The 70233-nt window shown below is 48.9% G+C and overlaps 2 protein-coding genes and 1 long non-coding RNA gene across 17 annotated transcripts; 1 reads left to right on the top strand and 2 right to left on the bottom strand.

Annotated features, from left to right (window-relative positions):
* Positions 1 to 17766: 17766 nt before the first annotated feature.
* On the top strand, positions 17767 to 18806 carry LOC309867274. Its single transcript, XR_014313088.1, has 2 exons — positions 17767 to 17927; positions 18388 to 18806. It is a non-coding gene; the product is annotated as an uncharacterized lncRNA (long non-coding RNA).
* Positions 18807 to 19904: 1098 nt separating this feature from the next.
* PPCDC (phosphopantothenoylcysteine decarboxylase) lies at positions 19905 to 45149 on the bottom strand. 12 transcript variants are annotated; one of them, XM_082735944.1, is made up of 9 exons: positions 45019 to 45147; positions 41764 to 41914; positions 40400 to 40608; positions 36818 to 37022; positions 35808 to 35838; positions 26026 to 26121; positions 25042 to 25170; positions 20916 to 21084; positions 19905 to 20481 (listed from the first exon to the last, which is right to left on the bottom strand). In XM_082735944.1, the coding sequence occupies exons 4-9, from the start codon at positions 36871 to 36873 to the stop codon at positions 20396 to 20398; spliced, it is 567 nt and encodes a 188-aa protein (XP_082592070.1). In that variant the 5' UTR covers positions 36874 to 37022; positions 40400 to 40608; positions 41764 to 41914; positions 45019 to 45147; the 3' UTR covers positions 19905 to 20395. The 12 variants fall into 12 exon arrangements, with proteins under 12 accessions (XP_082592070.1, XP_082592071.1, XP_082592072.1 ...); XM_082735945.1 differs by having other exon boundaries at positions 44985 to 45091; XM_082735946.1 differs by having other exon boundaries at positions 44968 to 45079.
* A 3270-nt stretch (positions 45150 to 48419) lies between these two features.
* SCAMP5 (secretory carrier membrane protein 5) lies at positions 48420 to 68192 on the bottom strand. 4 transcript variants are annotated; one of them, XM_082735930.1, is made up of 7 exons: positions 68007 to 68192; positions 54794 to 54857; positions 53930 to 54058; positions 50735 to 50891; positions 49545 to 49646; positions 49024 to 49141; positions 48420 to 48781 (listed from the first exon to the last, which is right to left on the bottom strand). In XM_082735930.1, the coding sequence occupies exons 2-7, from the start codon at positions 54798 to 54800 to the stop codon at positions 48587 to 48589; spliced, it is 708 nt and encodes a 235-aa protein (XP_082592056.1). In that variant the 5' UTR covers positions 54801 to 54857; positions 68007 to 68192; the 3' UTR covers positions 48420 to 48586. The 4 variants fall into 4 exon arrangements, with proteins under 4 accessions (XP_082592056.1, XP_082592054.1, XP_082592055.1 ...); XM_082735928.1 differs by having other exon boundaries at positions 53930 to 54469; positions 68007 to 68172; XM_082735929.1 differs by having other exon boundaries at positions 53930 to 54444; positions 68007 to 68142.
* Positions 68193 to 70233: the final 2041 nt, after the last annotated feature.

Raw genomic sequence — 70233 nt, 5'->3', positions numbered from 1 at the left:
TTTGCATCTGTATTCAAAGAGATATTAGTTTGTAATTTTTATTTTCTCATGATATCTTTGGTTTTGGTATCAGGGTAATACTGGCTTCATAGAATGAGTTAGGAAGTTTTCCCTCTTTTATCTTTTGTAAGAGTTTGGGAAGAACTGGTGTTAATTCTTCTTCAAATGCTTGGTAGAATTCACCAGTGAAATCTGGGCCTGGGCTCTTCTTGTGGGAAGTTTTAAAATTATTGATTCAAATCTATTCATATTTTCTATTTCTTCTTGTATCAGTTTCAATCATTTTTGTCTTTCTGAGAGTTTTCCCATTTCATCCAATTTATTGGCATACAGTTGTTCACAATATTCACTTATAATCCTCTTTATGTTTCCAAGGTCAGTAGTGAGTTTTTCTCTTTTATTCGTGATTTCAGAATTTTGAGCATTCTTTCTCTTTTCTTGGTCAGGCTAGCTAAAGTTTCATTCAATTTTATTGGTCTTTTCAAAGAACTGACTTTTTATTTCATTGGGTTTCTCTTTGTTTTTCTACTCTTTTTTCCATTAATTTCTACTCTATATTATTTCTTTCCATCTGCTCACTGTATGTTTAGTTTGTTCTCCTTTTTCTAGCATCTTAAAGTAGAAAGTGGGGCTATGGATTTCTGATCTTTCTTGTTGTTTATTTTCTTATTTTTAAAGAGTGCACAGTGGGGGTAGGGGAGAAGGGGAAGGATAGAGAGAATCTTAACCAGGAACCACACTCAGTGGCTTGAGCTCATGACCCTGAGATCATGACCTGAGCTGAAGTCAACAGTTGAACACTGAATTGACTGAGCTACCTAGATGTCCCTCTTGTTGTTTAATATAGGTATTTGAAGCTATAAATTTCTCTTTAAAGCACTGCATAGCTGCATCCCAGTTTTGATATGTTATATCTTAATTTTTTTCACTTTAAAGTATTTTCTAATTTCCCTTGTGGTTTCTTATTTAGTTCATAGGGGTTATTTAAGGAGTATGTTCTTATTTTCCATATATTTGTGAAATGCTCAAATTTCTTTCTGCTATTGATTTCTAATTGTATTCCATCATGGTCAGAGAACACACATTTTATAATTTCAACCTTTTTACAATTATCGAGGCTTGTTTTATAGGCTAGCATATGGTTTGTATCAGAGAATGTTCCATGTGCGTTTGAGAATATATATTCTGCTGTTTGGTGGAGAGTTCCCTAAACATCTCTTAGATCTATGGAGTTTATAATGTGTTCAATTCTCATTTCCTTGTTGATCTGCCTAATTGTTTTACCCATTATTTAGAGTGGGATATTGAAGTCTCCAACTATTATTGCTGAATTTTCTATTTGTTCCTTCAATTCTGTTTTTGCTTAATGTATGTTGGTGCTCTGTTTCCAGGTGAATATATGTTTGTAACTTTTACATCTTCCCGACGTACTGGCTCTTTTATCACTATAAAATGTCTATTTAAAATGTAATAATAATAATAATAATAATAAAACGTGTAATAAAAATTACATGTTTTGTTTCGAAGTCCATTGTGTCTATTAGCATGGCCACTACAGATTTGTTTGTTGTTGTTTTACAAGAGACCTTTACCCATACTTTTACTTTCAATCTATTTGTACCTTTGATTCTGAAGTGTGTCTCTTATAAACAGCATAGAGTTAGGCAGGGCTTGCTTTTTTATTTATTTATTTTTTATCTATTTTTTTTTTTTAAGATTTATTTATTTATTTGACACAGAGAGAGATCACAAGTAGGCATAGAGGCAGGCAGAGAGAGAGAGGAGGAAGCAGGCTCCCTGCTGAGCAGAGAGCCCGATGTGGGACTCCATCCCAGGACCCTGAGATCATGACCTGAGCCGAAGGCAGCGGCTTAATCCACTGAGCCACCCAGGCGCCCCAGGGCTTGCTTTTTTAGACCAGTATAACCATCTCTGCCTTTTGATCAGATTGTGTAATCCACTCACATTTAGTGTAATTTTTTAAAAAAGTTTAATGTCGTGTAATTTGCATACAGTCATAAAACCCCTTTTTAGATATACAGTAAAATTCAGTGATTTTTAAAATTTTTTTAAAGATTTTATTTATTTATTTGACAGAGATCACAAGTAGGCAGTGAGGCAGGCAGAGAGAGAGAGGTGGAAGCAGGCTCCCTGCTGAGCAGAGAGCCCAATGAAGGGCTTGATCCCAGGACCCTGGGATCGTGACCTGAGCCAAAGGCAGAGGCTTTAACCCACTGAGCCACCCAGGCGCCCCTTCAGTGACTTTTTAAAATTTTGATTATAGCTGTAATATTGACATGTATTACACTAATGGACTTATGGTATTTATATTTATTTATTTTATATTATTATATTTATATTACACTATGTGGATTTATATATTGATTTATGTCTATTTTACTTTTTTCTACACATTTAACATTTTTATTTCTCTCTTCCTCCTTTACTACTTTGTTTTACATAAATGAATACTTTCTAGTGTAACATTTTAATTTCTTTAATAATTTTTCACTATATTTTTTAGTTATTTTTTTAGTAGTTGCTCTAGGATCTCCATATACATCTTTTATTTTAAAGATTTTATTTATTTATTTGAAAAAGAGAGAGAGAGTGAGAGCATAAGAGGGGAGAAGGTCAGAGGGAGAAGCAGTATCCCCAAGGAGCCTGATGTGGGACTCAATCACAGGACTCCAGGAAAATGACTTGCCAAAGGCACTCACTTAACCAACTGAGCCACCCAGGGGCCCTTCCATATACATCTTATCAAAATCTATTTCAAATTTATTCTACCTTAATTACAGTGAGATATAAGAACATTACTCCTATACAGCTCCTTTCCTTGTGCTATTATATATTATATATTTACTGTTATAAATATGTTAAAATATTTAGGGGCGCCTGGGTGGCTCAGTGGGTTAAAGCCTCTGCCTTCAGCTCGGGTCATGATCCCAGAGTCCTGGGATCGAGCCTCAAATCGGGCTCTCTGCTCGGCAGAGAGCCTGCTTCCTCCTCTCTCTCTGCCTGCCTCTCTGCCTACTTGTGATCTCTGTCTGTCAAATAAATAAATAAACAAAATCTTTTAAAAAAAATATGTTAAAATATGTATAAATTATGTGTTTATAAAAGTCTGAGTTATAAATTCAACACTACATTGTTGAAATTATTACATTTATATATTTGTATGTTTTTTAAAGCTGAGAGAAGGAGAACAAATATATATATTTATAGAGTTTGTTATTTGCCAGTTTTGATCTCTTCCTTTGTTCCTGTGGATCCAAGTTGCAACCTGTTGTCATTTCCTTACTCCAGGACAGCTTTGTTTCCACCTACCTCCTTTCTACTCTTATTGTCAAATTTATTTCATTTCTGTATGTTATAGACCCAATAATATAATTATAGACATATTGTTCTATACAATTGTTTTTAATTACTTAAGAGAAGGAAGAAGAAATATACACTTATATTGTCTTTTATAATTACATAATCACCTTCACCGGCACTCTGATTTTTCATATGGTTTCAAGTTACTTTCTGGGTTCATTTGCTTTCAGGCTGAAGAACTTCCTTTTTAGTATATCTTATAAGATAGGTCTGTTAGTAACAAATTCTCTCAATTTTTATTTGGGAACGTCTTTATTTCACTTTCATTTTTGAAAGTTAGTTTTGCTAATATAAGATTCTTGGTTAACAGGTCTCTTTTTTTTTTTTTTTTTTCCCTTTTAGCATCTTGAATATGTCGTTCCTCTGCCTTCCAGCCTCTGTTGTATCTGATGAGAAGGCAGCTGATACTTTATTAGGGTTTCCTGGCACATGACAAGTCATTTTTCCTTACTTTTTTCAAGATTTTCTTTGTCCTTAACTTTCAAATGTTACTACAATGTGTGTGTGGGGGGCACCTGGGTGGCTCAGTTAGTTAAGCAACTGCCTTCAGCTCAAGTCATGATCCTGGAGTCCTGGGATTGAGTCCCACATCGGGCTCCCTGCTCAGCAGGGAGTCTGCTTCTCCCTCTGACCCTCTCCCCTCTCATGCTCTCTCTCTCTCAAGTAAATAAATAAAATCTTTAAAACACACACACACACACAATGTATGTGTGGACTTTTCAGGTTTATCCTACTTAGAGTTCATTAAGCATCTTAGATGTGTAAATTCATGTTTTTCTTCAAATTTGGGAAGTTTTATTTCTTCAAATATTTTTTGTGTTCTGTTTTTTTTCTCCCCTCTGATAGTCCTCTTATGCTTATGTTGGTGCATTTAACAGTATCCCTTTTTTCCCTAAAGCTATGTTCATTTTTCTTAAATCTTTCTTCTCTCTCTATTTCAGATTGCATATTCTCTACCAATCTATCTTCAAGTTTGCTGATTCTTTCCTTTGTCAGCTCACATCTACTATTGAGCCTTGCTAGCAGATTTTCCATTTCAGTTCTTATATTTTTCAACTTCAGAATATTCTTTCTTGTAATGTCTATCTCTTTAGCTATATTATTCTTTCTTGTAATGTCTATCTCTTTAGCTATATTATCTATTTGATGAGATATTATCATCATACCTTCTTTTACTTCCATATACAGGATTTCCTTTGTTTCTTTGAACATAATTTGTAATGACCCTTGTGAAATCTTTGTTTGGTCTTTTTTTCTTGTGTATTAATCTCACTTTCCTGTTTCTTTCCATGTCTCATAATTTCTGTTGAAAACTGTAGTTTTTAAAATTTACTATATAATAACATAAATGTATATTAGCAATATAAAAATGCATTAACATTTTACATAATATATTGCAACAACTGGATACTAGCCTCTAATCCAACACAGAGTTTCCTCTTGCAGTTTGCTTGTTTATTTATTATGATTTGGCTGGACTATTTTGAAAAGTATTTCTTTTGCAGTGTGCATGGTCTGATGACACACCCAAAGGCACAGCCTTGAGCATGTGCACTGTCACCTTGGGATGGGAGTAATTTTAAGAGGGCTTTGTCACTTTCCTTGACTTTTGTCTCTATTGGTATCCTGCCCACTAATTGCTGACTGATTATTCTATCATTTTCAACAACACCTATGGCATAAATTGCTTCACAGTCTAATCCGATTAAATTAAGCCCCTTTGCAGGGGCTGTCTTTAAGGCTAAACATTGAGATTTGTTTTAAACACAGAAGGGCTCTTCTCAAGGGTCTCTGCTTCTCTCTGACAAACTTCTAGCTGGTTAAATAGTTTGTTTTTCTCATGGAGGTACCAGCTTTTTCTTTATTGCTTACCACCAATATCTCCATTGTGTTTGACAGCATCCACAGGCTTGAATTTCTCCACTCTCTAGTCCATGTAAAGTCAGTTTCCTTGGGGAGAGAATCAGAGTTCTGTTCTTAAGGCCTTCCTCCCTCCCTGTACAAAACCTCTGTGCCACTGCTCTGAAGTGTGTGTCTTGGGGTGACACTCTTCCTTTATAAGGGTGCTGGGTTAGCATCTGGCTTTCTAAACTGCCCTCTCCTAGTGTGGAAACCCCATTCTATGAGTAAAATAGGGTGAAGATCAGGGCCTCCATATTCTCAGCCTGCCATGCTTGGGGTAGAGTTTCCACCCTATGAGTTGAGGATGTGTTGAGGTAGAAAGCCCCAGTCCCCTCAGCTACTGTTTTCTGGATTAGAACTTCTGCAACACAGGGGTAGGGGAAATGGAAATGTCGGTGGTCTGTCACCCCCGGGGAAGATACAGTAGCCCTCAACTGGGAGACAAAGGTAACAAGAACCCTGTGTTCTTGGCTGTCCCTGCCTAGGATAGAGCTTCTCATACAATGAGCTGGGAGGGGAGAGGAAGGAAGCAAGTCAGCTCAAATGCCACAGTTGCTTAGTCTTCTTACCAAGTTTTAGTAGATTTTCTTGAATAAATGTTTCTTTTTTGCTGTATGCCTTTAGAATAGTTTCTAAAGAATTTCATTTTCTGATTAAGTTTCATCAGTTATGGTTGTTTTATTAGGGAGAGGATCTGCAGAGTGCTTGTCATCATTCCAGAAATCATGTCCCTAAGATCACTTAAATCCTGGTGTTCTAAGATTGGTGAGAGGTTTAGCTTTGTTGTGTTTTCATCTACTGTGCTGGATAGTCAGCGGACTTCTTTTTTTTTTTAAGATTTTATTTATTTGACAGAGAGAGACACAGTGAGAGAAGGAACACAAGCAGAAGGAGTGGGAGAGGGAGAAGCAGGCTTCCCACTGAGCAGGGAGCCCGATGTGGGGCTGGTTCCCAGGACCAGGGACCATGACCTGAGCCAAAGGCAGATGGTTAACCAACTGAGCCACCCAGGTGCCCTAGTCAGTGGACTTTTATTTTTTCTTTAAGATTTTATTTATTTATTTGACAGAGATTACAAGTAGACAGAGAGGCAGGCAGAGAGAGAGGAAGGGAAACAGCCTCCCTGCTGAGCAGAGAGCCCGACTCGGGACTCAATCCCAGGACCCTGGGATCATGACCTGAGCCGAAGGTAGAGGCTTTAACCCACTGAGCCACCCAGGCACCCCAGTCAGTGGACTTTTGATCTGAAAATGTTTATTGTGGGTTTTGGTGGCACATAAATATAAATACAAGGTATCTATCTATATATATAAGATATGTAACTATATGTATATATCTATCTTCCATCCCACAGTTGTCTCTGTCCTCTCTTTCAGGAAACAGAATCAGTCAGGTAGTCAATCTCAGATTGATCTTATTTTCGTATCTCTTGTATTCTATTATCTGTTGCTGTTTCTTTCTGTTTGACTTTCTGAAAGATTTCCTTGGTTATCTTTTCTATCACTTAGCTTTACTTCTCCTTCCCCTCCTTGTGGCATCTTGTTTTTGTTTCAGGATGCAATATATATATATATAGAGAGAGAGAGAGAGACAGACACAGCAACATCTATATATAGCAATATACAGCAATATATATATAGAGAGAGAGACAGACAGACAGACAGACAGCAAGAGTGGGAGGGGCAAAGAGGGAGAGAGAGAGAATCTCAAGCAGACTCCAAGCTGAGTGCAGAGCCTGACCTAGGGGCTCAATCCCAGGACCCTAAGATCATGCCCTGAGCTGAAACCTAGAATCAGATACTGAACCGACTGCTCCCCCCAGGCACCTCAGGATGCCATATTTCTTCTGGTCTCTCTGAGATTATCGATAGTTTCTTTGAGGTTTTCTTCTGCCCTTTGCAGCATCTTCATTTCTAAGATCTCTGTTTCTAAGTTTCTTTTTCCTGTTGTTTTGGCTTCTCTTACATGTTAAGACTTCCCTCCAATGTCTGGAGATTATGGCTCTTTGTTTTGGGGCTAAACATCCCAACCTGGTGGTGTGTTCATGGCACCTGAAGATCACTTTCCTTGGAGGACAGAGTGAGCCATTTCTGCAGTCAGTCACATCTCCACATCTTCCTGCTTCTTGACTCTGATTGAGTAAATCCCCTGAGCACCAGTTTCTCTTCTAGTAAAATAAGGATAATAATACACCCTTGCAGATCCCAGCTTTTCCCATTCACAAATTGATCTAGGGTCGTTTAGTTAATCCTTACCATCTGCATTGAGCACTGATGCGCAGTTCTCCTCATTTTCTCCCTCCTTTCCTATCTGACATCATATGCTCATGATCACGCCTCTACCAATTATGGAGGGACAGGCCACCCCTGTTAATAAGACTTTGCCATCATGCTGCCTTAAGCAGAGTGGTTAATAAGACAAATTTTGGTGTCAGGTGGACCTGGGATTCAAGCCCTGCACTGAGCCCTTAAGTAACAGATATTACATAAAAGCCAAGATTCACCCAGTGTCCCCCAGCCTTGTGTGAGACCCATATTTACTACAGTCAAAAAGATGAGAGGGGCGCCTGGGTGGCTCAATGGGTTGAGCCTCTGCCTTCAGCTCAGGTCATGGTCTCAGGGTCCTGGGATCGAGCCCCGCATCGGGCTCGCTGCTCAGCGGGAGCCTGCTTCTCCCTCTCCCACTCTCCCTGCTGTGTTCTCTCTCTCACGGTCTCTCTGTCAAATAAATAAATAAAATCTTAAAAAAAAAAAAAAGGGAAATAGCAATCATACAGTCTGAGGGACGCAGAGACCACCTGAGGGCAAGACCCTCAACCACAATTGGCATCTGGACCTCAGAAAAGAGGTCCCTCTCTGTTCCCCAAAAACTAGAGAGTTGTGTCTCAGAATAAGGAGCACATCTTCAAGTCTCAACAGTCTGGAGATATGCTTTTCCAGGACAGCAGTTGGACTTCATGTGCCACCTACCTATGCTGCCCTGCCTCCCCTCTTCCCTCCAACTTCTTCCTGCTGTCCCCATTTTACTGCTCAAGCCCAGGCCCAGGTTCTATTTTCTTGCAGGCACCATCTCCCAAACGAGGTTATGAACTAAGAGGAGGAAAGGGACAGGCTCTCCCGAGGAAGGGTAGACAGCAGGGGAAGTGTTGGCCTCCAAGTGAGAATCCATGCCCTCTGACCTCCCTCAGGGGATTCTGCACCAGGCATCCAAAGTCTCCTCTGAGTTGGGTCTGGACCTATTTCTTCAGCTCTCAGAATCAGCCATGGTGAGTGCTCAAGCCAGAGTTCTCTGGGCCCCGACTGGGAACTTGGCTAGCTCCATGCTCTAGCAGGTGCCCTCTGGGAAGGGCATTCCACACAAGAAGCTCCTCACACCTGCACCCTAGGTGCAAATGTGTGCGTGCACACCTGTACACGTCATCCTGGGGATGGCAGCTCACCTGATCAGAACCAGCACACTTGGGGCTCAGGGGTTCTCCGGCGCTCCAGTGACTCCATCCTTCATCTGTCATCTCTCCCACATTTCGGAAGGACAAGTGGGCACATATTGAGATATGCTTGGCCAACTACGCCCCTCCATCTAATGGGCCTCAAGGGGCATCTCCCATGGGCATGGCTCTGTGAGAGGCCAGGTGGAATGAGGCAAAAACAGTAAAGAGGATACATTCCTGTCCTCCAGCTAGCTGGAATAAAAGGCAACCCTTGCCAAGTGTCCAGTAATAATACAGTAGGAGCCTAGAGGATGGATCTGGAAATGGTCTCTAGCTTGATCGGGATGGTAGTTACACAGGTGTACACACATGCAAAAACCATCAAGTTGTACACTGAAGATATATACACTTCATTTACAAATGACTGTAATTGCCCCCAGCCCCAGAGCTCAGCAGAGAGCAGACAAGCCAAGTGGGGAACAGAAGGCAGGTGGCAGCGCCATGAGCAAGAACAGGTGTGGAGGCTATGGCGGCAGTGGGAAGGAGCTAAGGGCATAGGTTGGAGCTCTTGTCAAGAAAGAAGACAAAGGCTGGGGACTAACAGAATGTCAAAGCCAGAAGGGATCAAGAGTGAGAGTACTGGGGTATGAGAGCCACAGCAACCCTCTCTTTTGGGAAACAGGGGAGTTCTGAGAAGACTCAGTATGCACACGGTTGATGGGGAAGTGGGGGAGGGATCTGTTGGCTTCTCGTAGATTCTGATTGAGTGGGGATCATGTGACGGACAACTGGAATGCCCAGGGTACCAGAAGATATTTAGGATTCCGAAAGAGAGGCCCTGGGAAATGACGCCAGGTATCGACCAGCAGCAGTCCATAGGCCTAAGACCACCACCATCCTCAATGTCTGGTTTCTGCAAAGCAATCTAAATAGCACAAACCCAGAGGCCCCCCACTGCCCCCGGGCTAGCTGTGGTCAGCCCATCACCATCTTGGCCCAAGACCCTGTATTCTGGGGACATGTGTGGTGGGTCTCCAACTCAGAGGTGGAAGGGAGAGGGCAGACAGTTTGTGCTGAATCAGAACTAAGGACTGTACATAGACCACCCATTAAGCTAAGCAGGGTCCCTCTCCACATCTCTGACCCCCAGGGCAGCAGGCTCAGTGCCTCACAGGACCTCACTCTGCATTTCATAAACCTAAGTGCCAGGATGTTTTACTCTCTATGGAATTGAACTTAGTCTCTACGAGATTCCTCAGAGGTTTAGCACACACTCTTGTCCCCAGAGGCTGTTCTTCTCTGTACATCCAGCCATTTTTGTGCACCTGTTCAGTGTGCTGGCTCTTCTCCTGTAGATATTGGACAGGGAGGGCTCTGAAAGGACCACAACCCTTCAAGTGCAGTCTAGGTCAAAAAGAGAAACAATTGCCTCCTTTGATCTGCATCTTATGCTACTATTAATGCAGCCCAAACTTTTGGGGAAGCTACATGCACTGTTGTGTTTTCATTTTGCTCATGGCAAAGAGAGGAAGCTCTCATTTCACAGGTGCCTGCCTCAGTTTCCCACAGCTATTTGCTGTGGCCCCCCAGACCCTGCCCCATTGGACCTCTGCCCATCCTATCCACCTTCGCTCACTGCCCTCTGCCCTATTCATGACTCTTCTTTCAGTTTCCCCAGCTAGCCATCTCCTTCCTACCTTTGCACATCCAGTAACCTCAGCCTGAAATGTTCTGGCTCATCTTCCCCAGCTAACTATTGGCCATTCATTTTTCTTCTGCTCATTTCCTCCAGGAATTCTTCCCTGAAACCTCCCTTTCGCCCTCACAAAATTAGGCCCTGTGGTTACCACTCTCAGAGGGTTCTGTACTTTTCTTTCTAGGTCCTTATCAGAGGGTTTCCTCTTCTGTATCTGATAAAGGTCCATCTCTAGTGCTAGATAGCTAGCCCCTGAGGGCAGGGAGCACATCTGCTTCTGCTCCTCTCAGTAGCCCACCCCCAACGCTGAGCACAGTGCCTGGCAGGAGGTGTCTGTACAATAAAGAGGGATGGAGGGAGGGAATGAATGAATGAGGCGCAGTGTTATTGATTAGGCCGAGCCCCTCTGTTGCCACACTGCTCCATCCTGCCCAGCCGGAGCAAGAGGAAGTATTCCAGCATGGCCACCAACCAGATTATGCCTTCGGTGGTCACTTCTCCCTTCTGAGCCTCAGTTTACTCACCAGTAAAATGGGGATGGTAACAGTATCCGCCTCACAGGATGACAGATGAAATAGTCATGGGGGCAAAGAACCCAACACACGATGCTCAGAACACGAGTCTCCTTGGTGGGACACAGGTGAGAGGGGCGTGGCACAGCCTCGGACCTCCAACAGGTAGGTCCTTGTCCCCCATGCAGGGACCCCTCTGCTGCAGGCCCAAAGCAGTGGTGGAAGCGAAGAGGCTGTCCTCATGGAGAGAACTGCTCTGGGAATTCTCTACTCTGGTTCAGGACTATCTTTGCTGTCAGATGGCCTCAGAGCCCCCTTGTCCTCAGGATCACAGGGAAAGGGCACACCGGACTGTCTGCATTTGCTGAACAAGCAAGCAAGCAGAGGCTCGGAGCCCCAGCTGCACAGGGCACCCTCACCTACCCCGGGCCTGACCGATGCCCCTCGCAGAGGACTCTGGGGGCCAGGGGACTCTGGCTGTGCCTCAGGCTTGCTGGGGCGAGGGGTCCACGTCCTTGCCCACTCTGTGCCTTGTCAGCTTGCTCTGTTAGAAAGGGGTTTTCCATAAGTGACTCTTAATCTCACAAAACAAACTGAGGGTTGCTGGGGGGAGGGGGGTTGGGAGAAGGGGGGTGGGGTTATGGACATTGGAGAGGGTATGTGCTATGGTGAGTGCTGTGAAGTGTGTAAACCTGGCGATTCACATACCTGTACCCCGGGGGATAAAAATATATAGTTTATAAAAAATAAATTTTTTTTTAAAATTTTAAAAATAAATAAATAAATAAAAAGAAAGGGGTTTTCTGGGGCACCTGGGTGGCTCAGTGGGTTAATGCCTCTGCCTTCGGCTCAGGTCGTGATCCCAGGGTGCTGGGATTGAGCCCTGCATCGGGCTCTCTGCTAAGGAGGGAGCCTGCTTCTCTTCCTCTCTCTGCCTGCCTCTCTGCCTACGTGTGATCTGTCAAATAAATAAATAAGAAGCTTTAAAAAAAAAAAAAAAAAGAATGGGGTTTTCCTTTTTCTCATGTCCCTTTCCTAGAACCACCACCAGGGATAAATGGAGAAACACTGACATGAACTAGACTTGTGCCTGGTGGGTCTTAGCTGCCTCTCTGTGAGATGAGACTATTGGCCAAGGCTATTTCTGGGTGGAAGGGAAGGGGGGCACTGGCCCATGGGCCATCAGAAAAATGACTCTGTCCTCAAGGGGCTTGCAGTTGAGGCATCAGTGAGAATGCTTGAAGCATCTTCAGGACACATTTAAAGCCACAAGTTGCACAACCCGGTAGCTGAGTTTTCACAGACCCTTCCAAAGGCTATACTGGTAAGCCCCTGCTGCCTGCTCCAGCCAGCCTGGACCCTTCCTTCTCAAACTAAACCCCTTTGCTTTAGGCTCTGCAGGGTGGGATTCCTCCTGCTTCCACCCACCTCATCCAATCTCGAAGCCAGATCCAGAGTCAGGGTCAGATGGGCCAGCCAGCCCCAGGCCTCTGCACACACACTGCACCCCGCCTCTGCCCACCCCACTGGACCTCTCTGCTAATGCCTACCCTACTCTTAGAATCCGGCGCTGGAAAGCCTCCTTATAGAGCTCCTCACTCATCAGAGCACCCCTGCAGGCTGGGCAGGTGGTCCAGTAAGAGCCCCCTTCACACCCCAAGATTACTTGCTCCCACCCTTTACCCCTGCCCTGGGCTAGTCTATCTGCTCTTCTGTCTACTTCACTGAACTGGAAGTGTCTTGAGGTCAGGGCTGGGCCTTGGGCCAGGACAGTGTCTGGACACAAAGTTGGAAAGATGCATAATGGGAGGAGGCTGGGCATGTGTTGGGGTTCAGGTACCCGGGAACTCACTATACTTTCCACTCAACTTTGCCGTGAACCTAAAAAGTAAAGTCTATTTGTTTTTTTGTGTGTGTTTTTCTTTTTAATTTTTAAATGAATGAAGAAACCCGATCAGCCTTTGATGACACAACATTGGCTTGCAGAGTCCTCAGACTGCTGCACTTGTGTGACCTGCCCCAGACAGACTGGTCCTCACTAAGGGAAGGACCACCCTTCCTGGGTCAGCCCTGCCAGCCTGCAATCCCACACAGGCGTGGGTGCTACCAAGCGGCGTGGTCGGTGCAGCCAGATGACCGGAGGCCAGCCCTGCCCGTCCACCTGTGATGCAACATGCCCAGGGGTCTGCAAAGGCCATCTGACCTTTGCCCTGGGCTCTCCATGTCTGCTGCTGACCCACTCCTGGGAGACCAGCCATGTTGGTGGATATAGGAGGAACCAACCACAAGGCTCACAAACCCTCCCCCCATGCATGATCGGACCCACCCTCTGCCCCATGACCTAAGTATTCCTGCATCCCAGATGACCACAGTCTCTCTGGGAGTCCTAGAAGGACAGAGCTGGAGCCCGTAGCCCGGAGGAGCCAGTCCTAGCTCCAAGAGATACACTAGGAGTCCTCGGTGTTCCTGTTCACCAATGGTAGAAATGGGGCAACTCAGTGAAGACTTTTTTCCCCCTCAGAAATTCCCTGCCTCAGCCACTGTTCCCCTGGAGGTCCAGGACCACCAGGGAATGCTACCGAAGCCTTTGGGGCCTCCACCCTGTCCCAGCCCCCCACCACACCCTCACTCACCTGCTGTTCCTCCAGCGGGTCTCGTCGTCTGGGTCCTCCAAGGGCTCTAGGCCTGAGAGGCAGCAAGGGCTTAGAGCCAACCCATGCTATCCCACTTCAAAGCTGTGGATCCCTGAGGAAGTCAAGCCTCAGTGTGTTCATCTGCCAACTGGGGCTAACATCTGCCAATTGGACCATCCCACCTTAGGGATGCCATGAGGGTTACAGTAAAAATGGTGGCAGTCACTTCTGAGCAGTCCCTCCTCCTGCAGCTCTGCGTGGAAGGTGACCATGCGCCCTGGTTTACCCTGGTCAGCCCCTGTTGATGCCAGTGCTCCTGATGTGTTCATTGTCCCTTCTTACCCCCTCAGAAGAGCTCACTCTAGACGACAAAGTGAGCTCACCAGCACCTCTTCCCATTCCCAACACGGGCCCAGCCTGTGCACACAGCGCCCACTTGGCTCTCCCATCTGAGAGGACTTATCTCGGTTTGTAGTTCCCTCTGAGCCTCAGATTCTTGATTTTAATAGGAAAGCAATGCCTATCCTGAAGGATGGTGAGAAGGACAAAATAAGGAAGGCAAAGCACAGGCCAGGGGCCGGATAGAAGCAGGAGTTCCCTCCAAGGGCCTTCTCTCCCCAGTTCCCGTCATGCCAATTTCCCAAGAGCAGAGCTCCAGAGCTCAACTTCTCCCCTGCCAAGAGAGAGATTTGTGGAAGTTACAGGTGACATATGAACTACCAAGCTGTGCTCTTTCCGAGAGCACAAGAAATGATCCTCACCCCCACCCCCAAGCTCCCCTGCAGGCTCTGGGGGGCACCCCAGCCTCTCCTCTCCACGTGCATGCCTGAGCTGGCTGCTTCTGAGCCCTCATCCACAGGGAGTAAGGGCGCCTTTGAACTCTGCCCACTTTTTCAGGAATCCAGAGGCCCAAAAGGGAGTTTGTTGGGCCTCCAATCCCCGGGGACCTGCTATCTGGGTCAGCAGGCAAAGGGTAACTGTGTAACTTCAGTGGATAAAGCCACCACGAGACGAGCCGGTTGCACCAAGGGAATAACACGGTCTCAGATCATAGCTGGATTAGCAGCACGTCCTCCAAAGGCCCCAAAGCCCCAGTCTCCAGTGCCTCTTGCCCTCACACCCACCCACTCTTGACATTCCTTTGCTGTTAGACCACTGGCAGCTCTGGCCCGATCCTTGCCTTGCCCCAGGTAGTACCAAAACCGCCTTGACGATTGTGGAAGATTTGGTTCCACCAGGAAGCTTCTGGTGTAAACAACCTGTCAGTCACTGGGATCAGATTCCGGGCCTCTTTGTTCTGAGGCATCTGCGTGACATTTCAGATTTTTGTGCTGCCCCAGAAACCGCAATGTATGTCTGAAGGAAGATATGGGAGGAAAAAGGTAATGAGGCAGCTGCTAAATTGGAACTCAAAAAAACTAAAACAAACAAAAAAACAGGTATCTGGTGGTAGTCGTGGTGTGTGGTAGTCGGAGCGTTTCAAGGAACCCTGGCGCAGTACACGCTCACAAAGGGGGTAGCGCTGGTTCTGCGGCAACGGCCTCCACGGAGGTGGCTCCTGGGCAGAGAGAAACTGGCTGGGGGGACCCTCACCGTCCCATCTGTAAGGTGGGTTAGTCTAGCTAGCTCCATCATGAAGCTGGGGTGTCAGGACGGTGGAACGAGATCAATCAATGTAACGGTACAGGGAACACGTAACCCACGTACGTAACCCAGATAGAATGAGGGCTCCAGGTGGTTCGGTCCTGCACAGTCCCACTCAGAATGCACACACGGGCCAAGGAATTTAAAAGGAACCGCAATCCTTATTTGGGTCTCTTGAAGACCTCTGACGTGTGTCCAACTCACCATCCTCAGCAACATTCCTCAAACACCTCCATCTTCTTGAACACTCCCCAGCAGCTCAAAGACTGTGATGCCAACTCGCAAACTGTACCCCAACTCCCAGGCTCTGCTGCCACCCCCTCCACTCAGGCCTCTCTCCACTCTTCCTTACGGAGTTCATCGAGTCTCTGCTCTGGGCTTTAATTTCTCTCCCCCTTCGCCCAGTACCAGAATTTACCTCACAAAGGAGACACAACACGAAAAGCAAGATTCCCTGCCCCTCTCTTCCCATCTCCTCAGTTCTGTTGGCTCCGTCTGTTTTTCCTACTTCCACACCACAGAATGCCCAGGAACCATGAGGGCAGACTAAACAATCCTGAGGGAAAAAAAAAACTGTGGTAAGCAAAGCAAAATTCTTTTTAGTGGGTGGCACGGGGGACTGGTAATAAATCTTGCGGCAACACACACACAGTTGTCATTAAGTGCCCCCCCAACCCAGCCCCACACCCTCCAGCCACAGGACAGTGGTTCTTACGCTTTCTAATCCTGCTAGATTTTTGTCACATCGTCACTCACTTTTGTACCCCCTTCCTCCCTAGAACCACAGGTCTGGCCAAGGCCTTCAGCTTCCCCTGCTTAGTGTCTGGCTTCCTCCCCAACTCCAGCATCTCAGTCCTCCAGTCTGTCCTGGGAACCATGCAGCTGACCTCTGTCACACTCCCCCGTTCTCCTCACTTCCCTTCTGAACCTCCCCAGGTCCTTAGCCCCGGAAGCCCAAGTTCCTATCCAGGTGTCCCACATCAAGCACAGGCAGCACGTCTCCAGCCTTCCTGTCCTCTTGTCCCTTCCCCCGTCCTCCAGGAAGCATGGGCGTGAGCTCTGCACCCTTCAACAGGCCCAGCCTTCCTACTTCTCAATTCTGAGCCATACACTGAGTCTCACGTTCAATTCTAACGGTAATTTGATTGTTTTAAGGCCTTGGGTCTTCTTCCCATAAGACCATAAGCTGCTTGAAACCAGGGGTCTCAGAGGATCCTAAGGAGCACCCAGGGTCCTCTATGAGCTCATGACAGGAAAAACAGACCCATTCCTACTCCAGAGGCCTTGATGGAAATCTCCAGAGGCCCCTGCCAAGCCTTTTGCATTAACTCTCTGCCAAGTCATTTTTAGGAACTTCTGGATGAAGGACAGAAGGAACCTTTCCTAAAATGTGTGGATTTACTGCCTCTGCGGTTGGTAATAGACTCTGCCTCACAACTTAAGATGCAGTTGGTCTCCCACCTCTCTCCACCATTTGCTGCCAAGCGCCAAACAATGGACTGACTGGTTTCTTGTTTATTTTTCCATAGGTGTTCAATGCACCTGCAAGCCAATGGGAACACAGCCTCCTTTCCGCCCCTCACTTGTTTTGCACACAAGCTAGCATGCAACAGACATTGTTCTGCGTCTCGCATTTTCTGTTTAGCAACGTGGTCTTGGACGGCATCCCATGGGGCACCTAGAGGGCTTCCTCACTCTCACCTTGTGGCTGCGTAGCGTCCCTGTGTAGGGGCAACTGTAACTGATGCAACTGGTCTCCAGCTGTGAGATAGCAAGGGTGTTCCGAGCCTTTTACCAGCTTGTACGATGCTGCAATAAATAGCCTTATTCAGACATAATGTCCTATATGCCAGCCTATCTGTGGGACTAATCCCTGGAAGTAGAATTGCTGGGTGAAAGAGCAAAGGACATACATGATTTTGATGGATATTTCCAGATTGTTCTCAAGCGAGGTTGTAGCAAACCTGCAGACCTCCTATTGAGGTAGCAGGTGCCCGTCCCCTCACCCTCACCAATCTGACAGACGGAAACCTCCACGGGGGTGCAGTCTGCTTTGCATCACTCTCCCTGTGAATGTGGTGGAGTAGCTTTTCACATTTAAGAGCCTTGTCGGGGGTGTGCGTTTATGTGTGTGCATGCGGATAAACACGTGGACTTGATCTTTTTATCCTCTGCTCACTTTTCTTTTGTATTCTTGGTCTTTTGGGAATCAACATATAGCTCTTTATATCTTAGAGGAATTAGTCCTTTGTTATATGAGCTGCAGATAATCTCCCACTTATGTTTGTCTTTTGACCTTGCCTTTGGGTTACTGCTAGGTGGAACTGTTTATTTTTCTGTAGGCAAATTTATCAGTCTTTGCTTTTATCGCTCCTAGGTTGTCTTTCTCAGAGAGGAGGACTGCCCCTCCCCCCACCACCACACACACACATCTTTTGTCAGTACAAGCTTGGAATGACATACCAGGCTTTGTGAGGAACAGGCCAACTCCTGCCCTCCAGGAGATCCCTGTTTACAAAGTAAACAGGCAATTGCAATTCCGTGTTATAATAAAGAAGAGGGGGCACCATAGGAACCTGGGCAAGCACCACTCGATCTAGCCTGAGCCAGCCAGGAAAGGCTTTCCAAAAGAGGTGGCACCCAGGTATATCCGAGGCATGAGTGTATCACCTGGAGTCAGCCAGATGAAGAACAGGGGTCAGCCAGGCCAAGTGGCAGCAGGTGCAAAGGTAAGAAGCAACAGGGCTCTGTCAAGGCAGCCCAGTCGGGAAGAGGATGGGGAGCCTTGCATGGTGGCATGTAACAGGGGTGGAGCTGGAAAGGTAGGCAGGGGCCAGTTCATGGAAGGCCAAGTTGAGTATGGCCCAGAAGTCAGGGCCTTACCCTGAAGCAGTGGGGAGAAATCACAGGATCACAGAAGAGCTAGATGCAGCCCAGTTTGGGGCCAGGCCCTGGCTTGGAGACTTGCGCCTCTCACCCCACAGTAGCCACAGCAGCCCAGAGAAGCTCCAGGCTGCCGAACGAGAGTGTGAGTTTCAGACCCAAATGTTCAGTTTTGCCAAACTTCCAGAATTCAATAAAATGAGAGAAACTAGCATCTTCTCTGAGAAATATTTCTAACTTCTACGCTGACCACTTTCAGAGCTCTGACTCTTGGTGGGGCGAGCTGTGCCCCTCATTTCTCTGCAGCTAGGACCAGGCGGGAGCAGCCTGATGTTGTTCTCTCAACTCCAGCGTCAGGGGCTCAGGGGACACCAGGGCTCTTCAGCCCCAGCTCCAGGCCATTCATCCAAACCCCAGTTCAAAATGTGCAACGGGGATACAGGATTGCCGTGACAGAGTGGCACACCCCAGGGATGGAGCCTCCAGCTGGCCCAAGTCCACAGGGGACATTTCTCCTTCCAGCCAACAACCTCCTCGGTCCCGCTCTGAGAAGCCAGAGCTGCCTGCAGACGTGCCATCTAGAGGCCTATCAGCCTCGCTGCTCCTACGGCCCTCAAGAACCAGCATCGTGTAGCAGGTCTGCTGGGCAGCTGTCTTCCCTAAAGTGCCCGGCACAAGGTTTTGCATACAGTAAGCACTCAGTAAATCCGTAGCAGTTTGTTAAACCTGGAGAGCCTCACTACTCATTAATAGGTTGCTGAGGGAAAGAAAGGGCAATGTGGACACAAGGGATGCTGGGAACCACTGTAAGAACGACTTTTGGATTGTCTCTGGATTTCAATTATCCAGGCCCTCCCCATCCCCCAACTTCAAGCCTGTCAAAGAGGCTGGTGTGCGCTTTGAAGTGGATTTTCTTTATTGCCTTCGGATTATTTTATCGCAAAGGGTCACTTGATTAAGTCAAGATAAAGGCTCGTGGAGGTCTGGAAGCCCTGGTCCCAGCCAGGAGGCTTACTGGTGCCCCTCAAAGGTTAATCTCTACCCTCAGGGGTCCAGGGACATGCATGGAGTGCCCACACACCCCCCAGGCCCGGCAGGCAGGAAGCCAGCCCCAACCACAGCTCCAAATAGGCACACAAGCCTCTCCCCAATGCAGCAACCAGGCAGCCGTGAGGTCAGAGACAGGGTGGTGGGGTTTTCTAGGGCAGAACATGTTTCTCTCCGGAGTCTACTTCCCACACTCCTGTGTACCACGGGGTGGGGTTGAAGGGGAGGCACAAGACACCCAGGTCCCAGTCTCAGGTGCAACAAAGCTGATAAAGACATCAGGAAGTAAGGGCAGGTTCCAACCCTGCCGGCTGTGTGGCTGTCATTTGCATAAAGGCCCCGTCAGCTTAGGGCTGGGGATTTTACTTCTCCCAAAATGAGAGGATCTGTTTCAGTAAATGTTAAGCAAAGCTCAGTGGTATGATATGTATTTGGCTTTAACTTCCCTTTAGTTGACATTTACTATGTAAGAGGCAGGGAGGTGGGTATCTTGTACACATAACCTCGTTTAATCTCTCAACTCCACTAGGGCAGGATAACCGAGATGTGGAAAGCCAGAGTCAGAAAGGCTGGGCCCTGAGCCACAGTCCCACTGCTAACACATGGCAGAGCTGGGATTTCAACTAGAGTCTGTCGGGCTTCTGAGCCCTCAACCACCCATATGAGCTTGGCAGGAAGACACGCCAGTCAGTTGTCAGCCCTGACCCTTCCCCAGCCACACCAAGCAATGCCCCTGAGCTCCGAGACCAAGACAGAGGTAAAGGAAGGACACAGACTCCTCTAAAGGTCACTCTTTATTCCCCAGTTGGCAACCCCCTTGCCCCACCGATCTCACCGCATGGTTTATGGAGAATCTCAGTGTCTTGCCAATCACAGGCTGCCCTCACTGCACAGTGCCGGGGCAGCCCACCAAGGAGCTGAAGCGGCTCCCAGGCACCAGGGAGAACCACGGTTTCTCCGTCATCCCTCAGTCCCCCTCCCAGAGCACAGGGACATACAGTAGCCTGCTGTGCCAATCGCAGGGAAAGGTAAGGAGGGTCTTGGAAAGCAGGCATCTCTCAGCTGGAAAGAAGTTGGGGCCTGGGCCTTTGGTCTCATTGAACCTGAGGCCAGTCAGGCCCCCAGGGAGGCTCTGGAGCAGGACCAGGCCAGACCCCCCAGTAAACACAGGAGTCTTCACCATATTATGCCAATGTCCACCTTCTTCATAAACTTGGCCTGAAAACACGCTGAGTGCAGAGCGATACACATGACAGAAATCCTGGGTTCAACTCTGCTGAGAGCCACAATGCTGGAAGAGGACTTCTTTCACTTTGTCCACAATGGTGCCCACCTCGGCCATGGCCCCCAGACCTAGGGAGTAAGGTTCTGCTATGGCCTGCAGACTAAGGCAAGGGCCCAGCCCCAAGCCACCCTGCTCAATGCTCGCCTGAGCACTCCACCCAAAGCCCAATGACTGAAGGCCAGGACCATGTCTGCAGGAGCCAGACCCATCTAATCCCTTCTGAGGCACCCTCAGGTCAGGCCCCGGGAAGAGTCGCAGTAACCGTCCAGAATTGCATACGGGCAGTGTGCCAGGGACACCAGGCACCTGACATCTCATTTAATCCTCCCAAGTCTGAGAGGAATCATGACTTCCATTTCCCAGACAAGAAAACTGAGCCCAGAGAACAATTCTGCCCAAGGTCACAACAGACTGCGATGCCGACCCAGATCTGACCCTGGAGCTGAGCCCTTCTGCGACCCAGGGCCACAGGGAGGGCCTATGAGCCTGGCCAGGTGCGCACCTTGGTCTCCACACACCAACTTCTTGGCCACACAAGGTATCTCAACATAGCCGAAGGCCTTGAGCTGGCCCAGCTGCTGAGCAGTGATGGGATGCTCCCACATGACGGTGTTCATCGCCGGGCAGAAGAGCAGGGGTTTGCGGCAGTCCCAGGCTCGGATGACACAGGTCTGTGGAGAAGGGCCGGGGTGTGGCAGGCGGGTGCCTGCTGCTCTGCCTGCCACCCCTCCCCAGCACTCCCAATCCCACCCACCATCCTCTGGGTAACAGCCAGCCATGGGCCGGGGATGACTGGGTGAGACTCGTCCGTGTCCGCCAATCTCATGTCTCCTCAGCCTCTCCACCTCCCCATGGGTGCTGGCACGGGGCCTGATGCAGAAAAGGTCCTCCACCAACCCTCGCAGCAGCCCAGCCACCTCCACGCAGACCCCCACTCCTCTGCAGAATGCTCTCTCCGAGCCAAAGCACAAGGCTTCTCCACTGCGGGACACACCTCCCAGACAGAAGCCAGCCCAGTCAGCAGTTACCCCCAAAGCAAAGGCCCAGACTACTCACTGGTTGGGGCCCATCCACCCCAACACCAGCTCTACTTCGAGGCTGGACTAAAACTGGGCAGTGAGAACACCTGAACGTGACAAAAATCCTCTTCTACGCAGTACCCCACGCACCTCACCATGACCCTGTAAGGAAGCTGCTCTGGGTCCCGGACAGAAAAGCTGCACTCCCCAAGATCCCATGGAGACAATCCAGGGCACAGAACTCTGCATGCCACCCCATGGGATCTGCCATTATCCCACACAGCCTCACTACCTCCCGAGTTCCAGGCCATCTCACCAAGTCATACACCAGAGAAGCTGTGAGTGGGACCCGCCTGCTCAGTGGGTTGCCAAATCACATAGACCTGGGTTCGAATCCCGACTGTGCTATCTACTCCCACTTCAAGCCATGAGAACTTGGAGGAGTAATTTAAGGTTGGGAGTCTTAGCCTCCTCTCTGCAAATGCCCCCCTCATTGCGTGGTTGTGAGGACAGAGGCTGGAAATGCTTAAAGCTCTTCATGCAGGGCCTGGCATCAAGGATAGGCTCCCAAGACAGTAGCTCCTATTACTACTATAAGCACAGGCTCCCTGGGCCAGGGGCTGCCTGGGGGAGAAATAAGCCCTGGGGCCCCCCAGGAGGGTGCTCCCCTATGCCCTGACTGCTCTGGTACCCCCTCCCCAGCTGTGGGCCCCTTGGGGAGACAATGGTCAGCACACCCCTTCCCTGAAGTGCAGCCCATGTGGGAAGGGGTGGGGGGAGTTCAGAAAACAATGCCATGAGCAGGACCGAGCCGATGCCTGCCCCTCTCAGTGCCCTGGCCCTCTCCTAGGGACAGGAAGGAAGTGGGATGGCCTGCAGCCTCAGGACTGGCTGCTTGTGCAGTCCCAGATACCAGCGTCTGTTTCCCACCAAGTCGTCTCAATGTGGCAACCAGGCTGAGTGGACAGTTTCAGTCCCACTTCCTTTTGGCCCTGTGCCACCTGCCGCATCTATAAAACGAACTTACCTAGAGGAGCCCCTCTGCGTGTGGAGTGTGGTCAGGGCTGGCTTGGGGTTTCTAAGCGTCGTCAAAGCAAAGCACACCAACAACCAGAGGACAAACCCAATACCTCCACGCCTCTCTAGCTCTTCCCACCTCACCTTGCAGCTCAGCCCTTCCCGGACAAACCACAGCTCGTCTGAACCTCTGGCAGCAGGAGGGATGAGAGGAGGCAACAGTTCCCATGGTCACTTCTGTTTGGTCAGTGTTCTGCTCAATCAGTACCTCAAGCTCTGCCCCTGGGAAGCTGCCTGGGAGGAGAGAAGGCCTAGATCCCGATTGAGACAAGTGCCCAGCTAGACTGGTGACCCAGGAAAGTCACTCCTCTTTCTGGTTCTGCTTGGCTTTTTTTTTTTTTTTTAGTAATTTCCACACCCAGCGTGGGGCTCAAACTCGTGACTCTGAGATCAAGAGCTGCACACTCTACCAGCTGAGCCAGCCAGGAAGCCCTCTGCTTGGCTATTTAGCACAAAGAAGGGGCCAGGGCCCGAGTAGGCCAGAGGGCTGGCTAGAGAGACACCTCACCCACGCCAAGGGCCCAGAGGCCTGGCGCACAGGTTCACACCTAGCACGCTCTACCGGTACCCTGGGTTCTAGACACTGGAAAGGGGATCTGATGGAAGGGGGCAGCAGGGTCATGTTTTCAAGGATAAAAGGACAAAACATCTTTGATTGAGGACAGAGCCATAGAGCAAGGATGACAGTTTAAACTCTATGAGAGGAGCGCCTGGGTGGCTCAGTCGGTTAAGCGTCTGCCTTCGGCTCACGTCATGATTCTATGGTCCCGAGATCGAGCTCCACACTGGGCTCCTGTTCAGGGAGGAGTCTGCTTCTCCCTCACTCTCTGCCCCTCTCCTCAATCCTGTTCTCTCTCACCCACTCTCTCTCAAATACATAGAATTTTTTAAAAATAAAATAAAATAAACCATGGGATTTGTAATTCCTTGAAATATGTATGCCTTCAAGTGAAACCTTTTGAGGCAAATGGCCTGGGGACTGGTCCTAGGAACATATAACACTGCTCAGCCAACTCAGGAAGAGGGAGCCCTGAAGATTTCATGGAGCAGGGAGCAGCTTTGAAGGAAAAAGGGAAGCAAAGCTTTGCAGGGGAAGAAAAGAGCCCTCCGAGAGCCAGTCAGCCTGGGGCACACCTCCTAGAGGTCAGTGTACTTCCATCATATCAGCCGCTGCTGACCGGCCGGTGGGAAGCCTGCAGACCTGCTGAGATGGTGCAGGGCACACACCACTCAGGCCTCCAAAGATGGAAGTGGCCAGGAGCCTCCCTGCTCCAACTGCCTAGTCAGCCATGCACCAGCCCCACTGGGAAGCCTTTTGAATAATACTGACCCCAGACTCGCCCTTCTCTGTACTCCCCTACCCCTGCTCCTGGCTGCAGAATCTGTGTGTCACTCTTCTTCTGGTCACCCTGGGCTCTTATTCAAATGACGCTTCAATCACTAGCAGATTCTTCGAGAAGTGCCTTACGTACTCATCAATTAGCATTCAAGGAGACTAACCTCCTATCAGACCCCCAACATTTTGACCCAGCTTCACTATTCACTTCTTTATTCTACTGAACTCTGAAAATCTCCTTGCTCTTTGCCAAAGCAGAGTGACTGATGACCTCCTACATACAGTAAATATTTACTGAACACTTACTATATGCCCAGCCGTGTCCACTGTCAAAGCACCACCTGGGGTCACTAAAGACTGTACCACACACACCAAAGCATACTCCCTTCTCACCTGCATGTGTAACCAAAAGCCTTCTCCTTCCAAACTGGGAGCCCCGTGTCCTGTGTGTCCCCAATCACAGGGCCTGGTTCATGTTAGGGAACCGCTCAATGAATGAGGGAAGCGGGGTAATAATGGAGAGGAGGCAGGAGAGAGATCACACACCTAGTTCTTCCCAGGAGGATCATATAAACAGGCCTTTTAGGACAACGGCTTCCTGGAGGTCCCTCAGGCCGATGACAATCCCCACTTTGTGCAGCTGGACTTCTGTTCCTCTCCACCACCAGCCATCAGCTGGCTCCTCTCATCCAGCCTTTCTTCTCCTTCCCCTCTAAGCTTTCCCTAACACACAGGAAAACCACATTTCTGCCTTGTGGCCAATGCTACAGGAGAGATAAGTGTGTACAAGAGATCCATGAGGAAGTAAACACTCTTATCAGATTCCCCATGTGGATATCCAGATCCTGGGGAGAAGACAGGGCCAAGTGGGACAGGCAGCAGGGCTGGGCACGGAGAACAATGGAAGAGCACATCGAGGACAGCACATGAATGAGGGACAAAGGGAGAAGAGCTGAGCACCAAGGGGCGGGTGAGAGGTAGACCCCCTCAGAGAGCACACACAAGCTGAGGCCATCCGTCTGCCCACTAGCTGGAACACGCTGACACCAGGTGGAGGGGAGAGAGTCCAGGGGACAGTGTCCCGGGAAAATCAGCCCACCATAAAAAGAATTCCATGGCAAGAACCCCATACAAAGGCAGTCTACAGCTCAGCAAACCAGTGAGGCCCAGGGAGGGAGGAAGGCAGAGTCACTCACAAGCAAGTTGTCACATATGCCACTGGCCACCTTCCCCAGCGTGTTGGCATCAAGAGGAGCCACCAGCATGAGGTCGGCCCACCTCCGCAGGTCAATGTGGAGAACAGGGTCGGATCGGCACTTCCACATCTGGCAGAGGGAAGGAAATGGGGGAGAGAGGGAGAAAGCTTGGCGGGGGTGGGGGGCAATGAGGCCAGGTAGAAACTTGAATGGGAAACCATGGGAGACCACCTGGGCAAGGCCTGCCCAAGTCTACTGCTGTTCCCTCTCACAGCTATGCTGGGGAGCACTGGCTGTGGAGCCAACAGCCTGAGAGAAACCAGGCCCAAGGAAACAAACGCCCCTTGTCTCTCCAAGCTATTCCCTTTATGGTTTGGTTTTCAAGAGAACTGACATCTGGCAGGGAACTCCTGGCCTGTCTGCTTGAGGCGGATGCTTGGGTTGTCCAAGCCAGGGGAAGGGCTCTGGGGCGGCGAGAATGGAGGGGGCGGGGTGGAGAAGACAGGCCAGCCAGAAATGTTCTAGGCTGAGAATGTTTAAAAATGCCTGGCAGGGCACCCCTGTGAGGCCCACACTCGATGTCTGGTGAGCCGGCGGTGCCTGGCCCTCTGCGGGAGAGCAGAGGCAAAACCCTGCGGCCGTGGGAAGCAAGGCACTCTCGACAGCCCTGACACTGGGAGCCACGTGGACAGGGGTGGTGGGAACAGAGCTCCTCTGTGGTTTCATCAGCCCAGATAAGTACAAGGACACTCAACCTGAGGCCCAGGGCCAGGGCTGAACTCAGCCTGGGGTGGGAGGAGACGTCGGGCCTCCCGCAGGCCAGAAGCTAGACAGATGTTTTCCTCATTGCCTCTGCCCAGAGGGCCCTGACCACTGACGTGAGCCTGGTCCGTCTGCTCTGGCCTCTGGGACCACAGGCTGTGGGGAGGGCACTCCTGCCCTGTTGGTAGAGAGAACTCGGCCCTGGGGCCCCCATGCACTGACCTCCCATTCATCAGCGTCGCTGTAGAGAGGGACAGGAATGTCCTGGGGGCTGTAGAAATGTCTGGCTCTCTCAGTTGTGACCACTGCTACTTCCAGCTGTCACCGAGAGAAAAATGGAGGCGGGGAGGGAAAGGGAAAGGAAACTGTTACCAAAGCCACGGGCCTGGAGGCCACATGGGGCCAGGCCAGGCAAGTGCTGTGGAAAAGACTTCTCCCTCCTCAGCAGTGAGCCCCATGTTTGCATAGCTACTTCCGATGTCACCCAAAGGTCAGCCCCCACCAGATGTGGCCGTTTCACTTCCCTATATGAGGGGCTGCTGAGGAATGAGTCACCAACTGCCCAGTGCCTATAAAGCGGCAGGCTCCTGCCACTCAGCTCTAGAGGCAGAGGCAGACAGGAAGGAATGCAGGGCAAAGAGGGGCCACCCCCAAAAAGGCTTACAGGTCCTGAGCTCTAACCCACACGGCAACCCTGCCCTCTGCAGGCCAAGGCACTGGGCGCTGGGGCTTGGCCCACAGTCTCTGCCGCATGCCCCAGAGAGAGAACACAAGGCAGAGTCCCTTCTCGGACTTCTAGGAACAAGGCCTCGTGGGCTCTACTTGCAGACAGACTCAAGGAAAACTAAACCCGTCCACCCTACACTCATGGGGCAAGAATGACGTTTACTTTCACACTCCTCGGTCACAAGTAATTCATAATGCAAACAGGGGAATGGTTAAGGCACCTGGCAGACTAGACGGCCGTGAAAAACGGCGCACCATAGTGCGGACAGCACTAACCAGTTGCCATTATTTGTAAAGTGCCGTGTTCATCTAACACGCTGGCAGAGAAAAGAGCTCCGAGGAAGTGGCTGGGAGGGGAAGGGCACAGAAAATCACATCTCTAGGGGACATTTATCCAGGAGATGGAAGAGTCAAGGATGACAAGGACAGACTCATCAGCTGGCTGGAACAGGAATCCTATGTGGCACGTAGGCCAGATCCAGCCTGCAGACATGCTTCGTGGCCTGCATGAGGTTATAAACATTTTTGAGCCAATATATACAGATCGGGAGATTTCACAAAGAAAATCCAATTTCCTGGCTTCTCTTGAAAAACTAAAACTCTGACACCCTGGAGCCCACACTCCTCCTTGATAATGGCAGTGTTGTGTCATGGCTACCTCTTGGGATGGGGCATGCCCATGCCAACTCCTAGTAGCCCCATCCCTCCCTATGGTCTCATGGAGGCCCCCCTCATCTGTGTCCTGCCTGTCCTGCAACAATGAATGACAGCGTTCCACACAGCCTATAGAGCGAAGCTGGGACTCAGAAGCAGATGTCTCGAAGCAGCAAAATGTGGTACTTCAGAAGGTCTGCTATTCCTAGCTCCACTGGAGAGCTCTCAGACAGGTCCCCTCTCCCTCACTCTCCCTTAGAATCTACCATCCCCAGAACTTGCACAAAACCTCAGTGACCTTTTTAAAGGTCATTTAAACCAAACCCCCACTGAGCACTGGAGGCCCCTCCAGGACAGCTCTGAACAAGATGGCGGATGAAGAGGGCTGCCTTCTCTCCACAGAACCCAGGCCTGGAGAGATGACACAGGATCAGCAAAGGCAGGGAAAGCAGAGGGAGGCAAGGTAGTCCTGAGACTCTCAAGACACAAAACAGTGACAAGGTAAGATGGGAATGGTAAGTTAGAGGTAACCAGAAGAACAGGTAACTCTCAAACCAGCAAAAAACTCAAGTTACATAATAAAGGATTGGAAAGGGGAAAAAGGAGCAGAGAGAACACGTGACAAGTATGTGAGATGGTATTAAGACGCAGAAGCTAAGTCCTAACATAACAGTTATGCCAGTAATATATAATGAGTTAAATTCCCTGATCAAAATTCAGACTCTCATACTGAATTTTTTAAAACCCTCAATCATATCAAAACGTGTCTAAAAAGACACATTTAAAACAAAAGGATATACTGGGGCACCTGGCTGGTCAGTCAGTGGAGCATGTGACTCTTGATCTTGGGGGTTATGAGTTCAAGCCCCACGTTGGGTGTAGAGATGACTTAAAAATAAAACATGAAGAAAAAATGGTGGGGCGCCTGGGTGGCTCAATCATTAAGTGCCTGCCTTCAGCTCTGGTCATGATCTCAGGGTTCTGGGATCCACCCCTGCATTGGGCTCCCTGCTCAGCGGGAAGCCTGCTTTTCCCTCTCCCACCCCCCATCTCCCCCTCTTGTGTTCCCTCTTTCACTGTGTCTGTCAAATAAATACATAAAACCTTTAAAAAGAAAGACAAGAAATGAAATGGAATCTCCCATTCCATCCTGTCAGAGACAGGAGCCATCTCTTCTGCCTCCCTACTGCCATTTGATCAGGATCAGGGGACCAGAGAGTCATGTCCCTGTTACCCACTGAGTGTCTGTCTGTGGAGCCTGAGCCCACAGCACCTCTTCCGGAGGCCACACCCTCCTGCTGACATATGGGGGGGGGTGGTCTACAATCAGCAAGCTCGAAAGAGTTCCTCACCACATTGCTAAGCCGCAAACCCCAGCCTGTACCTACATAGATACTCTTCTGGTCCCAACTGCAGTCTGTCACACTTCCCTGGTAAATTCCACCTTGAGACGTAGCCCACAGAGAGTTCATAACATCTCAGTCCCGCTCTTAGCCAGCACCACCATCAGGAGCCCTCCACCCCTACCCCGAGACATGAACCAAATCATGAACAGAACAAAGACAAGAGCAGAGCTCTTCCCTAAGGTCCGTGGGGGTGGGGGTGAGAGGTGGGAAGGAATCAAGAACAAACCCTCCCAAAATGGGATCTTTCAGGGCTTAACATGCTGACATCACCATCAGATGGTCCAGATCCTAAGACTCTATAAGGGCCTCACCTCAACCCCGAATTTTTTTTTTTTTTTTTAAGATTTTTATCTATTTGTCAGAGAAAAAGACAGCGAGAGAAGGAACACAAGCAGGAGGGAGAAAGAGAAGCAGGCTTCCCACTGAGCAGAAAGCCCAACTTGGGGCTCAATCCTAGGACCCTGGGATCATGACCTAAGCCGAAGGCAGATGCTTAACCAGTTGAGTCCCCCAGGCGCCCCCCAGAAGTACTTTGATGTCCAAAAAAATACAAAAACAAAAAAACAAAACAAAAACCCTGAAATTGTTAGGCCTTGTTCTCAATGAGCCTGATCAAGCCCCAGTGACTACCAGTTTCTAAGAGCTTTTCTAAGTGTTCGCAAACCCTGTATATGATAATTTGCCTTTTTGATAAATGGAGATATATCTTCTCTAGCTCCCAGGCCCTCTGCTGTTTCCCACCCATCCTGCAGGCCACCAACCAAACAGAAATTTGCCCAGGAGATGAGCCGCCCAACTTGGGTTCAAGTCCCTTCTATCACCATTTGTCCTGCTTTTTTCAAGCTCAAAAGACAAAATGGGACATACCCCTTGTTCCTTTCCCAAATGTATGTAACAGCCCTTGGTCATCCTGAGTTTCAGGGCAAGCTTCTGCTCACTCTGGGTGGCCTCTGGGCCACCTCCATTTTTAGCTACATGTCTTCCTTTCCATTTAACTGTTTTCCAATCTCCTTCAACAGAGAGCTTCCCAGATAGACACATCGGTCTCTGGACACCGCTATCTTTTGTCTCTAAGAGCTTCCCAACTACCCTAAACAAGAATATCTCAGTTCAGGGGCACCTGGGTGGTTTAGTAGGTTAAACGTCTGCCTTTGGCTCAGGTCATGATCCTGCAGTCCCAGGATCGAGCCCCGAATCGGGCTCCCTGCTCAGTGGAAAGTCTGCTTCTCCCTCTGACCCACCCTCCCTCAAGCTCTGTCTCTCTCTCTCTCAAATAAATAAATATATAATCTTAAAAAAATAAAAAAAAAGAATATCCCAGTTCAGGGGTGCCTGGGTGGCTCAGTTAAGCATCTGCTTCGGCTCCAGTCACGATCCCAGGGTCCACATCAGGCTTCCTGCTCAGCAGGGAGCCTGCTTCTCCCTCTCCCTGCTACTTCCCCTGCTTGTGCATGCTCTATCAAATAAATAAAATCTTAAAAAAAAAAAGAATATTCCAGTTCGTCCTCTATTCTGAAATCTTGAAAGCTACTTCCTGAAGATCTAGTTCCCCTGCTTTCCCTAATTCCAAACTGCCTGTCAGTTCTCCAAAGGACTATGCCTAGGGCTAGTGAGAAATATTCCCAGTTTGGTAATGGCCCTCCTCCCTCTCACCTCTGCCTGTATCCCCCTCATGGCCTGAGCCTCCCCCAGCCCCTAGAGAGTTCAAACCACAGATCTAGGTGAGCCTCCCACCTGGGGCCCCTGCTTAAACTCTTCCCTCTGAGCTTTTCCCCTCAGACTCTAAGTCCATCCTTCTCTGGCTACCTTCCCAGGTTACACAGTCATTGTCAGGGAGCTTCCTGGGGCCAATGTCTTTACCTCAAGAGTAATGTGAAGAGTATGTGATGAGCCAATCCTTCCTGATGCCCGTCCCCTGACCCCACTGAAGCAGCTACCTCTTCTTGGCAGTGACTTGACCCTCGTGCTGTCCAGCAGGCCCAAGCCCGTTTTTCTGGTTTTAGAGGGATGTCACTTGATCTAATTCATCAGCCCTATGGGCTTTGTTCTTTCACTTTCATTCACTCTGCCAAATGTCCTGGGAGCCAAGGACTAGGCCCTGGGTTTGCACACACTTTAAAAAAAAAAAAAAAAGGAGTACTCGCTTTGGCAGCACATATACTTAAAAAGGAAAAAAAAAAAAAAAAAAGGACATGTTACCTTCTGAAATACTAAGTAATTCAGACTACTTATTCATTTATCCTGACCCTTCCCCTAGCAAATGCCAAGGGGCTCTGTCAGGGCAGGAACCTGCTTTGGCTTTCTTATACCCATCACGGGTCCTGATAGAAACAGGACTGGGATTAAAACAAGCTCCCACACACTGGAGAGTTCTGAAAGGCAGCTCTGTGCTTGGTCCCCTGGTGAGAACCCTGCCAAGAGTTTTTAATATCTAATATTTATTTATTTATTTATTAAATATTTATTAATTTATTTGAGAGAGAGAAAGTGAGACAGAGCATGAGCGAGGAAAGGGTCAGAGAGAGAAGCAGACTCCCCGCGGAGCTGAGAGCCCGATGAGGGACTCGATCCCGGGACTCCAGGATCATGACCTGAGCCGAAGGCAGTCGTCCAACCAACTGAGCCACCCAGGCGTCCCTAATATCTAATATTTAAAACCTGAACTTCGGGGCACCTGGGTGGCTCAGTGGGTTAACCTCTACCTTCAGCTCAGGTCATGATCCCAGGGGCCTGGGATCGAGTCCCGCATAGGGCTCTCTGCTCAGCAGGGAGCCTGCTTCTCCTCATCTATCTCTCTGTCTGTCTCTCTGCCTATTTGTGATATCTCTCTCTGTCAAATAAATAAATAAAATCTTTAAAAATAAATAAAACCTGAACTTCTTTGTGTAACACGACCAAGGCTTGGCCAGACCTTATCATATAAGCTGTCTGCATTTGGCCTGGCATTTATAACGTTCCTTCCAGAAACCAGTTGGCAGCATTTCCTTTTCTCTGCTGAAGGTACATTAGCAATCCCATCTGCGGTTCCTGGAGAATCAAGGAGGGAGAAATGGAAACAGATTTGGGAGTGATACCTCTGTATCTACTGTCAGGCCTAGTCTGGCCCAGGCTGCTTCTGGGGCAGACAACCAAAGGAACAACCAAAGGGACTATGAAAGCACTTTCATAGCCATCAGATGAGACAAAGCCCATGACCTGAACTTCCCCCTCCCACCCTATCTCTGGCCCCTAACTACTATCACCAGGACCCAGTAGCACCCCTGTCCAAGTAGGACAACCAAAAACGTTCCTGAACATAGTCCAATGTCCCCTGGGACACAGAGCTGCCCGAGGTGAGAACCAGCTCTCTACAAGACTATCTACCAGAACTCTACAGTGACAGAAACATGTCACATTTGTGCTGCTCAGTACAGCAGCCACTTGCCACATGTGGCTACTGAACACCTGAGGTGTGGCTAATATGACTGAGGGACTGAAGTTTTGGTTTAATTTAATCTTTTTTTTTTTTTTTAAAGATTTTATTTATTTATTTGACAGACAGAGATCACAAGCAGGCAGAGAGAGAGGAAGGGAAGCAGGCTCCCTGCTAAGCAGAGGGCCCGATGCGGGGCTCGATCCCAGGACCCTGGGATCATGACCTGAGCCGAAGGCAGAGGCCCCAACCCACTGAGCCACCCAGGCGCCCCGGTTTAATTTAATCTTAATAATTTAAATGTGGCTAATGACTACTATATTAGATAGCACAGTTCTAGCATATATAAGGAAAGGAGAGACACAGCTGGAACCTCCATCTGAGTGGCCCAAAAAGAGCAGGTGTTTCTAGTACGGCAGGAGATGACAGCATCATGGGGGCTTCGGAGGATTCCAAAGAGGAAGCACCCGCAGTGCTTTGCACTGCCACAGGGCAAGGAACCTGGAGCTCTGGTGACTCAGGCCTCTGGGCTAGCATACACAGCAGAGGCCTCTAACACTAAGCTGACCAGTGTGGACAGTGGCTGTGCCCAGAGCCTGGGAACCAGCCCAGACGCTGGCACGAACCTGAGCTTGGGGGTGGTGGGTATACTCTAGGAAAAAGGACTCTTGGTGCCCAGAGGAGTCAGCACATAGGGTGGGGAGCTGTGGAGTAGGAGGCCTCATTAAAAAATTCCTGAGGGGTTCTGGTTGACTGAGTGGGTGTCCCAACTCATAATGTTCCAGCTCATAATGTTTTTTAAATTTTTATTTCTTGGGCGCCTGGGTGGCTCAGTGGGTTAAAGCCTCTGCCTTCGGCTCAGGTCGTGATCCCAGGGTCCTGGGATCAAGCCCCACATCAGGCTCTCTGCTCAGCAGGGAGCCTGCTTCCTCTGTCTCTGCCTGCCTCTCTGCCTACTTGTGATCTCTGTCTGTCAAATAAGTAAATTAAAAAATCTTTTAAAAATTTTTTTTTGATATTTCTTTGAGAGAGACAGCACAAGGGGGCCACAGAGGGGAGTGGCAGAGGGAAGGGGAGAAGCAGACATCCTGCTGAGCAGGGAGCCCCCACGGACAGGACTCGATCCCAGGACCCTGAGACCATGACCTTTGCTGAAGGCAGATGCTTAACTGACTAAGCCATCCAGGTGCCCGATGTCTTGACTTGTCAAACATTTATTGAGCCTACACACAGCTGGTAAGATACGAACACTCCCCTCAGCAAGGACTCAGTCTGACAAGTAGGTGCGGTATTTATGACCTTGACCGTGAAGCAAGGTGAACCAGGTAAGAGTCCACAGTGTCCTGGAAACTCTCATCCTCACAGCCATGATGAGCTTGAGCACAGAATGCCTATGCTCCAGATCCCAGCTCCTCAAGTTCACTTGCTGACAGGAGTCAAGAAACCTGGCCCCAACCACCAGTTCTGCCAGCTCACTGGCTCAGGGAGGGAGGGTGGCAGGTCTTGGGCAAATCCCTCTTCCTCTTTGGCCCTGGTTTCCTCGTCTGAGCCATGAGACATTTAAACCACGAGGCCTTCAAGGGGCCCATCCAGCTCACTATGCCGTCCCAGCCCTCTTGCCCTTTCCCACCAGGCGCTGTGGGGAAAACCATTCTCCATCAGCCTCCCAGTGGGCCTCCTGGGGGAGCTAGTGTTCTGGTCTCAACAGTCCTTCCTGCCATTCAAGCAGGACTGAGCTGCCAATCCCTCTGTGCCCTTCCCCACCTAGAGAAAATTCTCAAGAATGGAACTCAAAAGGCAGAATACAGAGTTCACTCCCTGGAGGGGCTGGTCAGGGACCGAAGGGGCTGGCCAAACCAGCAGAAACCTAAGTAAATGCCTCAGAGTGGCACTGCTAAACAGACCAGTTTCCACAACAGGACCACAGGGCAGGCAGGTAGCCCCTGCCCAGAAAGAGAGGAAAACCTCAAACCAGGCCTTGTTTCTCCTACTTCCTTTTCTCAGTGAGCATTAAAAAAAAGAAAAGAAAAAAAAAAAGCATAAAGTTACAAAGAATGTTCTATAATTTTCCCACCAAGAGTCCCACTGACTTTAAAAATAAATATACACAGAGGTTAAAAAACGAAGATTGAACAGAATGATACAAAATCCAAGTCTCCCTTCCCACCTTCCTTTCCCACGCAAAGGTGACAACCTCCAGAGGAAAATGTGTAGGCAGTAACTCAGATATGTGAACATATAAAAGGAACCATTCAATATGCCAGCGGTCAGCATACATTTTCTCTAAAGGACCAGATACTATTTACAGCTTTGACACAACTACTCGATTCTGTAGGTGCGAGACCGCAATCCTAGGCAATACTTAGATAAACATGGGGCTGTGTTCCAGCAAAAACGTTATGGACACTGAAATTTGAATTTCACATAATTTTATGTGTCTCCAAATACTGTTTTTAATTTTCAACCACTTAAAAATGTAAAAAAGCATTCTTAGCTCACAGACCATACAAAAGCACAAAAGCAGGTAACAAGACCAAAGTTGGCCTCTTGGCCCCGGTTTGCCAACTCCTGTCCCAGGCCCATTTCATCTCTATCTTGAGGACTGTATCGCATGAACACCAAGATCCAGGCCTTCTGAATCGCTGCTTTAATCCTTCACAAGGCTGGACCGAAACTGTACCAGAGTGCTCTTTATCCTTGGACATTTTATTTCCAGTTTTGGTTTTGTTTTGAAACGCTAAGCAATGCTATCATGAACATCCCCATACACACGGTGAATCTCTGTGCCCTACAGGAGTCAAACCTATGGGTGAATCAAGGGCTAGGAACACTTTCTCTCTCTCTAGACATTGCCAAATGGTCCTCCAGAGAAGCCAAATTTACTTCATACTGCATATGAGTGGGACCTTCTTTCCCTCACCCTTGACCGCGGTAAATGTCCTGACAGGCAATCTAGAAATTAACCTTTGGGGCACGTCGGTGGCTCAGTTGATTAAGTGTCTGTCTCAGCTCAGGTCACGATCTCAAGGTCCTGGGATCGAGCAACCCCCCACCACCTGCTCATCAGGGAATCTGCTTCTTCTCCCTCTTCCTCCCCCTGCTCCTGCTCTCTCTCCCTATCTCCAACAAATAAACAAAATCTTTTTTAAAGAGAAAGAAGAAAGAAACTTAACCTTGTCCTGCCAGCTCCCCAGATGGGACACTCTCTCCACCTTTAGAAATCCCCAGCTGGCTGTACCCCTGCTGACCCCTGCCGGGGCAAAAGCTAGCAAGGTGTCTTCTTCCCCAAAGTGAGAGGATGCCCAGACGGAACCGCCCCCCAGTGCCATGATAACTGTGGAAATGCAAATGCCCTGACGCTCCTGCATCCCAGGACCTTCTCTCGGGATGCCTTCAGGATCTATTCCTTTTGGCCTCGCATCTAGAATCTTCCACCACTAGTGCCAGAATAGGCCTTGGAGAAGGGTTATTTTAGTACCCTACCCACACCCACACCCACTTCCCTGCAGGGCTAAGAAGACCAAGGCCATAAAGACGACCTGAGTCGCCCAGAATCGCGGCATAAGAAATCCTCTATGCGAATGCCTCTCTTGAGGTACAGCAGGCCCCCACTAGCAAACATCCCCCACTACAGAAAGCATCCCAGGATTCTTGGCGGTGGCCTCTCTGCCCACCTGCTGGCATGTGAGTCCTGAGGACACATCCATCCCTCTCCTGCAACCCTCCACAGTCTTCCTGGCCTGGCTCCAGCCAGCCGCTGCCCTGGGATGCCTGGACACACCAGTGAGTGAGGAATAGAGACCTACCTTGGGACATTGCGAGTCTGGTTCCAGACCACTGCAATGAAACACATATCACAATAAAACTAGCCAAGTAAGTTCTTCGGTTTCCCAGCACATATAAAAGTCATACCATCCCATACTGCACCTATAGTCTCTCACATGCGCAAGAGCATTCTGTCTGAAGAAAGCAGCAAGTGTACCTGGAGGGGTGCTGACAACACCAACCCCATACCGGACTCTCCACCGTGTTCGTGCCCGAGCAGTGCCCTCCCTCCAGACGGTGTGTTTCAGGCCCTGTGGTGGGTAACGTCTGCCTCACCAGAATGCAGGAATGTTTGTTCTGACCTTCCCTGAAGGGATGCACAGACAGCACCACACTAGAGAAGGACTCATTGACCTCCCCACGCCCTTCACTCCATAAAAGCTGTAGACTGAGGTCCCGACTTGAAAGAGAAGAGCCGCACGGTGCCTGCACCGCCAGTCATCCAGCCAGCCTGCTTGCCCTCTGGCTCCTCAGCAAGCTCCCCTGAATAAATCCCTGTAACGGTATGGAGCGGCTCACTTTTCAGTCTCAAAGTGCCTTCTCAGGCTGGAGAACTCCTCACTCTCCCTCCCCCACTTCTGACCATAACTTAATAATTAAAAGTGGTTTACTGTGGGGCACCTCAGTGGTGCAGTCGGTTGAACATCCCACTCTGGGTCACAATCTCAGATCTCAGGGTCGTGAGATCCAGCCCCCAGGTCCTGAGATTCTCTCTACCTCTGCCCCTCCCCCACCTCCCTAAAATAAACAAAAATAAAAATAGCTTATTGCTTAAAAAAAAAAAAAAAAAGGATAATCATCACCTGAACCTTCAGCAAGTTGTAATCGCTGACCACAGATCGCCATAACAAATAATCAAATAGTTTGAAATATTAGGAGAATGACCGAAAAAATGACACAAAGTGAGCAAATGCTGTTGGAAAAATGGCACCAAGAGACTTGCTTGACCCAGGACTGGCACAAATCTTCGATCTGTAAGAAACCTCAGTACCTGCAGAGCACGGTAAGATGAGGTACACCTGCAGTTATGGGCCAGATCTGTGGCATCACCCAGCTCCCCGGGGCCCAGCCTTCAGCTGCACATCTGCAGGTCCAAATCTAGAAATGCCTCGGGAGCTCAGAAAAGCCCTGAGCACGTGATTCCATGATGGAGGCAAACAGCTGAGAAGGACCGTTCCAAGGGACAAAGACTGCTCCTGCGGGTGACCCAGAAAAAGAGGGCAATGGGGTGATCAGTACCATCAGGGGTGTGGGGAGGCCACGGCATCAGGCCAAGCAAGGACCCCCCTCTGGTTGCCAACACCTCACAAGAACTCTACTAAGCAAACCCAGGCTCCTTGGAGAACCATTCTACCTGTGGGATGAGCCGGCCAAGAAGTGAGAGGGCAGCAGGCCCCTCCACAGAAGCAGATGAACTGTGACTCCCACAGCTCTCCTAACATGGGCTGTCTCACCAACCCCAACAACCCCTTCCCCTCCCCATGTGGCTGGCCCAAAGGACATAAGGGGAAAGGAGAGGGTGAAGGACAGGAAACAAACACTGGCAAGTGTTTTTGTGTGCCAGGAGCTGTGCCTAGCTGATGACAAACTTTGTGTCCCCTCCCCAAGCCTGGACAAGAGCCTGAGGGGATGGGTGGCAGTAATCACCTTTATTTTAAATTCAAAAAGCAGGCTCCAAGTCCTCCCTCCTAGGTCAGTGCCCTTCTGGCTGCCGGACTTTCAGCTTGACTCCACAGCCAGAGAGGGAGAGCCAAGTTCCTGTTCCAGACAAGGCCTGTCCCCCTCAGAAGGCCAGGGCCTGAGGTGGGCTGGAGAGCCTCCTCACACCCCTGTAAATACTGGCTGCACGGGAGGCAGGAAATGGGGGAGTTGCCATTTCCCCCAGCTCTGAGGCTGCCCATCTGTTTCCTGGGATAGGACGCCCTGCCCCCACCCACCCCCAGTCCGGAAATTCACTTGCTCTGGGGCTATGGGAAAAGGGAACTGCATGGCTCACTCCCTCCCAAGGGGACAGAGGCTGTCACTGCTGCAACAAGCCCTTCCAGGCCTCCAGGCCTCCCGCTCTCACAGGTCTAGGGAGCCAGCTCCTACTGGGCCTGCGGGGGAGAGGGACCAGGCCACAGGGGGTGCTGCCCAGCAGCACGAGACTCACCTCCTTCCCCCCTTCTGGCCTGGTGGCATCCCTGGCTGCCGGCTTCATTGCTGTGGCAGTATGAGGGGTAGGGTGAAGGGCTGACTTTCTCACTGTAAGTCTGGGGAAAGTAAGGGAGTGGAGGGGAGATTGCTCACCCCTGCCTTCAGCCCTGACATGGTCATCTGCAAGGGAGCACTGCCCCCTGCTGGACACACTGGTACAAGCACCTGTGCAACCACATGAGGTGGCGCACAGATAACAAGGAAAAGCGCAGCCTGGGCCCCAGCAGAAAGTAAAGTGCAACAGCGCGAGCAATGTCAAAGCCAACCTAAGATTCCCCACACCCTGTTCAAGATTCTCTCCCAGACCAAACTCTACTCAGGCTTCTCTGCACCATTTTTTTTTTTTTTTTTTTTGACAGAGAGAGATCACAAGTAGGCAGAGAGGCAGGCAGAGAGAGAGAGGAGGAAGCAGGCTCCCTGCCAAGCAGAGAGCCCGATGCGGGACTCGATCCCAGGACCCTGAGATCATGACCCGAGCTGAAGGCAGCGGCTTAACCCACTGAGCCACCCAGGCGCCCCTGCACCATTTTTTTTGACTAGGCTCATCCTGGGGCCTGATCCTTAAGAGCAAGATTCCTGTTAAGCAGGTTTGGCCAGAATCCCCCACTCTCACTATCTGATCAGCCTGGGTATCTCATAGGGCTCCTCAACCCTCAACAACCCCCACGTGATGACGGGTCACCTTGGCCTGCCTGCACCAAGAATCCTGTCAGGACAGTTAGCCAGAACCCTCCTTACTCCTGATACTTCCTCTTAGTAACTTTCCATCCACTGCCCTCCACCTGCTCCTTGCCTATAAACCCCCACTTTTCCCTGTTGTATTTGGAATCAAGCCCAGTTCTCTGCTGAGGTCTCTTTCCCTTACTGTGATAATTTTTCTGAATAAACCCTGTTTTTACCACCTTACAGCCCATCTCAGGTTTTTCTTTAATACATCAAATGAGGGTGACTGGGTGGCTTGGTGGGTTAAGCCTCTGCTGTTGGCTCAGGTCATGATCTCAGCATCCTGGGAATCCTGGGATCGAGCCCTAATTTGGCCTCTCTACTCAGCAGGGAGTCTGCTTCTCCTTCTCACTCTCCCTCTGAGCTCTCTTTCACACAAATACATAAAATCTTAAAAAAAAAAAATCAAATGAGTTGGGTTATTTTTTTTTTAAGTATTTTATTTATTTAAGTAAATTCTATGTGCAATGTGGGGCTCGAACTCACAACCTGGAGCTCAAGAGTCGCATGCTCTACTGAGACAGCCAGGTGACCCTCATCAAATTAGTTTTAAAAGGAAGGAGAAAATGCCACATGGGCTGAAGCAAGCCAGGAAGGTTTCCCTGTAAAGTGTTTGTGCAGAATTTAGAGAGGCAGAGGAATAGGACAACAGCACAGCTTGGCAGGGGCCAGGCCAAAGCAAGGGCCATTAGAGTGGAGTGTAGGCAGTGGGAGTTCAACAGACCTTGAAGACCAGACAAGGAAATGAGGTCAGTAGTTGCTGGCTTTCGCATTGTTTAAAGCCTTGAATTTTTCCCGATGAAAAATCTGCCCCAGGACCTCAATATATAAAAATAAATATAGGGGCCCCTGGGTGGCTCAGTGGGTTGGGCCTCTGCCTTCAGCTCAGGCCAGGATCCCAGTGTCCTGGGATCAAGCCGTGCATTGGGCTCTCTACTCAGCAGGGAGCCTGCTTCCCCCTCTCTCTCTGCCTGCCTCTCTGCCTCTCTGCCTACTCATGATCTCTCTCTGTCAAATAAATAAATAAAATCTTAAAAAATAAATAAATATATATATATATATATATATATATATATATATATATATATAAAAAACTGATCAAAATGGAGGTTTCCCTCACCCCCAATACACTGTGGTGCCCCAGCATCTCTGAACACCTGAAGGAGCAGTCTGAAACCAGAGCTGCAGGCAACAGGGTACCCCTGACATTCCAGTGCATCTAGGCAGATAGGACAGCCACGGTATCTAACAAGGAGGGAGAACAGAGCCACGGTGCTCAAGATGAAGTGGGGGTGGGGCACCCAAGGCAGCAAGGGGACACTACAAATGTGTTCCTATAAACCCCCACTTTTCCAGCCAGCCTCCTCCCACACCAGCATCTCAGGGAACCAGGGTCAGCATATGGGAACCCAAACCCTCCATTCAGCACAGTGTTCCTTTCCAAGTCTCCCCTCACTGTCCACACCCTCTCATCTAGCTCTCAGTTATACTGGACTGTCTCCTGCCTCCCCTACTACACACTAATGCACATGGAGGGCTTCCAAAAACACCATCATTAACCAAAAAAACCCGTGCACTGCATAAAAATGGCCTGGCCCCAGGAGCAGAAGCTCTCCACCATCAGACTGCCACGCTGGCTAATAAGCATACTCACGCCAGGAATGTCCAAAAGCCTAGACACCAGAAGAGGCAATTTCAGGGCTGCAACACTCCCAGTGACACCAACGAGAACACGGAACTGTTTCTTCACCAAGGGTGCAGCAGCTGGACATGAGGCACTGGATTCCATGTGGGGTCTAATGGCTTCGAATCTCAGGAGCCTGCCAGGACGGGCCTCCACAAGGCTCTGTCAGGACTTAAAATCTAAAAGCAGAGTAAGGGGCACCCACTTCACTCATATGTTCAACCAAACTGTCTTGAGGACCCTGGGCCAGATGCTGGGGTTACTGAGGGGTAAGCAGCCCCAGTGGCTGGGAGCACACGATTTGATGAGGAGGTCAGGTACTGTGTAATTCGGCCCAGTGTTGAGGAAGGTCTTTACTGGGGGCTGTGGCTGCTCAGGATTAACCGTCTGAGGAAGTCAGAGACCTGAACAAGGACAGCTTGGGTCCTGAAGGACCAGTATGTTTCCCAGAGAAAGAAGGAAATAACCATGCAAGAAGGAAAAATCTCACAAAGGTGAAGAGGCCTAAGGAGGGTGGCAAGTTTGAGGAACAAGGAACAGCTTAGGAGTGAGGCTAAAGTTTGATGGGAGGTAGGGGGTGGCAGGAGGTCAAGGGCAGTGTGAAGGGTGGTGAGGGCCAAGGTGAGTTTTCATTTTAGAAAGGTAGTGCTGGTGCCAGGTGTGGAGGGGGCCCTAAGGTGGAGACGGGAGGACGCTGGACTGAATGGCATGGGTTCAGAGATGCCTGAGAGGTGGGAAACCCGAAGCAACAGGAAGACTCAGATGATCCGGGGAGTGAAGACATTTACCTTTTTGTCCCCGTCCTTGGAGATCAAACTGGACACCCCTCTACAAATCTAAGCCCAGGACGAAACAAGCATGTTGGCCACTCCTGTGGGACCAGCTGCTTGGGTTTTTTACCTCTGGCCCTCAGATGTTGCTAGGAGTGAGTGCCCCAGATAATATAGCTGATGGACACACCAAAACCTACACTCTGCAAGCTGGGCCAGCAAAACATGCCCACTCCATCAGCAACAATCACTGAGGGCCAATGACATCTAGCACTGGGCATAGGAATTTTTCAAGACACAACACTGCCTTTGGGGAATCTGTAGATGAGTTGAGAAGACAGGAGTCACACCCGAAATCACTTGAGATAGGCTTTTCTCTGGGATGCACATGCCTGGTAATAATTAGTGATTCCATTTTTTCCGTGTTTCCTTGCCTCTCCCTCTTCACTTCCCCACCACCACCACTGCCACCAGCATCTCCCTGAATGTATGACCAGGTCTAATCACCAACAGCCTGGCACCTGCTAGGTCCTGAACCACTGCTGGAGGAATAATGAACTGTACCTTCTGAAGCAGGGTGGGCGTGGGGCACAGGACACTGGCACAGAAGCCCAGCTGGTACATCAGGAGCCCTGGACCCCATCCATCGTTGTGCTCCTGAGCTGATGTGTGACCTTGTCTCACAGTACTTCCCTCCCTGGACCTGTCTCTTCATCTGAAAAATACAGAGGTAAGACCAGGTGATCTCTGAAGCTCCTTCCAGTAGAAACTTCTGAGTCAATGTATGAAAGACAGAGGTAAGGGCTCTCAGTAAAAGAGACCTGCGAGATGACTCAAAATGGGCAGAATCAGCAGTAGGAGGGGAAACCAAGGCAAACGTCAAGGAGGAAGTTATCTCAATCACCCAACGGCTACCTCTGAGGCTGCACACCCAGAGGGGCTTCCTCTTCACTCCAGAGGCTCCTTGGTTCCTGAGGGCCTCTTCGCCCAGTATCTGCCTTCAAGCCTCAGGCACACACCTACATGAGCCCTTGCCCAGAAAGATCTCCCAGAGGCCCAGACCCGGGGATTAATCAGCAGGAGTTAAGCACAGACCAGTTCCCTAGAGCAAGACACCCCCGAAATTCCATTTGCTAGCTCTGTTTCAGTCTCTGCTCTAAATTAGGGCCTCAGCCAGGGCCTTGCTTGCCCAAACCAGACACGAGTCTACTCCAGAGCTTGGGGAGCCTGTTTCAGCCCATGGCAAGGTCTAGAGGGCCTATCAGCCAGCCCCTTCCCAGACCAGCATACTGATGAGCACACTCAGTAGGCCATGGAGGCATTCTGGACTCTCTGGGGAAGCCTATCTGCTAAAGCTCAAACCCCGACGCCATCCCACCCCAGCTCACTGGTGCCAGGACAGGGAGACTCCTGCCAAACCAGAGGCTGAACTTCATCTCTGCAGCCCATAAACCTCCTCTACATCAAGCTGGTATCATTCCTAAGAAACAGGTTACTGAAAGCCATCAGTTAAATCGAGGGAACAGGACGCCTGGGTGGCTCAGTTTGTTCAGTGGCCAATTCTTGATTTCAGCTCAGGGCATGATCTCAGGATCCTGGGATTGAGCCCTGAGTAAGGGGCTCCATACTCAGCAGGGAGTCTGCTTGAGGATTCTCTCTTCCTCTCCCTCTGCTCCTCCCTGTTTATACTCTAATAAATAAATCTTAAAAAAAAAAATTATGGCATGAAGCCATGTTGGGGATTTCAATTACTTCCCCACACACTGGGTGGTATAGCCCAAGATTTACAACTTAGCCTGCTGAGCAAGACTTGCTAAGGACCAATAAGGACCAAAGCCTACCTACCTTCAAAGAAAAGTGTATGTGGGTTGGGTGTTGGGAGTAGGGGAAGAAGTACTTGAGTACCAGAAAGTGGATAATTTAACCAACATTTGAAAGCAAGGTCAAACTGGTTCAACCTAACAATCTTGTGACATGTGATAACTAGCAGTCTTTATGTTCATTCTCAAAAAAGATCAAATCCCAAACTAGTAAGTCTGTTACTCTAGCCAGTTCCTGTTAGAACCACCTACTTACTTGCACAGCCAAGATAGCTGTAGACAGTGCCTGATTTTTCTGGGCTTTGCTAGACTCCTAGGAAATCTTGAGCAGAAAGTTATCACAGAGAGGTTATAAGGGCTGAAGACTATGATTATTGAGCCTCAGGCTCCCAGGACATCAGTCATGTTGGTAAGCCACAACCAGAAAAATGGCAGGTTCTCTATCCCTTAGAAAGACAGGACCAGACAGTGGTACCTGGGTGGCTCAGAAGGTTAAGTGTGGGACTCTTGGTTTCAGCTCAGGTCACGATCCCAGGGTCATGAGATTGAGCCCCACGGTCGAGCCCTGCATCAGGCTACACGAAGAGCATTAAGTCTCCTTAAGATTCTCTCTCTGCCCCTCCCCCTGCTGCTCATGCACTCTCTTGCTCTCTTTCTCCAAAAAAAAAAAAAAAAGGCAGAGCCAGAGCTTGCTTATGGCAAGCTTGTGATGTATAAGTCTCCTCTGCTGAGTTTAATTAGGGCAGGCAGAGTTAAATAAAGGTTTCAAGAATATCTGTCAGTCACAATAGGGGAATATGTGGAGCCTCACAGAACTAGGGCTAAAAAACAGCCAGACAGTACAAACACTGCCCAACACAGGAACAGTGAGGGGCTGGGACCTAGAACAAAGCAGAACCAAACATGTAAGACTGGGGGAACAGGGATCCAGGATCCATTAAGAGATTATAATCTTCAATTTAATGTCAAAGCCCCTCACTCCTGGCCCCAGGCTTTTGCTCTGGCCCTATTTCCCAACAGTCAATGCACTCTACTCTGTCCCCCTCATAATGAGCAACTTCTAGTTCCCCAAAATGTCACCCTGCTCCCCAATCCAAAGACATTAAAAGGCCATAGGGCACTTTAAATCCCTGTCCCCAAGGTAAGGCAACGAACTTCTGCTAAAACTGCTCTCCTCTGCCACTAGAAGCAGGCATGTTTGACTCTGCAGCTTCTGTAATCCCATTTAGGCACTCCTCAAGTCCACATGTTGAGGATATATACATATACTATAGAGTATATGATATATTTTTATTATATATATTGTATATATTATATATTTCTATATCACATTAATATACATTGTATATAACATATTATATAGTAATATATTGTTATATTGCTATATATTGTATATTAACTAAGTATCATAGTCACACACACAGCCTACTAGCAAGCTAGTTACAGCCACTGCCAGAGATGTGGGGGAAAAACCCTGCTCCCAAGACATTCACCAGTTCAACTACAGCAATCTCTCCTGATTATCATCTGGTACAGGCCTTTAAAGGACAGTAGGAAGTTTTTCTTTGGCAAAATTTAGCCTCATTCTAATTTTAAAAACCATCAGCACTTTTAGGCGGATCTAGGGGATATAATTCCCTTTTAATAATTTCCTTTTTTCTATTTTACCAATTTTAAAAATAAGGGGAACTGATGGGGCTACCTTTTAAACTAGTTTAAACAGCACTGAACAGTCGCAGTGCAGCACAAAGCAGGGGTGAGAACACAGGTACAAATCTCCCACTCCCAACTCGAGCCAGGAAGAGGTCGCAAATGCGCCGGCAGACAGGTAAGTACAGTCCTAAAGGCTCGACACTGCCCACACAGACACAGCCGCCAACCCACAGTGGCGAGCTGAGCTTCACGAGCAGAGATAGGAAACTGAGGTCATACACCCCCGCGGACTCACAGCCTTCACACACATACACGCGCGCGAGCGGGCCAAAGGAAGGTCACGCACAAACAGTCGCGGACCGACAGTCAGCGAAGTTCCCAGCGTCTCCCTACCGCCGGGCGGAAAGGACACAGCCTCCGAATCCCCTTAGGTTCCTCACGCACGCCTGACGCTTCTCGGGCGGCCCCAAACATCGCGATATCTCAGCCGCCCTTCCCACTGTTTCCGCCTACCACGTAGTTTCGCGAGGGTGCCGGACTGCCTACATGTCGCGCAGCCTTCTGGGAACTGTAGTCTATTTCTCTGCCTCTGGTCGTTGTAGTCCAGTCGAGAGAATCCTGCCGTGAACATCCGGTTGCTGTTCTTAACAGTGCTGGTGCCCTCTTCGGGGTCTGGCCTAATTGCCTGACCTCCTCACCCCACACCCTCATCCCACACAGACACACTGCTCATCATTGGGGCACTTTATACTGAACATTTGCAGAACCTCTCCTGTTTTAAATGCACAGAATACGGAGCTAAATCAGTGTCCGGGAAATTACAGAATAAGATCCTCCATGAACAATCAGAAGGACCAAAAAACTAGAGGCAGGGAAGCCCTCTCAGAGGAGTCAATCAAGGTGAATCTTGAAGTATGGCCATAAGCTTAGCTGAAGTGTCTCCAAATGGAGGGCACAACGTTGCCAAAGGAAAAGCGGCAGGAGAAAGCATACTGGGTGCACCTCACTGCCTTCTTCATTATCCAGCATTAAGACCCCCATAAGCTCTGTGTGCTGAGGCTACTTAATCCGCTGCCATTCTCCATCAGTGAGAGCTGAGGAGGGGGTCCTCTGTGTTCTACCCTTGCCCTTGTCTGCATCTGGACCAAACCACCTCTCCCCTATTAATCCAGCCTTCTACTTCCTCCTCAGGCAACTCAGAACTCCTTCCAACAGGCAGGAGGCCTTTGTGGCAATTTCAAGGCCTACTCAAGGCTGCCTCAGAAAGAATCACACAGAAGTCTGTGACTTTTGGCCCCCGGGGAACGACAGGCCACAGACCCATTTGACCCACCCTACCTCCATGCCCCACAGCCCACAGTGAGGCTCCACACAGGCCCACATGAAGACACATGACGCAGCAGGACACACAGGGCCAAATGTTCCCCTTTATTATGGTTCACTTAATTACCATAGACAGACAGCTCAGGCAGGTCAACTGCCAGGTGGACAATGGTCTGTGTCTCCCAGAAACGAGGAGGAACAGTAGGCACCAGCAAAATGCAAAAGCAGATCACTGGCTGGCCAGACCTGAGGATTCCCAGAAGTGACCTTCCTCCATCACACTCCCAAGACAGACCATCCAGCGGAGATGAATTCATGCCCAGCCCCCAATTCTCATACTGGTTCCCTCCCTAGGAAAGTGCATAGTTGCCTAGAGATGCAGCATCCCAGGGCCTGGACAAGCTGGGTCACACACAGGTAGCAGGCCTTCCCAAGAGCAGAGCCAGGGCATGGCCATATAGGTCTGGGCCAGGAAAGAAGAGAGGCAAGGAGGACAGGAAATTGACTGCAGGTGGCATCCAACAGGAATGAGCGCTACCACACGCCTCCTGGAGCTACCAGATACACTAAGAGAAAGGGAGCCAGAGGTCTAGGGTAGGGGAAAGGAAAAGGGAAGAAAACCTAGACCTAGAGTCTCTTTTTAGGTATAGAGGCTGGGACAACTGCTTTCTGGAGAGAAAATGGTAGAGCAGATAATCAATCATACTCTGGCCCAAGCATCAGGAACCATTAGGAAGAGAACTTTTCAGAAGACTTGGCTCCCCTTATAGGAAAATTGAAGTGCCTGGAGCTCAAAGCTCAGGATGGCACCTGGAAGCACAGGTGTTGGGTTCCCAGCTGGAGCCAACCCAGAGTGACCAAGCTGGGCTGGCCAAAATTTTCAGGCCAAATAGCCCAGACAGGAGAAGGGAGGATGGAAAACAGGCAGCTGCTCTTTGGGTAAAAAAGTCCACTCCCTCTAGGCCTCAGAAAGAGCTAGGACCTCTACCAGCAACATTTTCACAATGCTTGGAACAGAACAGCCCCAAGTAGCCCCAGGTAGCCTTAAATCACTACCCTGCAAGGGAATGTGGGTTCTGACTGGGTGAGAAAGGTCCAAAGACCAAGTCTAATAGGCAGAAGGTGGTAGGTGATCTTGATTTGGGGGAAAAAAAAATGTCAGAAGGCGTCCCCTCCCACCCCGCCTAATCTGAAACCCCATTCCAGCTACTATGCTCAGGGATAGGACTGAGCATGCGCTTCTCCCTGGGCCCTGAGTTCAAGTGCCCAGAACTGCTCTGTGACCAAAAGCAAGCTGGGGTGGGAGAAAGCAGGCTCTCCTCTCCCTGGGTCCTGCCTGCCTTCTCCTCCTATCTTCCCTCCAGGCCTCTGAGCCCGCCCCTCTACCAGACCCAAGCAGAACAGCTATCTGCTCCCAGGAATCCAATGGTCATTCAGAGATAACTCGTACCTGCCCAGTGGCCTTGGGCCAGTCAGAACTCACTCAGGGACCAATAATTATTTACATACCCTCTGCTCCAGCTGTACCTTTACACCTGAAAATTACTTGGATACCACCCAGCTCTTCAGAGAAGGCAATGGAATTGGCCCTCATAGACAACAGATGCCACCTAGCATGGGATGGGGGTAGGCTAGCAGCTGGGGGCATGGGGAGGGACATAGGCAAAGGGGCTCAAGGGGGCTCTGGGAAGAGGAGGGGAAGCAGGGCAGAGGAGAAAGGAGCCCCCCTCCTTGCAGGCCAAGCTCTGCGATGACCCAGCATTTCCACTCCCTGGGAGTGAGGTACCCAGGTGAGCTGTGCATCTCCAGCCGTGTGCCCTCCCACATCACACCTAAGGCTCACTCCTGTCTTCTTCCTTGATCTGGGAATGGGCTCAGTCTCAGGAGCATATACCACTGGGACACGTAGCCTTGGGAAAGACAAAGAAAAGCCACATGGGGATGGGAGAGACCCTGGCAAGAAAAAGAAGCCACAGGGAATCTGACACCAGGAGGAGGGAAGGGAGGGGGAGGAGACCAGATCCGAAGGAGCAAAGGAAGATCCCTGGCCTATCCCCACCCTACTACCTACCCACCCCCATAAGTGCTAAATACTGTTGCTTCCCAGTGAGGCCGAAAGTGGAGACAGTTTTAGCTCATAACCCTGGGGAAGGGGCCAGGCTTTCTGCTATGCCTCCCCCTGGTCCATAAGGGGTGTCCAGGGCAAGGTCAGAGGGGGCAGCCTAGTGGAGGGTGGGGGCTGGTTTAGTTCTAAACATACATCTAGCACCACAACAACAGAGACCTCCACTGCATACTACTTCACAAGGGGACACGGACATAGCTACCACCGCATGGGACAGCTCCACGTGCAGCCCACAGCTCTCAGAGTACTGAGAACAGAATCCAAAGGAGCAGGGAAAGGGGGGGAGACATATACATATATATATATATATATATATTTATATATATATATAACTCTGATTCTTTGTACAAAGTTGGGGAGGAGAAAAGGGAGGGGGGAACCCTGCTTGGTCACCACAACCGACAATGTGGCTTGAGTCCCCATCCCACGGACCCCCAGCCCTGCCCTCCTGGTTGGCTCGGCTGGCTCACATCTCATTGGAGTATGTGTAGTTGGGGGTGGCGGAATACTGAGTCTGCGGCTGATTCATGGCACCCTGGGCTGCCCCCATGGCTGCATTCTGGGCCGCCTGCTGCACGTGTGGGTTCTTCCATGCCCCCGTGGTCCACTCCTCCTGAGCTTTGCTGAAACTCCCCCCACTGCCCCGGTAGAATTTATGAACCTGTAGGAGGAGGAGAACAAGGAAGGATTAATCAAAGGGAAGGGGCAGCCCATCCAGGAAAAACCTGGAAGCCAATCCTCCCTCCCATACCCACCCTGTGTACTAGGAGCAAAGTCCGCCAAGTCATTCTAGAGTGAGTCCCTTGGAAGACCTCCAGGTCCTCCTGTAATTTGGAGGAGGGTTTGTCCCAGATCACAGCCCCTTTCCAAAGCCACCCTCTCAGCCTTGAGGTGACCACGTACCATGCTGAGGGCAATGAAGGAAAACACAGCCACAACCGTGAACATGATGGTGGGAATGAGCATCACCACTGCTGAGCCAACATTTGTTCCGAAGAAGGAGATGGTAGCGATCCAGCCACTGCAGGAAGAGGCCAGCTGTGGGGCTGCCAGCATGTTGAGGGGTAACCTGGAGCCCCACCACCACAGCCAGGAGCCATCTCGTTGTCATGGGGAGGGGCTATATCATCGGATGCAAAGAGACCAGCCACAGGGCCTGTGGCAGTGTTTCAAAAGAATCTTTTCCCACGGCTCAGGAGACAAACTCCTCAGACATAAGGCTTCCTTGCCTTGGGTTCTTCCATGATGCCTACCACCCCTGGGAACTCCCCAAAACCACTCCTCTGCTGCTGTGCCTGTGTCTACTACACTACACTGAATCCTCTCGCAGGCCAAGCAGCTAACACACAAGCATAAACAAAGGACACACGCAAGGTGCCACCCATGCCAGCCCTGGGGCCATCCCAGCCATCCCAATGTCTTACCAGACGCCCCAGCCGGGGATGCCCACGGCTTGGATGATGCTGATGACCATCTGGGCCATGAAGGTGAAGAAGAACGCCATGAAGCTGAAGGAGCTGTCAGTCCTGCAGCAGAGAAGATGACTCGCATTACCTGGGCAGAGGGCGAAGCCTTCCCCTGTCTTCAAGAGCCCCCAGAACTTCCAAGTTTAAATGAGTACGCAATAGACAGAAGACACTTAAAGGCCTTGAGAGGCAAAATGGAACAGTGTTTACATGAATCTTTGCGAGTTTCCATGTGTTAATCTTGTGTGAGCAACAGTACATAGGGAGAGATCTCCTTAAAAATGGACCACTCATATGGACGGTACATGGATAGTTGGTCCCACTGGCATAGAAGTAGATGGGTCAATTAGGGCAAGGATAAATGACCCCATTGTCAAGGTGATAGACAGCCTTACTGGCACCAATATATCTAGATCCACCGGTATGTGGATGGATAAGCTCAGAGACAGAAAGCCCTACTGGTATAAGAATGGAACCCAACCAGCTCCAAACAGTAGCCTTACTGGCATACAGATGGATTGGAAAGATATCTGAGGCCCCGTTAGCACTGAGATGGATTCTCCACTGGCACCAAGACAGACAGCCTTGTTGGTACCTGGATGAACCAAGACTGAAAATCCCTTTTATACAAGGTAGACATCCTCTGGCACCAAGACAGTTAGCCCCACTTGTACATGGATGAATGGTCCCTTTAGCACAGAGTTGGATGACATCATTAGCACATAGTGTCCGTAGTACATGGATGACTGGTTCCGTTAGCACATAGATAGATGTCCACTTGGTACCAAATCAGCTAGCCCCACAGATGCCAAGATAGGCAGCTCCACCGACACAGGTGGCCCCATTGGCAAATCTGACATACAGCTGCCTGGGGAAGGCAAAGCTAAGAGAGGCCTAACTTCTATGTGATGCCCACCCAAGGAAATGAGGAATGAGGAAAGAGGGAACCAAGGCTCTGACTCCCAGCTCCCTGATCCCCAGCACTGAATTCTCAGGAAGCCCACATCCTACTGGGCAGTCTGAGCTGAGGGTGAACAAGTGAAAGTGAGTTTGGGGGGGCTGTCAAACCAAAGTGAGAAAATATACAGAGAAGAAGAAATAGGGCAGAGAGACAAGGTTAGGAGCTGAGGTCAGTACCAACCACTTACTTGAAGGCCTTGTAAATGGGCCGAAACCAGCAGACGTAGGAGCAGGGTGTGAAGAGGATGAGCCAGAGAAAGGCGAGGCCAAAGTTGGTGGCTCCCCCGCCTCCGATCAGCCACGCGAGACAGCCCACCAGGTTCACGGCCAGCGTGACGCTGTTCACTGCAGACCCAGGAGCACATGCATGCACACAGACAAACACCAGACATGCACACAGACACCCCGGCACATGCAGAGACACGTGAGCACCCAGACATGGACACACACACACACACCCATTATTCAACAGACCCACAATCAAACACATGGAAACAGCATAATGCACAGAGAGGGAGATACACACAAACATACATGAAAACCACATTTACAGAGATTCGTACCCACAACCCACATCAGTGAATACACACACATACCCACAGATACATGAGACACACATACATACACACACAGAAAGAGTACAGACTGTAAGAAAGAAAGCTGGGAGCTTAGACCAATTCCCCTCCCCAAACCCATTCCTAGGGAGCTGAGAAATCCAAATAGAGTCTCCAGAGCAGGAACCCAGAACTTCAGTCCAAAAAGCCTCACTGAAGGGCCCCCAAAGGCTCCAGGTGGTAGAAATGTTCTTCTCCTTATAAGAATGGCCTCAGTCCCTGGCCCTCCCAGACTCACAGCAACCACCAAGACCAAGGCACAGGAAACCTTAACATCTCCTCTTGCAAGGGGCACAAAAAATGGAAAGTAAAAGGCCTTGTAGAAACATCTCTTCAAGCCGTTGTACCTTTTGCCCTGCTCTTAAATGGGGCAGGGAGCAGTGGCTGGGATCTTAGTCTTTATCTAATGCATCTCTCAGACCACACCACCTCCTCCACAGAGCCTTCCTTCATTGCTGCACCCTTATTCGTGTCCCATCCCTCTGACCTCTTGCAGACCTGGGCTGCTCTCAAGCACAGTTCCCCAAATACAAATTCTAGCCCATCAACCACACCAGAAGCTCCCCAGGGGCAGAACCCAGGCTCCCACCCCTCTGTGCCCACATACTCTAGTTGAACTCAGAATCACAGGATCACCGAGTCACAGTCAGCAGAAACCTCAAAGACTTGTGCTGGCACTACCACACCCCCAGGGCTTCTGACATCAGGATGCTCCCTTCCTCAAACATGAGGCTGAATCCCTTTAAGGCTCCACAATAGGCTGAGTCTCTTTAAGGCTCCACAAAGACCTGCTGAATAAACAAAGGCTGGGGGGTGGGCCTCCATCTCTGCCTCCAACAACCAGGCATCTGAATAGAGCCCTTAAGCATCTCAAGGGTCATTTGCATTTCCCTGGGAGCAAAGCAACCGGCAGGTGCCTAGTGAGGACTTAGGAAAATATTTATAGCCCTTAAATCCAGCTCCTGGATGAGATCTTCTCTGGAGCAGAGTTCCCAGATCCCAGGGCCAAGTGGGCGGGACAATGCTGTCACCTGTGTAGGTATACCCGCCTCAGGGTCCCTCACGACAAGGGTGAACATTTCTTCTTCTGAACTTCGGCTGCATTTCCTCCATCTCTGTTCATTGCACCCCAATTTCCTGGAACTCCGGAACTCCCGGAACTGATTTTATTTGCTCTTTACATAGAACAGACATTAACCTGTTTCTATATTGATTAACACCTCTCTTCCCAGTCCCATCCCTCTCTCTCTAGATCACTGGTTCTAGTTCCTCTATTGTAATTATTGTAATTATTGTACCCCCTGTTTGGAACAGACATCCATTAACGTGGCCACTCAGCTTTTTCCATCTCTATTTCTCTCCCTGTCCCACTTAGATTCCATAGTTCATTACATGTTCCCTAATGAAGGGACCCCAGCCTTGTCTTTTGGTCACCTTCCCCCCAGATGAACACAACTCCCATCTGTACCAGAGCTGAACGTTGCTAGGAAAGGAGCCTACAGAGAAGCCTGGTGGGACTATAAATTCACGTCAGCCAACCTCAAATGAACCCTGTGCATGGCCCAGAAATCTTAGGGGTCATGTGTCTTTGGATAGCGTCCTCACCTTCTGTCCACAAAGGTGCTCTCATTCTAATTCCACTTTCCTCAAAGTTCCCATCCCCACTTCTACATCACATTTGATGGGAAAAAATAGAAGCCATCAGAGGTGACCTCTTCATTCTCTTCCCAACATCTACAGACCGACTTCCACCTGCCCCCATCTCCTCCTTCCCTCACGTTACACAGAGAAAGATGCCTTCTCCACTAAAGGCCAAGCCAGGACTTGAAACAGAGTCTGTCTATCTCCGCACTCCTTCTACCACCCCATGAAGAATCTGCAAAGACAGCATTCTTTATCTCTTCTGGGCACAAGCAATCACTTCCTCAGGTTGGCAGCTAAGTGCGGGCTGACTCAAGGCAACATCACATGTGACAGACCTTGACTGTGGTCACACCGCAGGTCTAAGCTTCCTTGAGGCCAGAACCCAGCACGGGAAAGTCAGCCTGCCTTCCTTGTACATGCCTAAAGGTACCTTTGACTAGCCTGGGGACAGCCAAGTGCCATCCCTCTAAGATGACACTTTCCCACCAACCTGCCACCAACCATCAGCAACGAGGACTTTTGACACTTTGGACCTCAACACTGTAGAACATTAGAACTCTACAGTCTTAGAAAAGTACAGACCACACAACACAGAACTCCTTGGAACCATAGTGATCACTGAGCCAACACCCTCTTTCTATAAGTGAGGAATCTGCTGCTTGGGGAGTTGGACAACCAGCCCAGTTGAATCCCGTATCTCCCGACCCCCAATTAATGCTATTTTCTCTGAGCAGTTTTCCAAAGAAAGCAAGACAAATGTGGCTTCAAGACAAGGATTCCTCTCTGCATCCAGAATCCGAGGTCCTGGCAGCCACCACTGGCTCCCTGGAAAACCACCCCAGTGGGAAAGGGAAGGGAAAAAAAGAAAAGAGAAATGATCCTGTGGACAGAGACCCTCATCTGTGAATGGGAAGTGTAGGGTAGGGGGATGAGGGAAACTGGGGTCCATATGGGGGTTGGCCCACGCGAGGAGGCTGCTGGGAGATGGCCCATGCAGTTACTGCAAGTGGGGCTGATGGACAGCCGGGCCTGCAGCGCCCCATCCCACCTGGTGCCCAGCACCCTCCAGCCTCTCCCCCTCCTCCCTCTGCCCTCCACGGCCCACCCCCATCCCACAGCACTCACACATCCAGAGGTAGTAGAGGCGCTTGGTCATGCTGAGATGCTGGGGAGGAATGTCTGCCTCAAAGTCTTGGTAGAAACATGGCTTCAGGGGGATGAATTTGGGCAATGGAGGGAAGTTGTTCACTTTTTCTGTGGGTGAAGCATATGGCACAGCATCACCTTGAATGGTCCCCTCCCCGATAACCCAATATGAGCCTCCTGCCCTAGTTTCAGCGGTCCCCCACCCCTGGCCCCTGAGGTCCCAGGCTACACTGCTAACCCTTCCCAGCCATCCCTGCTTCCTCTGCTAGGAGGTTCCCAAAGTAACTAAAGGCCCTGAGCCAGTGTTGTTTCTCAGAAAGAAAACAATAAATGCTGTCCAGATCCAGGCAGATGAAGCAGGATGGGTGAGCCTGGAGAAGGGGTTCCCGTGTCCATTCCAATATCCATGTTCTCGTTTTATCCAGAGGGATGGGCAGGGCTTGAGCCAGATCGTCTCTAAAGGTCCCTCCAGCTCCTGCATTCTGTACCTGAGCCTTTGGAAGCCAGCAATTCAGAAATCTGAAGGAAAGGGTCTCAGAGTATTAAAGAGCAGCAATGACAGAGGGGACAAGGACTGAGCCACCCCTGCTGCTTATAAGTCAGATGGCTGGCAGGACCAGAGCCTCAGGGTTCTCAGTCTCAGGTTCCCACGGTCAGAGAGCTAGACAGTGTCAGGCTGATGGTGTCAGACAGACACGCCTCAGAGGGGAGCCAGGGAAAGCCCAGGGATGGGAGGACAGAAAGAACGTAACCTCCAAAAACTAAAGGGTATAAGGAGACTAGGAAGGGGGCCACCCACCCTCTGCTCACTTACATGTCCTGTCTACATGACCCTGTCCTTACCTGCCATGATGGCAAGGATGGCACCAGCCGGCCCAGCGGCCTGCCCACGCCTCTTTGTCTTGACCTGGAAGGAAAGCAAAACCAGAGCAGGATGAGGCCCTACATGACCCAGACCCTGTCTCAGCCCCTACAGGGCTGGAAGCTCCCTGGGTCAGAACGGGCTCCCATATCCCACAGGAGCCCAGCAGGGGCAGCACCACCAGCTACCTCCTTCCAGGTGCTCCTGCCCTTTGCCTCAAGGCATTGGGTTTATCTTCAGAAAACCCTATCCAAGGGTAGGAAAAGAAGCTGGGAAGCGACCCCATGACGCAAAGGCAAGTGACAGAGAAGGCCTGAGGAGACTAGAGACCTCTGAAAGAGAGACTTTTACTCCTTGACCCTGAACATGACACACCTGGCAAGAGTCACAGGCTGGCCTCCCCTCTCTCCAGCTTTTGCCTTCAGTCCTTTGTTAGGGATGGGTAATGTGGCAGCCTGGCAGCCAGAGTAAGACAGATGGGGTTTCTGCCCTCTGCAGGAGATAGTCAATAACCTGTGTGATGCAGCCTCTAAAAGGGAAGGGTGGCTACCAAGAAAATATCCATAACACAGAGCAAGGCATTAAAAGTCAAGGCTGGGTGGGGCGGGTTCCAAAAAAAAAAAAAAAAAAATTGAAGTCAAGATAGTGTTAACCTTGAAGAAGGGAGCATAAGCTGAGGTACTGGGACTGGTCTGTTCCTGGGTCTGGGAGAAGGTTACACAGTGTCAATTCGGTGCAAATTTATCCAGCATGAGATTACAATTTGTGCACTTTCTTGTGTTATACTTCAATTAAAAGTTTGCTTTAAGGGCACCTGGGTGGCTCCTGTGCTCTCTCTCTTTCTATCCCTTACACCACAAAATAAATACATAAAATCTTTGCATTTAAAAAAAAAAAAAACCCTCCTAGAGCTCCAGTCAAATAATCTTTTATGGCCCCTTTGTGATATGAAATCAAATACAGATTTAAAAGAAAAACCAACAACACTGGGGCACCTGGGTGGCTCAGTTGGTTGAACAACTGCCTTCAGCTCTGGTCATGATTCTGGAGTCAGGCTCCCTTCTCAGCAGCGGGGGGTGGGGGTGGGGTGTCTGCAACTCCCTCTGACCCTCCCCCTCTCATGCTCGCTAAGTAAAATCTTAAAAAAAAAGAAAAAACCAACAACATCTACCACAAAAGGGGAAAAGACAGGCAGGGTAGAAACCTGCCTGAAATGATCCCCTCGCACAGCTGCATTAATTGTAGCATTGTTTGTGACACCAAAAGACTGGAAAGAATCTACACAGCAATAGGGGATAAGGAAATAAACAGTGCACACATACAATGGGCTGTTCTGCAGTTTTTTAAAATGCTCTGCAGCTCTTTAAAAGAAAATACTACTATGAAAAGATCTCCACGATTACTAGTCATTGAAAAAAAGGACACAGATATAGAATAGTCTAGACAATGGGAAACAAAAGACACAGAACAGTCAAAACAATACACTAACTCATAATTTAAGAAAAAAAAAGGAGGGGAGAAGAGAATAAAATTATTTTTCCTTTTGACCCAACAATCCTATTTCTGCTTTTTTACCCACAAATAAGAAACAATAAATACATGTCATTCAACATAACACTATTTTGCAATAGGAAAATGTTGGAAGTGACCTAAATGCAACTGTTTGAATAAACTATGGTATATCATTCAATGGAGTACTATATTATGGAGGGCATGTATTGCATGGAGCACAGGGTGTGGTGCATAAAAAATGAAGTTTGGGGGCGCCTGGGTGGCTCAGTGGGTTAAAGCCTCTGCCTTTGGCTCAGGTCATGGTCCCAGGGTCATGGGATCCAGCCTCACATCCTCACATCTGTGAGCACTCTGTGCTCAGCAGGGGGCCTGCTTCCCCGTCTCGTCTCTCTACCTGCCTCTCTACCTACTTGTGATTTCTGTTAAATAAATAAATAAAATCTTTTAAAAAAATGAATTTTGGAACACTGAAAAAAATTTAATTTAAAAAAAGAATGAAGAGGATCTCTATTAATTGTTGTGGAATGATTAAAGAAAAAAAAAGCAAATGGGCGCCTGGGTGGCTCAGTGGTTAAGCCGCTGCCTTCGGCTCAGGTCATGATCTCAGGGTCCTGGGATCGAGTCCCGCATCGGGCTCTCTGCTCAGCAGGGAGCCTGCTTCCTCCTCTCTCTCTCTCTGCCTGCCTCTCTGCCTACTTGTGATTTCTCTCTGTCAAATAAATAAATAAAAATCTTTAAAAAAAAAAAAAAAGAAAGAAAAAAAAGCAAAGCACAGACAAGTATATATAGTATGCTACTTTTTACGTAAAAGGGGGGGATAAGAACATACATACAAATTTGCTTATTTTTGCAAAAGAAACACAGGAAAAGTAAACCACGCACTATAAAAATGGTCACCTACAGGATGGAAGGGCTAGGATGACTAGTGAGATTTCTTTGGGTAAAGATTTACACATACTTTTTGTATATATAATCTCTTCCATACTCAAGAACTTACACCAGAAAGAAAAGCAGACCCTAAAATTGAAATAAACAAAAGCAAATGACGCTAACTGTACAGGAAATTGATAACACGACCACATAGAGAAAAGAACTGGCCAAGTAACTTGGTCAGAGCACTCTTTGTTCTCTTAAAAGAATATATCTCCAGGATAAAAATAACTGGAAAGAAAGCTTCAGTATAAGCAGGTTTATATAGTGTGGTGATGCTGAAGCTTTGTCATGTGTCCCAGAGGAGAGGACATACAAGTGTACAGGTTGTTGTAGGACCTGGGTTCTCACTGTTAAAATACGGAGAGAGAACATGCAAGGTGGGACAGTAAGAGGCCTGTGCTGTTGGATTTGAAATGAGGGATCAGTATGAACTCACAGCTTAAAAAACATATGGCTGGTCTCAAGCCAGGACAAGGAAATACCACGATAGCCTAGAATATTGTGAGGTAACAGAGACAAGCATGTATACAACAAATGGATGCAGGTCAAAAGGGCACAAGTTTAGGGGCACTTGGGTGGGTCAGTGGGTTAAGCCTCTGCCTTCGGCTCAGGTCATGATCTCAGGGTCCTGGGATTGAGCCCTACATCGGGCTCTCTGCTCAGCAGGGAGCCTGCTTCCCCGCCCCCCACCTGCCTGCTGCTCTGCTCTATTTGTGATCTCTCTATGTTAAATAAATAAATAAATATAAATATTTTTAAGGGGCGCCTGGGTGGCTCAGTGGGTTAAGCTGCTGCCTTCGGCTCGGGTCATGATCTCAGGGTCCTGGGATTGAGTCCCACATCGGGCTCTCTGCTCAGTAGGGAGCCTGCTTCCCTCTCTCTGCCTGCCTCTTCGTCTACTTGTGATTTTTCTCAGTCAAATAAATAAATAAAATCTTTAAATATATATATATATATATATATATATATTTTTTTTTTTAAAGGACACAAGTTTAAAAGAGCTACCACCACCCAAATCTGAGACAATCAAGAGTCTCAAAAATAAGAATGACAGTGACATATGACATCCTGAATGTTAAACAATAATCCATGATACACCAAAATGCTCTCAGGAATTTTCATCTAATGGTGGGGATCACAGGTGATTTTAATCTTTTCCTTTATTCCCCTATGTATTTTCCAAATTCTCTACACCGGTATACACAACTTTCTTAATAAGATAAATAGTAAGTGCTATTTTAGATGTAAAAGTCACAGACCCCTGGGTGGCTCAGTCATTAAGCCTCTGCCTTCGCCTCAGGTCATGATCCCAGGGTCCTGGGATGGAGCCCCACACTGGGCTCGGCGGGAGATCTGCTTCTCCCTCTGTCACTCCCCTGCTTGTGTTCCTTCTCTTGCTGTGCCTCTCTCTGTCAAATAAATAAATAAAAATCTTTAAAAACAAATAAAATATAAAAGTCAAAAATAAGTACCACCACTTTGTGAAAAAAAATAATAATCCATGAGTCCAAAGGGACACTCTCATTTTTAAAAAAGAGAGGGAAGAGCTCTTCTTCGTAGAAGAAGCTAGCCATAAACATAGGAGTGGCAGAATTAGAAGATCTCGCAGCGCCACAGTCACTATAATTACTGATTTGAACGACGGCTGCCAAAACCACTGGGCCGGAGACTGTGGGGAGGACAGTCACAGTCTCCAAGTACCAGCCCAAAGATGACGTGCTACTTACAAAGGGGAATTGGCACTTTTAGCGTGAAGAAGGCTGACAGATACAACCTTAACCGAGTGATCAAACTTAATGTCACCAATAACAGGACAGACAGACACTGCGGCCTCCCAGTATGATGCGCCAATAAGGACACAACATCGCCCACCTAGTATTCCTGCCCCAAAATGTTTAACTTGAATCCAATCATGAGAAATAAGCAGACAAATGCAAGTTGTGGAGCATTCTAATAACTAAACTGGCCTGGGAGTGCTTGGGGGCTCAGTCAGTTAAGCCTCCAACTCTTGGTTGATTTCAGCTCCAGTCATGCTCTCAGGGTCCAGGGATCAAGCCCTGTGACAGGCTCCCCACTCAGCAGGGAGTCGGCCTGTCTTCCTCTCCCTCTGCCCCTCACCCTGCTCATGTGTGCACCCGCTCTAAAATAAATAAATAAATCTATAAATAAATAAAATGAGTGCCTATTAAAATATAGTAATAAAAACTAAACTGACCTGGACTGTTAAAATATGCCATCATAGGGGCGCCTGGGTGGCTCAGTGGGTTAAGCCTCCGCCTTCAGCTCAGGTCATGATCCCAGGATCCTGGGATTGAGCCCCAAGGCTCTCTGCTCAGCAGGGAGCCTGCTTCCCTCTCTCTCTGCCTGCCTCTCTGCCTACTTGTAATCTCTGTCTGTCAAATAAATAAATCTTTTAAAAAAATAAAAAATGCCATCATCTAAAGGCACCTGGCTGGCTCAGTTGGTGGAGCAGCTCTTGATTTTGGGATTGTGAGTTTGAGCCCCACATTAAGGATAGAGACGACTTAAAAATAAATCTTAAAATATAAATAAATAGGGGTGCCTGGGTGGCTCAGTGGGTTAAAGCCTCTGCCTTCAGCTCAGGTCATGATCCCAGGGTCCTGGGATCAAGCCCCGCATGGAGCTCTCTGCGAAGGAGGGAGCCTGCTTCCCCCCCTCTCTCTGCCTGACTCTCTGCCTACTTGTGATCTCTCTGTCAAATAAATAAATAAAATCTTTTAAACACATATATATAAATAAGCAAATAAATAAAATCTTTTTAAAAATGCCAACATCCTAAACTATTTTTAAAAGTACAAAATAAAATAAGGGATTATCTAAACCAACGGAGAATAAAGATGTATGGCAACCAGAGCCAATGGGTAAACCTTGACTGGATTATTCATGGGGGAAACACCACAAGGGTCATCACTGGGATAACAAAGGAAACTAGATAATACGATTGGGTAGATGTTACATCTCTTGGGTGTGATAATGGAACTGAGGTTTCATAAGAGAATGCCCTTGTTCTTAGAAAATGTGTTCATGGGCTTAGGAGTAATGTGTCTTATGTCTACAACTTGTTTCAAATAGCTCAGAAAATTAAAAATGATGGATGGACACATACAGAATCAAAGCAAATGAACAAGGTATGAGTCCAGGTGAAGCAATATAAATGTCCCTTCAACTTTAGTTTGGGGTAAAAGTTTTCCAAATACAAAGCTGGAGCAGAATATGAATCATGTCAGTAATGGATTACAACACAATAAATGAAAAGAACGTAGTCTATGGAGACACACAAAAGAAAAGGAAGGAGAGGGAATGTTCTTCTAATAAATATAAACAAAATGACAATTTTTAAAATTCACTATCTGATATAGGCTGGGATCATCGATGGCTGTGCTATGGCTGTGCTAAAAACACCAGCTGGGGGTGCTGGGGAGGAGAAGCATCTCTCCGTTTGTTGCCCCTCCCATTACTTATCAATCACAATAGAGGAAAGGTACTTCTACAAAGAGAGCAACTGGCAGAACAGGTGAGCCAACTTAGCATTTCTGACACTGGGACAAAAGGACATGTTGCCTCTTGATGTGATACACCTAGAAGTCCACAAGATCATCTATATAGTATTGTTGCCCAAATATTTAATTTGAAATTAGGAAAAAAAAACAATCTGACAAAACCAGACTGTGGGAAATTCTTTAAGACAAATATTAATGTCAAAAGGACAAAAATTGGTAGGGGAGCATCTAAATTAAAGGAGACTAAAGACACATGAGAGATCCCTCAGTGGATCCTAGGTTTTTAAATCACAGCTCTCAAGAGCATTTTTAGGGGATATGTGCTAAAGTATTTAAAGGTCAGCATCTTGTCTGCAACTTACTTTCAAAGTGTCCTGCAAAAAAAATTAGATAGTTCAATAGATGACAGATAAAGCAAATGTTGCAAAATATTAGCAACTGGCGGGATGCCTGGGTGGCTCAATTGATTGGGCATCTGCTTCGGTTCAGTCATGATTCCAGGTCCTGGGATCAGGTCCCACATCAGGCTCCCTGCTGAGCAGGAAGCCTGCTTCTCCCTCTGCCTGACGCTCCCCCTGCTTGTGCTCTCTATCTCTCTGACAAATAAATAAATAAAATCTTTAAAAATATATATTAGCAATTAGTGAATCTAGGTGAAATATCCTGGAGTACAGATGTTCTTTGCATTGTTCTTTTTTTAAGATTTTATTTATTTATTTGACAAACAGAGAGCAAGCACAAGCAAGAGGGAGCAGCAGAGGGAGAGGGAGAAGCAGGCTCCCCACCGAGAAGAGGGTCCAATGTGGAGCTCAAACCCAGGGCCCTGGGATCACGACCTGAGCCGAAGGCAGATGCTTAACCAACTGAGCCACCCACGTACCCCTTTGCACTGTTCTTTAAATTTCTCTTAACTTTGAAATTTTCCAAAATAAAAAGTTGGGGGGGAAATATATTTTTATTTGATAATAGATATTCAAACACTGTCTAATAGGATACTTAAGAAACAGTAATTGTGGGGGCACCTGGGTGGCTCAGTGGATTAAAGCCTCTGCCTTCAGCTCAGGTCATGAACCCAGGGTCCTAGGATCAAACCCCGCATCGGGCTCTCTGCTCCGCAGGGAGCCGGCTTCTTCCTCTCTCTCTACCTGCCTCTCTGCCTACTTGTGATCGCTCTGTCAAATAAGTAAATAAAATATTAAAAAAAAAAAAAAGAAAGAAAAGAAACAGTAATTGTGGCTCCCCAAGGGATATGAAGCAGGAGGGAGGAATAATTTTTACTTTGTATCTTTGTATCAGCTAATCCAAGACACCATCAATTTTAAGATAAATCATTATTTTACTTACAAAAAGAAAGAAAATACACTGCCAACTTGTAATTGTTCAGATGCCAAAAATTTTTAAGATACAGATATTAAAATGTTTTCAGAAATATCAAAATGGTGATCTTAGAACTCATGAAACTTGGAACATCTTTCTGAATTAAAAATCATGTAAATGGGGCGCCTGGGTGGCTCAGTGGTTGAGCTGCTGCCTTCGGCTCGGGTCATGATCTCAGGGTCCTGGGATCGAGTCCCACATCGGGCTCTCTGCTCAGCGGGGAGCCTGCTTCCTCCTCTCTCTCTGCCTGCCTCTCTGCCTACTTGTGATTTCTCTCTGTCAAATAAATAAATAAAATCTTTAAAAAAAAAAAAATCATGTAAATGTATTACCTGTTCAAAAATACAAAAACAGAGACTCCTGGGTGGCTCTGGATTAAGCCTCTGCCTTCAGCCCAGGTCATGATCACAGGGTCCTGGGATCGAGCCCTGCATCGGGCTCTCTGCTCAACAAGAAGCCTGCTTCCCCCTCTCTCTCTGCCTACTTGTGATCTGTCAAATAAATAAATAAAATCTTAAAAAATTAAAAAAAAAAAAACAGAAACAAAACCAAACAAAAGCAAAAAAACAGTCTAAAGAGGATGAGCTGGCAAAGGATGAGAAGGAGCAGCCAGGGAGGCAGGAGGAAAACCGGGAGAGCGTGAAGTCTCCAAAGCCAGGCGCGGACAGAGGACAAATGAAGCTCACGGTGAAGGGAGGGAAGCAAAGTCAAAAATAGTGTTGCAAGGTAGAAGGGGCTGGGTCATCTTAGTTTTGAAGGCCCTGGGCAGAACTGGGGCTTTATCCTCAAGAGTCTTACAAGCCACTGAAATATTCCATTCCTCTTCTTTTTTTTTTTTTTTTTTAATATATAGCCTCATGGGGCACTTGGGTGCTTCAGTGGGTTAAGCATCCAATTCTTTTTTTTTTTTTTTTAAAGATTTTATTTATTTATTTGACAGAGAGAAATTACAAGTACACTGAGAGGCAGGCAGAGAGAGAGAGAGAGAAGGAAGCAGGCTCCCTGCTGAGCAGAGAGCCCGATGCGGGACTCGATCCCAGGACCCCGAGACCATGACCCGAGCCGAAGGCAGCGGCTTAACCCACTGAGCCACCCAGGCGCCCAAGCATCCAATTCTTGATTTTGACTCAGGTCATGATCTCAGGGTTGTGTGAGCTCAAGCCCTGAGTTGAGCTCTGAGCTGGGTGGGAGCCTGCTTAAGATTCTCCCTCTCCGGGCTGCCTGGGTGGCTCAGTGGGTTAAGCCTCTGCCTTCAGCTCAGGTCATGATCCCAGGGTCCTAGGATGGAGCCCTACATCCTTGTCCCTTGTCTGGCTCTCTGCTCAGAGGGGAGCCCGCTTTACCCACCCATCCCCCCCCCCAGCTGCCTCTCTGCCTACTTGTGATCTGTCAGTCAAATAAAATCTTAAAAAAAAAAAAAAAAAAGATTCTCTCTCTCCCTCTGCCTCTCCCCCTTCTAAAACAATAAAAGCAAACAAAAAAGAAAGAGAAAGAGTGCCCTGTATGTTAACTGTAACTTAAGTAAAAACTAAATATATGTATATATATATATATCCTCATATATAGTTTTTATAGTTTTGTCATAAAATGAAAATGTGTTGCTTTTTAGCTTTGTATAAAAATATTTACAAGTTTTAAAAAAAAAGTATATAAAGTTGAAAATAAAAGTTCTTCTAAATGACCTTCTCAGAGGTCACCTCTTTAAGAGACTGAGCTCTAGGTTTTTGTTTTTAATGTATATACTAGCATATATGACAAAAACGAGATTTTTTTTTAAGATTTTATTTATTTATTTATTTGAGAAAGACAGAGAAAGCATAAGCAGGATGAGCAGCAGAGAGAGAGGGAGAAGCAGACTCACCACCAAGCAGGGAGCCCGATGTGGCGCTCGATCCCATGACCCTAATCGGAAGGCAGATGCTTAAAACTGACTGAGCCACCCAGGTGCCCTCAAAGCAAGATCATTTTATACATGCCCTTTTTTTTTTTTTTTAAAGATTTTATTTATTTATTTGACAGAGAGAGATCACAAGTAGGCAGAGAGGCAGGCAGAGAGAGAGAGGGGGGAGAAAGCAGGCTCCCTGCTGAGCAGAGAGCCCGATGCGGGACTCGATCCCAGGACCCTGAGATCATGACCTGAGCCGAAGGCAGCGGCTTAACCCACTGAGCCACCCAGGCGCCCATATACATGCCCTTTTATAACCTGTGTTTTTCCACTCAGCAATATCTCTCAAAAATTTTTCATGTCAGTGATTCAGATTATCTCAATTTTTTTTATGACTGATTAACTGGATCAACACCATCGTGGCCATGAAGCAGTCAGGTGTGTCACGGGATGATCGGGCAATTCGAAGGTCACAGCTTCAGGAAGTGGTGGGGTAAAGGCCAGCTGCCAAGAAATGAAAACAGGAGGGAGAGGAAGAAGGGACCAGTCTAGCAGACTCGTCTTTCAAAAAAATTGGCTTAAATTTTAATACACACACACACACACACACACAGAGTATCAATGACAACACTGAGAGACCTTGTACCGAAGGATGAATAGTAGTCATCTCTGGATAATGAGATTATAAGTTATTTGTTTCCTTTCCTTTTATCTTTATTTTCTAAAATTTCTACAATGGTCTCATACCACTCTTACATTAAGACAAAGCAATAGGTTTAAAACACCAGCAGCTGGAGGAGGACATAGGGTTAGAAAAGTTTATCGAGATAGAATATGTGAATATATATACTTAGAAGCAGGAGGAAGGCATTACAGAAAACTGTGGAGAGTGAAGATACAACAGGGGGAAAACAGCTGATGGACACTGAGACCCCAGGAGATAGGAAGGGCCAGCATCCATATCACAGAGCAGGCACATTAGACTAGAGCCCTCCTTCCACTGGGATTTGAGAAATCAAATTCAAGAAATGGGGAAACGTGGCTGCAATTCCACCTCCCATACACCCACCGAACCCCCTTCCATGGGGGCTTTGGGAGAGTGGGCCAGCTTGGGATACTTCTCCCACAAAATGGAATGGGGAGCTGATGGGAAGAGGGAAAGGGTTTCTACAAGTAATAGAGAAAGAGGTGGGACTGGAGACTCGGCGTAGAACCAGACTGCCCTGGTATCTGATAGCCCCCAGAAACTTCTCCATTCTGAGTATAGAGTCCAAAAATGAGGAGGAGTCTGTTGCTGGAGTGGGACACACAGGCAAAATGATGTGGTTGTTGAGGGCACAAACCAGAGAATGGCTGAACCATGGGGTCCAGGAAGGACATGGAAAGTGTCACGCTCATGGGACAGAGGAAATGGAGGTACCAGAGAACTAGAGGTCTCCCTGAGGTCACAAAGCATACAAAACAGAAGCTGGACTGTGCTCAGAGGATATTGGAGTTTAAGAGTTCAGAGGTAGTAACATGCCAAGTGGCTGGTAGAAAGGGTGGTAGAGGGAGGCAATGGAGTCAAAGACTGGTCCAGCACTAAAGTCCTCCATGAAAATAAGGAGGGGGTGAAGATAATAACTTAGAATGTGTAAGACTCAAAGGAGGAGACTCTAACCCTGCTCCAGCCTGACCCCAATCTTGCTCCCATGCTGTTTCCATGTGCCCATGGCTCTAAGGTCAGTGTAGCAAAGTCTGGATGACTCAGTGCAGGAGAAGCCAGAGCACAGAGCAAGGCTGCTAAGAGGGAAGTTCCCCACTCTTGCTCTACTTCTAATCCTCTTATCCCAGCCCAAGCTGCACATCCCCAGCCCTGAAGTCCCAGAACTATGAATCATCCTCAGAAAACAGTACTCTCCTGGCACTGCTATCACTGTCCTATGATGACTCTTCATGACCACTGCTGATCCTGAGCCTGGCATTCAAGGCCTGTGTCAATCAGCTACAAACACCCCAAACCACTACCTTTGCTTCTCTACCACAGGCTGATCTGCTTCCCCCACAACCCAGTTTCATGCAGGAGATCATATCTAGCCACCCCCTCGATTTCCAGGGCCTCTAGACCCTGTTAACTCTAAGTCCGACTCTTTGCTCACATCCCACCTCTTCTGGGAAGCCTTTCCAGATAACCCTACCACACATCCCACTGCTTAAATTCTGAACCAGTTGTTGGACAACAAGTGCGCACTCACTCTCATCCAATCTTCTCCTCACTCCCTGATGGATAAGACTTCCAGGAAGCACCCAGCACAGGAAAGGGGACAGAGCACAGTCAACCCCTGTTCTTCCTTAGACTTGAAAACTCTCCCAAAGGGGTGGGAGTGGAACATGTGCTGCCCTTTCCAGTCAGGCTAAGCCCACAACTTCTGTCAACCCTGTGTGTATGCTACTTCCTCCCGGCAGCCTTCAGAGATTCCAGGCTATCAGCAGGGAAGGAAGGGCAGCCTGTAGAGGAAATGCTGTGGGGAGGGGGCACGGACTGGGAGGGAGGCAGAGGAAGGAGAGAGAACAGGAAAATGGAGAACTGGGAGGGACACTCTATAAACTAGATCAAGCAGCTTCCTCAAGGGAGGACAAGTACTTAGTCCTATTATTTTGTCTCCAGAGGAAGGTGCTGGCAAAGAGCGGCCCAAGAGGGGAATCAACTTGTTCAGAGGCAGCTAGCCAGCCAGGGAAAGAGTTAAAGAAACAGCTCCAGACCCCAAGGCCCCTATCCAGAGCTTTCCTCCCAGGACCCCACTAACTCTCCACAGGGTTTGCTACACCTAAGACACTCTTTCTGTGACCCATTCACCAGAGACATCCTCTCTCAGCTCTAGGGACTTTGCCTTCAGGCTCACCAAGTAAGCCCAGGTCAGATCTAAGCTAGCAAGATTTGTGTAGCCCCAAGCAAGATCTCCCATCAGTCCCTGCGCCTGTACAAGTAGAACAGGAAAAGCTCAGGCTGCAAAATTCTCCAGACTTCCCCTACCCCATGGGCACAGTCACATGGCTGGGGTCACAGGCGGGCATCCCCAACAGCTGTTTTTAATTCCCTCCTCTTTGCCCATATCACTCGCAGGGAATGCCCTCTCCTGACTCTACCCCATCCAAATCTCCCCTCCCCCAGCAAGTCTATTCACTGGCTCTTGCCTCGGTTTCTCCTTGTCTCTGTAGGAAAGCCTGCCAGGCCCTAGCTGATCTCCTCATCCCGCAGCAGGGGCATTACCGGTCTGAACAACCAAAGATGGTGAATTCTCAGTAGGAGTCTCTACTTGATTTCCCCAACCCCCAGGCCAGGAGCTACCCGAGGAGGGGACAGGAATGGATTCCCAAACACCTCACCCCCATCCTCATAGCCAACTCCTGCCAATATTGGAATGAGCTACATCCGGCACTCCCAACTCATCATCCCAAAACCCTAGTGGAGCCTAGGCTCCGTCAAGCCACTGCGCCCATCCCCCACCGACTAAGGGTTGGCAAACCAAAGGAAGCGACGGGGGACACAGCCTGGGTCCACCTGCAGTCACCTCTTGTGAAGAAGGACCCAAAGGAGGCCACTGTCACCCCGCCACCAGTCGCGTGCACCATCCCCAGGAAGAGGAGGAGGCTGGTTTCCAGGGAACACCAGGTGGGGCGAAGGAGGGCCCAAGGCCCAGGCTCCAGAATCCAGGGGTCTGACGTCACCCAAGACCCGGGTTCCCTCTGCGGGAGCCGGGAATGGGGACGGTGGGGGTTGGGGGCCCGGGGGCACCTGCGACGATTTTCTCCTGCCCCAAACAGGGAAGGTCACCTCGACTCCCCACCTCTCCAGCAGCCTGGCCTGCCCCTGCATGCAAAGGTGAAGCGTAGGGGGCACAAAGCTGGAGAGTAGGTGACCACATCTCGCCCTGCGCCCAGCCTCCCTGGAAAGCCCCTCTCCTGGCCTTCAGGCCCGGGACTCACCCGCCGCTGCCGCTCGGTTGCGGAGAGGCCGCCGCGCTGCGCTGCGTTGCGCTTCACCCGGCGATGCGGCGCGGAGCCTGCCGCGAGCCGCTCCGGGGCTGGGGGCGGGGAGCGCGCGCGCGCTCCTCGGGCCGGCTCCTCACGCGCCCGCGCCGCCCGCGCCCGCAGCAGCAGCCGCTCTCGCGAGACTCCCGCGCCACCTCTAGGGCCGCTCCTCCTACTCTCGCGAGAAGCAAGGCCTGACCACCCCCTCACCTTGCAGGAACTGTCCGAGGTGCTAAGTTCCCGGACACGCCCGGATCAGGTGGTTGTGGACACGGACAGGACAAGAGTGCACAGAGAACTAGAACGTGGAGAAAGAGACCCAGAGATGGAAGCCAGGTACCAGTAGCCAGAGCCTCAGCTTCCAAATCTGTAAACTGGGGAGAATAATTTCTATGCCGATCCTAGGGGCTGCTGGGACCATACCAGAAAGGAGGAGAGAAAGAGCTTTGTGAGCAGGGTACCTGATAAAGGTCCTTAAGACCCACAAGCCCGAAGTGACAGAGGATGCAGGATGGAAAATCACAGATGAAACAGAGATAGGATGTAGGAGAATGGACACATAGATCCATGGAAAGATGGACATAGAAAGATGAGATGAAAGCCACGAACAACGAACACAGAGACACAGAAACATGGAGAGACGTGGAGAGATCACGATTTGGAAAGAAAGAAAGAAAGACATGGGAAGATAGGAGAAACAGAGAAAACATGAAGAAGTGAGAAAGAGACCAGAAATAGGGACAGGCAAGCTATACAAAGGAATAGAAAGACAAAAGTTTAAAGAGACACAGAAAAAAAGAATGAAAGAGATTGTGATTGGCAGAGATGAACATGTAAAGAGAGTAGAGACCAGGGTAAATATTTAAAAACCCAGAACTAATGACATTTAAGAGACCCACTTGGAGAGATGGGGCTGGGAGTGAAAGACAAGCTTTTATAGTGAACAGTGTTTATGTTGCAAACCTCCTATGGGATCTCGACAACCAAGGCTATCCTCTGTCCTCCCAGCCAATGGCTCCTGCCCTTCACAGTGCCCTCCACTCACACCATCCTGCGCCTGGAAGGGAGCCTCCGTGGGTGGGAGACACTGAGGGGATTCTTTGCCCAGAATAAGGGCCTATTGTCTGGCTCTAGCCTGCTGGGAGTGGGACCACACTCCCACAGCTGGGATGGAAAGAGGGTGGGAGGGAAGAAAGGCAGACAAGAAATAGCAAGGGAGAGGGAAGAGAAGGGAGGGAGTTTAAGGGGCTATGGAGGGTTGAGTAGGAAGTACAGTCTGGCTACCAAGCCAATCAGGAGGGGAGAATCATGTGCTACAGGGCAGGACACTGTGTTCTGCTGTTAGTCCTGTCCCTGGTTCATTCACATAGTCACTGTTCTCTGTCCCTGCTATAATGCAAGCTTTAGCTGATTTACAGAGCTATGGGGAAGACTCAATAAGATGAGGAATGGGAACCTGAGGACGTTGTCAAACATGGCTCCTGGGGTGCCTGGGTGGCTCAGTGGGTTAAGCCTCTGCCTTCAGCTCAGGTCATGATCTCAGGGTCCTACAATAGAGCCCTGCATCAGCTCCCTGCTCAGTAGGGAGCCTGCTTCCCCCTCTCTCTCTGCCTGCCTCTCTGCCTACTTGTGATCTCTCTCTCTGTGTCAAATAAGTAAATAAAATCTTAAAAAGAAAAACAAAAAAAAATGGCTCCTAACAGAGAGATGTGGAGAGTCCATGTGAGCCTAGGGAAAGATATAGCGGTCACATAAGCCTTTAGGAGAGGGGCCTGAGGTCCACACTGAAGTTTACAGGTAATTTGTCTGGGATCCACACAGAATTCACAGGAGATATCTTGTGGTTCATGTGGGTCCTACCGAAGAAATGTCTGGGTTTCCATATGATGACTTCAGAGGATATTTTTCCCAATCAGGAGAATCAGAAGGACCTCTTAGTTGTCCAACAAATAAGACAGGAAAATATCCAGGTCCAGAGTCATAAGCCCATCTTTGTCCCAATGGATTACATCTTCAGAGTGTGAGTAAATGCAAAGGAACAATGTTGTCAGTGATGACAATCATTTAAACAAACTTTTAGTCAACAAACATGCTGATCACCTACAATGAGGAGGAGCACAATGCAGTGGTTAAGAATATGGACCTAGAAAGCAGACTGCCTGCCTTTCCCCAGCTTGGTGGT

The sequence above is a fragment of the Mustela nivalis genome (genome assembly GCF_964662115.1).
Source record: "Mustela nivalis genome assembly, chromosome: 6".
Classification (NCBI taxonomy): domain Eukaryota; kingdom Metazoa; phylum Chordata; class Mammalia; order Carnivora; family Mustelidae; genus Mustela; species Mustela nivalis.
This window is presented reverse-complemented; position numbering and strand designations above follow the sequence as displayed.

Coding starts and splice junctions, on each gene's coding strand:
- SCAMP5 (XM_082735930.1), bottom strand. Junction 49,647..50,734: donor CCCATTTACAAGGCCTTCAA/GTAAGTGGTTGG, acceptor TCTCTGCTGCAG/GACTGACAGCTCCTTCAGCT. Junction 48,782..49,023: donor CCTTCATTGCCCTCAGCATG/GTACGTGGTCAC, acceptor CTCCTCCTACAG/GTTCATAAATTCTACCGGGG.
- PPCDC (XM_082735937.1), bottom strand. CDS start 40,534: ATGGAATCCAGTGCCTCATGTCCAGCTGCTGCACCCTTGGTGAAGAAA. Junction 25,171..26,025: donor GCGACGCTGATGAATGGGAG/GTCAGTGCATGG, acceptor TCCCTCTGCCAG/ATGTGGAAGTGCCGATCCGA. Junction 20,482..20,915: donor GTTGGTGTGTGGAGACCAAG/GTGCGCACCTGG, acceptor CTTACTCCCTAG/GTCTGGGGGCCATGGCCGAG.